Source organism: Mercenaria mercenaria, unplaced genomic scaffold (assembly GCF_021730395.1).
Source record: "Mercenaria mercenaria strain notata unplaced genomic scaffold, MADL_Memer_1 contig_765, whole genome shotgun sequence".
NCBI lineage: Eukaryota > Metazoa > Mollusca > Bivalvia > Venerida > Veneridae > Mercenaria > Mercenaria mercenaria.
The window spans coordinates 1-69,565 of NW_026463665.1; the positions used below are offsets into that span (position 1 = coordinate 1).

The 69,565-nt window shown below is 34.3% G+C and overlaps 1 protein-coding gene and 1 long non-coding RNA gene across 2 annotated transcripts; both read right to left on the reverse strand.

Moving 5' to 3' along the window:
- Nucleotides 1-8,300: 8,300 nt before the first annotated feature.
- Nucleotides 8,301-13,557, reverse strand: LOC128554809 (fibropellin-3-like). The gene is made up of 5 exons (XM_053536123.1): nt 13,546-13,557; nt 10,585-10,774; nt 9,702-9,815; nt 9,020-9,133; nt 8,301-8,449 (listed from the first exon to the last, which is right to left on the reverse strand). The coding sequence occupies exons 1-5, from the start codon at nt 13,555-13,557 to the stop codon at nt 8,301-8,303; spliced, it is 579 nt and encodes a 192-aa protein (XP_053392098.1).
- Nucleotides 13,558-44,620: 31,063 nt separating this feature from the next.
- LOC128554810 (uncharacterized) lies at nt 44,621-53,713 on the reverse strand. The gene is made up of 3 exons (XR_008369701.1): nt 52,986-53,713; nt 46,002-46,087; nt 44,621-44,845 (listed from the first exon to the last, which is right to left on the reverse strand). It is a non-coding gene; the product is annotated as an uncharacterized LOC128554810 (long non-coding RNA).
- Between the last annotated feature and the right edge of the window lie 15,852 nt (nt 53,714-69,565).

The following is a 69,565-nucleotide window of genomic DNA, read 5'->3' on the forward strand; positions in this document are numbered from 1 at the left end:
ATTCATGTGGGGAAGTTGGCAGTTACTTGCGGAGAACAGGTTTGTACTGGTACAGAATCCAGGAACACTGGTTAGGTTAACTGCCCGTCTTTCTATGAATGCAATACTGTTGAAAAACGGCGTTAAACCAAAAACAAACAAAAACAAAACACTAGGGAGGAAAAAAACCAACCTGTCAGTTTCTTCGCCCTTCACTGCCGATTATTCATACATGTTGACACATTCGTACTAGGGGGTGGGGGTTGAAGAACCAAACAGTCAGTTTTTTTTCCTCTTTCACCGCCTATTATTCACACATGTAGACACATACATTCTAGGGGGAAAGAACCAACAGTCAGTTTCCTTCCCCTTCACCGCCTATTACTCACACATGTAGACACATAAACACTAGGGGGAAAGAACCAACCAATCAGTTGCTTCCCCCTTTGTCGTATATTATTCCCACATAAAGATACATACATGCTAGGGGGTAGAGAACCAAGCAGTCAGTTTCTTCCTCCTTCTATTACTTACACATGCAGATACATACACATTACGGGGAAAGAACTCTAACCAGTCAGTTTCTTCCCCCTTCATGCACAATGTATTATTCAGACATGTAGATACATTGTACATGCACACTAGGGCAAAAGAACCAAATAGTCAGTTTCTTCCCCCTTTGTAGAGAATTTTTCAGACTTGCAGATTCATGTATACCATTGGGGGAAGGACCAACTAGTCAGTTTCATCCACTTCACCATGTGTTCTTCAGATATGCATATACTTACAAACCAGGGTGGAAAGATTTAAAACCAACAGGACAGTTTCCTCCTCCTCCTTTTAGGATTATTCAGACATGCAGATACATACATACTTGGGGGGGACCAACTGCTCTGTTTCTTCCCCCTTGAACGTGTAGTATTCAGATATGCAGATACATACATACCTACAGGGTGGAAAGATTTAGAACCAACTAGACATTTTCTTCCATCTTCACCATGTATTATTCAGACATGAAAAACACATGTACACTACAGGGGGAAAAACCATTTTGTCTGTTTCTCCACCCCTCCCCCCCCACCCACCTCCACTTTACTGTGTATTATTTAAACATGCAAATACATGCACATTAGAGGGTGAAATAACCACCTTTTCAATTTAATTAAGTCATTATTTTATTAAGTTGTGTACAAAAAGACAGGGAGTATTGAATATAAATGTGCTGTCAAAAATACTCTTTAGTTTCCCGTTGGCGGATTTTCGCAAAGAGTCATAGGTTTAAATCTTTAAAGATTTGCAATTATTTTGATTAAAGTAGCCACCTGCCTGCTTGCTGAAGATGGAACAGACAATATTAAATGTTCAACAAGTTCAACCAATTTCAGCTTGTTTTAGTGTTTTTGTTGTTGTTGTTTTTCCAATTGAACAGAGATTTCGTGACAATAAATATCAATTAAATGGACATTCAATGGATGCGTAGTAAAACTTTGTTTAATATTATACAAGTATCTAAACCCGATATATTTCACAATAGCTCATCCTGAGCTGAAATGAAGAGTGGTTCGAAAAAAAAAATGTCGAAAGTACAAACTAGAACTTCACAGGAGTGACAAATACCCCCATAATACGGTCTTGTCACAGAAGAATGGCAACCATAAGAAAGACATGGCCACAAGAAGGTGCAATTTAAATCGAACTCGACCTGTATTTTATGATGTAACACAGGTGTACCAAAATTTATCTAAATCTGTCAAGCTTTTTGTGAGTTATTGTCTGGCAACCATGAGTTTGATAGATTTTAAGTTGGAAAGGGACCATAACTACACATAAAATTGGTGGTTTGTAACCAAAGTCGAACTTTTCCTGTATTTTATGATGTTACACCTGTGTACCAAAAACATTTAAATCTGTCAAGAACTGTCACTGGAGTGTTTAATGACTCCAATGGTGGATGAATATTGCACAATAGTTTGAGTCTGTGTTAAAAAATATCACATAATAAGAGAGGTACAGATCAAAACACTATATAAGTATAATTCTAAGCAAAAAGGGGGCATAATTCAGGAAATATTGGTGCAAGAGTTATGCACCTTATGTCATATGATGTGAGTGATGATGTGGAGCAACTACTTCAAGTTTGAAACAAATGCATTTTGTAATAACTGAGATATAGTGAAAATGCATCAAAATTAACCTTGAATTCTAAGTAAATTCTAATTCTAAGTAAAAGGGGGCATAATTAATGAAAACGTGGTGTCAGAGTTATGCACCTTGTGTCACATAATGTGGGTGATAAGGTGGAACATCTATTTTAAGTTTGAATCAAATCCATTTAGTAATACCTGTGATATAGATTTCGGGACGCGATGGGACGCGACGCGACGGGAAGTGACGCGACTAGACGGGACAAAACTGACTCCTATATAGACCCCCGCCCCCAAACATGTTTGGTGGGTGTATAACTACAGTTTGACAGTTGACACTAAGATACTGCCCCATGACTATAACTATACAGACTGGGCTGAAAAAGAGTTGAGCCATTTTTACGGGGTTGGTAGCATTGTTGGTGTTGTAAGGGGTGTTCCTGCTTTGAATTGCAGTCAGATTTTGAAATGGGCATGTTGGCAGCTGGTAAAAGGGCACATGTATCAAACTGCCAAGTGGCAATATTGGGGGAAGGTGTGGGAGGATACCCCCTCCTGCAAGAAGGGTTTGGGTATTACCCAAAGAAAATTTTGAAAATGTAAACCCTTGATACAGCCTTTGGTGCATTTTCTAACTGAAAATAATATGTTACAATTTCTAAATATTACCTAGATTCTTATAAGTATTACAATATCCAAAGTATGAATGATCGTCACTTCATATCTTTATTTTCAGGTCATGCCTCAGGACTTTAGAATATAAGTCTGAATTAGATGCTATGCATGTGTTATAAAAACAAATTCTAGAATCATTTCTGTTACAATAATATCTATCATGTCTGTTACTTTAATGTTAAAATTTCAGAACACAGCTCGATATTGATCCAAATATATTATATCCGGATCAGATTACACTTTTCTAAATACCTCCTAAATCTCCAGTTTCAACAATATGTTTTACAAATTGTGGTGATACGAAGACAGGTTAGCTTCATTTGGCAGTATCTGACATTAAAGTTTACGGTGACATCACCTCTTATTAAAATCATTTCATGAAAAATTGCATTTTCACACACTTTGCAGAAGATCTACTTTCGATTTCAAAAACTACAAGAAAATACAATTTAGTATTTCGCCGATCTGTTTATTTCTCGAAATTAGGAAACAAAATCATTTAATCAGTAGTAATTAAAACAAACCGGTAAGAGTTTCTTCTCCCGATAATTTATCCGCTAACTGACATGTGTCAAGATGATATAAAACGCAGAATGGGTATTGGTATCGATTGTTTGCGACCTTAATCGAAAGCAAATTATCCGAATAGGTCAAAACTTTAGAAAGGTTACGATTTAGAACGAAGTTAGTAGAAATTTTGCGATTTTGCATCATTTAGATCTGCCCGAGCTCCGTAGTATTTTTTGGTTAATCGTAGTCCGTATTTTCAAACGCAAATTCATAGAAACTACGGACAATCCGTTGTTATAAACAGGTCACGTGTGTTCGCGACATGTGCCCAGAATGAACACCACCATGCAATCAGGATTCCTTCGCGAGGTCTCGCGGAAGAATTAACGTACTGCACATACTTATTCGGGTCATTTAAAATGAAGCTGTCATAATTTAATTTCATCGATGTTGTAAACTCGATGATAAGAGACATTCCAATGCTTTCAGAGGTACCTGACTCAATAAAATACTAGCAGTATGTTCTATATTTTGTTTTTCGCTGGATATTACGCGAGTTTGGTAAATCTGCGCAATTCATGAAATGCACAGCAAGAAATTTGTTATTTACGCATTGATTGTAAAAAATACTTTTTGAAACGGACAGGGTAACAAATGGATAAATTTGGCTAATAAATTCAATATGCAGTTTTTGTTTGAATTTAATTTGTTAACATAATATTTGTTATTCTGTGACATAAGGGCATAAAATTAGTCACTATTATCATATGCGTAAACTAGTATTACCAAATCCCACAGAATCGTTATTCGTGCTTACGTTTAATGAGTTACCGCAGAGGAAAATACGTGGCTTTATTCGAATATTGCACAAATACACTTAATAAATTTGACAGATTACATGTATATTGGTCATATCAAATGGGATTGACATTACTGAACTCCATACGAGCAATGAACTCTTTGAAATTAGAGACAATCTAATGGAACTACATCAATGAACTGTGTTGTTCGTCACTTAAAAATGAGACAGCAAGGACTCGTCAAACACTTTCAGCGTAAGCTGACCCAAAAATTCAAGCAGTTGTTTTTTTCTCTCCCTTGTTCATGCACAAAAAAATAGTTATTTAGTTATTAGGGGGGAAACAGCCAGGAAGAAAGAAAAAAAAACCGTTTTTTCTCCCTTGTTTATGCACAAAAAATAGGGGGAGGGGATACAACCAGAGGGGAGAAAAAACCAACCGGTTGTCTTTTCTCCCTTGTTTATGCACAAAAACTAAGGGGGGGGGGGGCCAATCGGGGGGGGGGGGGGGGGAAACCAACCAGTTGATTTTCTCCCGAGGAAAGAATCAACCAGTTGTTTTTTCCCGGAGAAGAAATCAACCGGTTGGTTTTTTTCCACGGGGAAAAAACTGACTGCGGAAATATCTGACCGTTACACCGGAAACTGTTCAACTGTTCAGGGTCATAGTGACCTTGGCCTTTGATCTACTGACCTTAACGTCGAACTTGATCTGTATTTTCTGATGTCTCATCTGTATACCAAAAGTTATTTAGATCCATCAAACCTTTCATGAGTTATTGTCCGGAAACCATAAAAACCAACGGACCAACCAACAGAACTACCGGCCAACCAAGAAGCTCACTCTTATATACGCCCTGAAACTTCGTTTTGTGGAGGTATAATGAAATCACTTATAAATCAATGAGATACTTTTTACTACATCAACAAAATTTTCCACGTTCAATTCCTGTTCTTTATCAAAGTGCTAAGCATGATAACCGTAAGATAGTATACAGCAATATGAAAAAGCAAGGACGGCAGTCTAAAGGAAAATGTCTTATTCAAAGCACGCTGTCATCCATACATTGACATATTATTAATCAGTTACCTTTACAAATCTGACCTCTTCTAACTTGAAAAATAATAAAAACCACAAGTACTACTGCAAACGATACCCAGCCGCTCACTGCTCCGCCAATCAAAGCAGAGTTGCAAATGTATGTAGCAGGTATGCCTGAAATGAAGATCTTGCATCTACAAATGCAATATATATTTATTTAACGGTTTGCCTGTCAAAAGACAAAACAATTGCACGATGTCTCAATTACGGAGAGCCCATTTGTTTTCACTTTTTTACCGGCAAGTCATTCAATAAATGTTTAACTACATGATATCAGCAATAAATGTTTTTTCTTTAAGTTTCGACTTTAGATCAGTAAATTCTAGTGTTTAATAGATTATAGGCTTGTAAAAAACAGACTATTAACGGAAGTATTTAACTACGTAATGAGACATGTAATAACTGCGAATATTAATTTCACCAAGGTCGATTTCTAAGTTTGAATTTAAATCCAAATGATCTAAGGGCAGTAAAAATAAAGCATATTTGATAACTTTGATATTTTACACTATTCAAAAGTCTTTGCTCTAAATAATATGTGTGGTTGTCATGGACGCTCACACAACTGAATTCATTTAAAGTTTTTAGTATTGTTAAGGTTTTTTTACATATATTTTGATAGGGTCTGCGAAAAACTGCCGTGGGCGTGGACACAAAAAATATTTTAGAAATAGCTTACTATTTTCACAGTTGTCTCCATCATAACCAGCTAAACAGTCACAGATATATTTATCAATTCCATCAAAACAAGTGCCGCAGTTTTGACACGGGTTCGAGCTGCATTCATTTATGTCTGAAAACATAAATATGCGTTCGTAAATATATTTGCCTTCATTATCTTAACACTTAATGATAAGTGTAAGGTAAATTGTTGCAGAATCATTTATCAGTTACTTATTCCGGCTGCCTTTAATTAAGTCTGCTTACCGTTCTGTGTTGTGCCGTGACATGTTCCGGAATTCCCTGGTAAATCGATTAATTAGGCACCATGCTAATGCATACAAAATAATCTGGTGATTCATGTTTTCTTAGGTAAAAGCTTACGTGGAAAGTTATGTGGAGTGAAATCTTAACTGGGGACAATATAAAGCTTTTCATGGAATTGCACTCTGTGTATCATTAAAGGTTTTATATGCACCACCGTATAAATACATCTGCAGATGTCTCTAATTTATATTTTGGTACTTTTTACATTTGTAAATGCTGAGTTCTGCTCAACCCGGGGCTAGAGGGCGTGGACGGTAGCTTGTATTTCCACAATCGTCCATGAAGAAGCTCAATCAAACCTAGTCTGCAACGTCTTTGTTTGTGTCGCGTTGGGCGAGCTGTGATTTTCAATTTTCTCTATCTGATCAACATTTCGTTTACGTTTTATTTTTGTGATCTGTCCGTAATAGATAATATGGATTTTGTAATAACGTAATATCTATTAACAAAGTTTCGTTTTGTAACTGCACGCAGTATATTCAAGCAAGCATGTAAAACATACGTACCAATTTCATCCAAGCATGCGCTACCTTCCTTGCAGTTGTTTCGAAAATCCCTTTCCTATACCTAAACAGCTTACATTATTTTGTAAAATATAATGTTACGAATACTAATTGAATAAAACATTGGAATAGTATTTAACTGAATTTTAATGTACCATTCTCGCAGTCATATCCATCATATCCGGCTGGACATTCACATTTATACGTATTTGATCCGTTGGTACACGTGCCACCATTCCGACAGGGATACGAGGCACAGCCCAGGATGTCTGAAATGTATTTATTTTACTCCTTGAAATCCAATCATAACGTTTCTGTAATTGTCACATTGTCAGTTTCGGAAGTTAAAAATCAGCAAATATTGCTGAACTGACTGTAAGGTATCCTGTTAGGACCAACGTGCTATCGCTTTCTCCACTTGTATGCGCGATGCCGTGACAATAATACGGCACGACAGTGTGATAGCACAATGATGATAGAGCGAAGGCACGAGGACGGAGACGCGAAAGTACGATAACGAAGACAAGATACTAAGGTGACAGTATTGTGATTGAGCGGTACTTCGACAGCTTGGTGAAGAAGACGCGATTTATATCTCGATTTTGTTATCGTGCCTTCGCCATATCATCATTGTGCTATTGTACTGTCATGTCATCACCATCGTGTTGTCGCTGTCGTGTTATCGCCTGCCTGCCTGACATGCTCAAACAAAAGCATGAGTGGGGAAAAGCATGGATTCTAGCATTAGTGGTAATTTTGTTTTAGGGTACATATGCAAGAAAAGCAGATGTTGCTGCGCACAGAAAAGGGAAAAAGAAAAATAAATACATTAAAGGTACATCAAAACTCTACAATCATTAAAGGTTGGAATGTAAGTACAAGTACGCTAGCACCTTGACCCTAACAGGATACCGGAGACGTGTCCACTTTTCCTTAGAATGTGAGAGCCAGTTCATTAGATTAATATCTTGCCATCAGATTACGATATTGCATAAATAATTTAACACTGTTTAGCAAATGTTCATAGATGACAAGGGATGTTGTTCTTCAAAAGCGATGATGTTCTTCAAACATGCATCTTCATAGATGACCACAGTGTTAAAAACTTGCTGACACAGGATGTGCAGTCTACATAATTATAATTGTATATGAAATTGATAAGATGCAATCGAAATATTTCGATTTTGAAATGGGAGACGACCATTTTCTACTTTATAAATCTAATGCAGTACAAAGTATAATTGGAATACTTATAATTGTCAAATATAGTAATTCATCACATGTTTGACGTCGATAATACACTAGTGTAATAAAGCTTTGACGTCGACGTGATTTACAGTATAGGAGATGTTGGTCAAATTGACCTGTTTATAATAGTTAAAGAAAGTAGTTTTTTTTTTTATGTTTCGACAGGAAAAGCTAACATGTGATAAAAAGAATATTACATTTGTGAATTTTCACATTGAATTTATCAAACTCGTTGAATAAAATTGATAAAATGCTCGACAAAGCCTCGCATTTTATCATTTTATTCAACTCGTTTAATAAAATCAATATGAAAAGACACTCATGTAATATCCTCTATATTTAATATTATTAAACTACTGCCAAAAATGAAACAAAAATGGACATATACTATTCTTGCAGTTGTCGCCATCAAAGCCATCAGCACATGTACATGTGTGCGTGTTAACGCCATCGACACATGTGCCGCCATTTTGACAAGGGTTCGGATCGCAGTCATCTATATCTGTACAACAAAATATATTGTTATAAAGGTATTTCACTTGATTGTTGTGTTTTAAAATGTTTGTTCCTTTATTTCACACCTATATTTTTCAACCAATTGGAAGTCTTTCTTTCTATCACGTGATAATACCACGAAACAGTACGCAAGCCTGTTGACCGTAACTGGATGTTTTTTTTTAATTTTAGATTAGTGTCAAAAGCACAACTTGATCTTGAATGATAATTGATAACTAACACATTATTTTTAAATTACATTGTAACAGGGGATGTTGTTCTTAAAACTTATTTATCTGCATAGACAACCACAGTGTTACAACCCCTGCTGAACCAGGATGTAAAGTCTAATAACTATGTATATGGATACAATCAAAATATTTCGATTTTGAAATAGCAGACGTCCATTTACAATCGAAATATTTCGATTTTGAAAAATCAGACGACCATTTACCATTTTACAATCTAATACTGTACAAAGTATAATTTAAATACTTATAACTGTCAAAAAAAGAAATATTCAACATTATTTAGTATTTAGACTACTGCCTGAAATGAAACAAAAATGGACACATACTATTCTTGCAGTTTTCTTCATCATAGCCATCTGCACATATACATGTGTGCGTTTTAACGCCATCGACACATGTGCCGCCATTTTGACAACGGTTTGGAACACAGTCATCTGTATCTGTACGATAAAATACATTTTATTAAAACTGTATTCAACAGTTTGTTGTGTTTCAAAATGTTCTCCCTATCATTACGAAAAGAGAAAATAGTTTGTGAAGTGTTCTACTCAAATGCATCTGAAATGTTGATATTGTCAAATGTTTAATATAAACATTAAAATATCCTAACACTAAAGGATCTTAAAAAATAAATGCGCATAATTCTCGCAGTTAGCTCTACTATAGCCATCTACACACGTACATGTGTGCGTGTTAACGTCATCAGCACATGTACCACCATTCTGGCAAGGATTTGGATTGCAGTCATCTATATCTATATAAAAAAACATATGTTTGTTGTGTTTCGAAGTGTTTGTTCCTTTATCGTTATGAATAAATAAAATATATGTTTGTGTAATACTAAAACGGATACAATCGAAATATGTCGATTTTGAAATAGGAGACGACCGTTTACCATTTTATAATTTAATGTTTATTTGAAATACCTATAACTGTCAAATATAGAAATATTCAACTTTATTTAGTACTTATACTTCTGCCACAAAAGAAACAAAAATGGACACATACTATTCTTGCAGTTATCTCCATCATAGCCATCTACACATATACATGTGTGCATGTTAACGCCATCGACACATGTGCCGCCATTTAGACAAGGGTTCGGAACACAGTCATCTATATCTGTACAACAAAATACATTCTGTTAAAATTGTATTTAATATGTTTGTTGGGTGTCATAATGTCTTCCCTATCATTATGGACAGAGAAAATAGTTTGTCAAGTGTTCTACTCAAATCTGAATTTTTGATATTGTCAAATGTTAATTATAAACATTAAAAAATCATAATAATAAATAAACTTAAACAAAAGCGAATCATTCTCGCAGTTAGGTCCACTATAGCCGTCTGCACACATACATGCGTGCGTGTTAACGTCATCAGCACAGGTACCACCATTTTGGCAAGGATTTGGATCGCAGTCATCAATATCTATACAATAAGATATATTCTGAAAGTTTCTTTTGTTTCGAAATATTTGTTCCTTTATAATTATGAATAAATAAAATATTTGTGTTCGTGTAATATTAAAATAGAATTGAAATATTTATTTTGTCAACATTTTACATTGCATAAATCTAATACTACAACAGAATTATGGAAAACATTGTAGCGTACTATTTTCGCAATTATCTCCATCATAGCCTTTGACACATGTACACGTGTGCGTGTTAACGCCATCGGCACATATTCCACCATTTTGACAAGGGTTCGGGTCGCAGTCATTTATATTTGTACAACAAAATATATTGTCAAAAAGGTATTCATTTGATTGTTGTGTTTTAAATTATTTCTATCACGTGATAATACAATATAAACAAGTACTGTACTGTCTGAATTTAAATTCGTCCGCACGTCCGTTATTTAGTGTATATATAACATCCGAAACCTACAGTCCACTAACTCCTTATTTTTAGTATTGGACTGGAGTCCACAAAAGTCCAAATTACTTACTCTCCACACAAACGTCACCCTGCTCTGTGTAGCCTCTGATACATGTACACGTAGATCCTGAGCAAACACTGTTTCTGTCGTGTATATGACATTCATCAAAGATAAAACCACATTTAAAACCTCCAATAACTGCAAGTATAAACTTAAGTAAACGATTACTATAACAGATGTAAATGCAAAATTAAAATTACTCCATTTATTTATTTCTGGAAATACCATTTTATTCTTTAATCAAGACTTATGTATTTCTCAGTCGTCACGCAAGACCTGTTTATTACCCTTTTCTGTTTTGGCCATGCATACAGTAGAACTCCCAAAACCGGGCCCTTCAAATAATCGGAATCCTCTTAAAATCAGACGATTTTCAAAGTCCCAATTTTTTCTCGAAATACATTTAATTAAAAAAGCACGCTGTATTGTGAAAGCTCTTAATTTTGAAAACCAAACGGTTTGTAGTGGCCACTTAGGAATATTATACATAAAATTCTCTGAAAACCTGACAGTTTTTTGTCAATTTATTGTGTATTGTCTCCTTGATTTGATATCAAAAAACGATATCTAAAGTAGGTGACATTTCATTTTTTTTTAATTAACCAACCAACAATTTCAAATGTACGTAGGTAAAACTTTTATCTGTGTGGCCGTATTTTGTCTATTAGCTATAAAGTACAAAATGTCTTAATTTAACAGGGAGAAGATAATTGATCTATTGCTGCACAGGTGATTTTTCATAAGATAACATCGTTTTCGGAGTATGAAAAGATAAATATTCTCATGAATTATTAAAAATCGATTTTCACATGATGTTTGTTCCATGATTTATAACAGCTTGTCCATAAAAATTCTTTTCATCATAAAGTATCATTTTAAGTGATGTTGTTGTGTACATAATGCTTCAAATACATTATATAACAGAGAGATTTCATGTAAATACTGAAAAAGAAAAACCTATCAGAAATTAAACATAATATAGTCTGGCACAATAAGAAAGAATTAACATATTTAATACCTCTTGCAAATCTGTGTAATATCCTCTAAAAACCGGATTCTTCTAAACAAACGGACTTTTGACCTGGTCCGAACAGGGTTTTTTCAGAGTTTTAACTGACTGTATATTATCCGAAAATCACATGTATTATTCTCAGCTGAACTACTGTTACACATTTGCGAATTAAGACGAAGTGGAATGTGAACATCTATGACGATCGTCTTTCACGGGAGCGATCTCAACATAATTTTGTTGTATTATATAAATTTAACTTCGTCTGTTCGTTCGTCCGTCTGGCCGTCAGAGAAAATTTGCAAGTATACATTTCGGAAAAAAGTAATGAACGACCGTCATGAAATTGTGTAGGAATGTAATTCAACGTTAGGAATTGCGCATCCGAGATTTGAGCACATCTGAGCACAAAGTGATCAAAGTCAGCTATTGTGGTAGCACTGTGTGCGACTGTTGATACTAGAGGGTCCAGTTTTAGAATAATTGCAACGAAACATGTCAGAATTTTTTACACTGGGTAATCTTGGCTCAAACACTGCGTGACTATGGCTAAGCAAAGAGAAACCTCCGTCCGTCCGTCCGTCCGTCTGTCTGTCTGAACTAGCATTTGCATACTTAGATGGCTGTATGAATAATATCTAACAGTACTTTTTCTTCGATGTCATTCATTTCTTAAGCTTTTATGTGGCTTTTATCTTTTACGTGGCTAAAAGAACATGAAGGAGAACAAAAAAAAACAACAAAAAAACGAAGCCACATAAATGCCAAAACGTACGTCCGTCTGCCCGTCCGCAAATCTGGATCCTACAATTACTCAAAAGTTATTCAAGCTAGGTTCATAAAACATGGTATGTGAATAAAGGGAATTGTGCGAATTATGAGCGTGCATAAACTATGCTTGTAAATCTAAGGTTAAGATCACTATTTAAGCTCAAGTATAAACTGATGCTGCTCCTCAATTTTAATTCAGGAATAGATTATTTTGGTAATACACAAAAACGTTCCCAATGATGAGACAATCTGTCGACACATCATCTTAGCTTGTCGGTTAAAATTAAAGTCAAGTAAAATTGTTTCAGGCCCATAACTTTTATGTGCGTTGATGAATTACCTTCGTACAGCACACAAATGATATCGATGATGAGACAATGTGCATACCTGAATCTTGCCTTTAGGTCAAGGTCACTATTGAAATTTAAGTAAAATATTTTGTTTCTTAGCTCCTAAATACCTTGAAGCATTTTTGGTCTTTACACTGAATGTTGCCAACAATAACAAGGGGCAAAGACAAAGTCATGACGCTGGTCTTACTCAGGTCTTGGTGAAGATTAAAACTTTGTCATGTAGGGTGAAAAGTAGGACAGTCATTCTTAATACAGAAAAAGTATTCTTTTCGATGTATACGCCATATTTTCTAAATGAAACCGAGTTTGAATATTTCTCTTTATTAATGGTAGGACACATTTAAAAAAGGGTTATCAGAGATAAAAAAAATATGTTTCTAAATCATGTCATAGACAAATATTTAAATAAAAAATGGTCAGAAAGTTAGTCTGTTTTTAAAAGTTTGGTCCGTTTTAAAACTGGGTAATATTTCGTCAATAGCATGGCCATTTATAGTAATTTTAGTCGGAATATTTGTCTTCATGGAGTATAAATCAATTTCAATATTGATTTATCTGGGATTAAAAACTATGTTACTTTATGATATTCCTAGAAAAACTTCATAAACATCTAAAGACCTAATAGCCTATTTTTGATCCAGTTTCAAACTTGTAAGACAAACATTTTGACCAGTTCGCAATACGATTAAGCCATGATTGTGATCTCTAGAGTGTTCAAAGAACTGTTTATGTTGAACGATGACAACGACTGAACGTTTGCGGTCACAGTAACTCACCTTGACCACCATGTCTTTTATGCATTACATGTAAGGTTGAAGAACATTCCTATTAAGTATAATGGCGGTAGCTCACAAACTTTTAGCATTATGTACATGTATGACATAATTTTCTCTGATGGACAGACGGACAGACAATCAAAGCTGAATCTTTATTCCTCACAGCAAAATGGCAGCATGATAAGCTAGTCATTACCATTACTATGGGCGTGATTTTCCTACCACACACCCTATAATCTAATCATATGGAGATGCCCCCATCCCCCATAAAATATCGGTCGTCCTAGGTGTCCACAGTTCACTTCGTTTTAATTGGCAAATGTCTATTAGCTACTATGTAATGACAGCTTTTTTATTTGAAACAATGTCGAGACAGACAGACGTCGGCAGTTAATGCTAACGTGATTGACAACGCCTAAAGAAATAACAGCATGGAAAGGAAACCAAAGGCTGCATATTTGTACGTGTTTATGGTTGACGACATGATTGAAAAAAAACTCTGACATGTTGACTTTTTTAATTTAAGAAGCTGATGAGCACTGTTGGAAATAATATATTTGATATTCCCATTCTGGAGCGTTTACAATCTCTTTGTGAATGCTTAATATCGACGGAAATGCAAATAACAGTTTGAACAAAAATGTGATATGTGTTATGACATCTGTATTGTTCATTAAATCTTCACCCTACAATACAGGTGTTATACTTTTATATGAAAGTAGACTGTTCTTGGTGTATGGCTTTAAACATTTAAATTATTATCAAGAAAATGACAAAATTGATACTTTTAGTAAGAAAATAGGGCGTGTTTAATGGTAACGTAATTTCTGATCAGTATAAGGTATGAAAATTTAGCAAAACCATAGTTTAAAATATTTTTAACAATAGTATATCCTTGCATGATCAACTACTTATACAGTTACAATGAAATGTGTCAGTGAATTAGGTTTCTTTAACATCTAGGTTACTGTCCGGGTTTTGTGATTTTGTCGAACTCGATATCCAATGAAGTCTATAATTTTGTACCAAAAAAATGTCCAAAAATTTCGTCCACAAAAACAGTTGTCTATAAATTATGTCAATACACTTCAAACGGGATTGTATCTTTATTTCACAGTCTAGATGTAAGTAATGAGAGACAAATTAAACCTCGCTTAAAGACTGTGTTGCCATGAAAACAATTTGGAAGATAGAGACAATAAGTTTACTGTTTTGTATTTCAGTATTCTTAAAATTATTTTAGGAAACAGTTTCCGATAAGATATTATGTACCAATTTCATACAGTTAAACAAAATCATGGTGTTTGAAAAGTGGCAATTTCTCCAACAACGGCTGATATTTGTTTTGACATTGCAGATGATTTTTACTCCAAATATGTCAGTCTATCGGATTAGCCCTAAATTCGTTTGACAATTATTGTGTGTAAAAAATGGTGCATCGTGATGACAATGGTAATGACAATTAGACTTTAATTTGTTTGCTGATGTCAACATCACCCTTCTTGTTTATATATTATAAAGGATCTTTTTACAGATTTTATTACTAGCATGTAAGTGAATATATCTTTTTGTGTTGTAATTGCATCAACAAAACGCTATGTTACCACCCACATAAAAACGCACCATAGAATAAGTATATTCTTTGTATTTCCATGATGGTAATTATACATGATTTGTAAAACAATGGAAAATACAAGCTCCTAGTTACAAATTGACAGTGACAAATATTAGTCGAAGTCAATGTGTCTAAATTTAAAACATTTTCGTAAATGAATGTAGCATTATGCACAAATGTATTGAGCTGAGTTTAGACAATTCTGCTTCTACGGTGTTTGATAGTTATTTATCTGTATTGAAAAGTGATTGACTGAATAAGTGAGCAGATGAAATTGTGTAAACACATTTATTCAGGGAGAGCTTAAATCGTCCACCTGTCAGCTGTACTACACCTGTACCACCAGAATGATTTTCACGGAGATCATTTAGGAAGAAAACAATAGGTCACTAGGTTGTGTGTGGTCTTTAAAGTGGCAGAGCTGTAACTGAGACAGGCATAATTATCAGGAAACAATGTTTTCTCAAAACGTGTCGCATTGATGTATATGAAATTACTTTTCGTTGTGAATACTCATCCTTGTTCCACTTTCACTTTTCTTCTTCAACCCAAACCCCCTTCTACCCCCTACCCTTTCCTCCACACTTTTTCTATATTTTGCATAAAATTGAAATGCACTTGTTGTATTTTTGAAGCAGCCCGTCTATTACATTTTTCCGTTACAGCTTCTTTTTGTTGTGGGCCTACTTTGCAAATGCGTGGCTCTGTGGCAGTGTTTGTGGTGCTTTGTGCTTCAAAGAAATCTACCCTTACCTTTTATCTTTTGTTGTAAATGCGTAAATATATTGCAAAACACTATATTTTTTACGGATTTGGACAAAATTATTACTTTTTTAAGAATATAGTGCATTGATGCCATGGTAACGAAATTTCTGCTCAGTATAAACGATAGAAATTTTAGCAAAACAATAGTTTGTAATAATTTTTTAACTTTAATAATTATATCTTCTTGCCTGATTGTCTTTTTTACAGGTACAAAGAAATGCGTTCATCAATAAAGTCAGTTTAATCAATATCCAATGAAATCTGTATTTTAGTTTTAAAAAAAATATTTCATAAAACTTCGTCAACAAAAACGGTTGTCCATGAACTATGTCAATACACTGGAAAGATTGAACTGAATGTTTATTTCACATTCGACATGTAAGTTTTGAATGGATTCATGACGAGACAACTAAAGATTAGGTTCAACAACTTTGTTTATATGAATGGCAAGTTGTTTTATGCAATTTTAACAAAGAACAATCCAGACTTAAAATTAATTGTTACACCCTCTTTATAAGACATGTAACTCAGCTATTACTTTTTCATTGTATATGTGTCTTCATTCATGCATATTGTTTGCTTCTATTTCAAGTTTCTCTATAATGCTTTTAATATATTGTTGATTGTAATCTTCTATTATACTTTGGAATTTTCAAAAAATAAATCTTTTAAATGCACTATTTGGCCTAGCTGAATTTCCTAGATTATTTCATTTCATTACCACTATTGTCTTATAGTGCGTTTAATGTTTTATCCAACTCTTTCTCTTTTAAGACTTTTATATTGTTGCTTAGTGGCATGTATACTGGTCGATATCAAATTTAACTTTTTTATATTATCAGGTCCGCAACGTTTACTTGATAAATTCAAAACTCCCATTATATAAATAAAATAGTGTTATGAAGAATAAAACTAATTTTAAATTTCGTCTTAAAATGTTCTTCTGTTGTAAATATATAAAATGAAACTTTTTGTTCTGATGTATCAGTAAGATATTACTTTATATAATATGTTCCCTACAAATCGTATCGTTTTCATTTTCACTTGGTCTATATGAACACTTATTGCACATGTACTTTATTGTTTTGTAGTAGAACAGGCTTAAATAAATTACAGAGTCCTTGGATAAAATACTTGTAATATAATTTTACATTTGTTTTTTCTTTACAGGAAAAAACATAATATCACCGCCAGGGCTTCAGAAATCTGCGAATTTATTGGTAGCCCATTGTACTTCCAATATTTTTGTCTTGTAGCCCAAATATTTTGTTCACTTTAGTGGTAATCGTTTTGGTTCGCTTTGCATTATTTGCTTCAAGATTGTAATCTTAAGTTGGATGGAATGCGTAAATTAAAGTCACTGATTTTAGGTAAGAATGATCTTCCTTTAAAACTGAAATTTGTTCATATTGTGAACATAAGAACATCCGTTTTTTGTTTCTTAACTTTATTAATAATGCCAAACAAAAACAAATCGCATCGATCCATGAAGCATTTTCCCGCGGTCTTTACTTAAACAACACGAAGGAACATGTAACTAAAGTTCGAAATATCGCAAAGTTCGCTTTTCAATATTGAATGGAGAAAAAAGTAAAATCAATTTAAATTTATGTGTTTCCCTAACTTATAATTTGTCAGTTACTAAGTTTCAAAGCCTTCATAAAAATGTAGCTACATATTTCAATAAATTTCCGGTATCTTACAAAACTCTATATTTTTATCGTGCGATCTGGAAGTCAGTGTCTTTAAGACAGAAAAAAAATCTTCTGACCTTTTTCATCTGAGTACAGCAGATAAAACTAGTTTGATTGGGAATCTTTCTCCATGTTTTTCATCAGAGTATAGCAGATGAAACTAATTTGTTTGGGAATCTTTCTCCATTTAATTATTGCAAAATGGCAGTATCATAAAACAAATCATCACTCAGCTTTTATAACTTGCAAATCCATTACAGTATCATTTGCAATATATCTTAAAAAATCATTTAAAATCAACAAATAAGTCTGTCTGATTCTTAAGATCTTAAATTGAGTAGTTTCATTGAAGGATCGAAACAGGGACAAAACCGATTCTCACTTTCATGGCACTTTATTTTCCGTCAGCCGAATTTATGTTTGTCCGAAATACTATAGTTTCTGATATCAACTTGTTGATTTTTGCAAAATAACTGCCTTATTATCAAATGTCTCTTGTCCAGACTATATCCTATTAAACTTTGATAAAAATTTATGTAAGCGAAAACTAAAGTACCTATTGACAGGTGGCAGTAAAATGATATAGTTATAAGACTGGTTTGCTTCTTGATTTGAACACCATGGATCAGTGACATTGATACAAATGTCGGGTTAATATTTGCCTCCGGTTACGATCCAACGGTTAATTGTTTGCCGATCGTGAAAGTAGATGGTATCACTCGTTAAACTTAACTTATTAAATAAATGTCATTATCAAAGTTGGATAAATTGGCTTATAAAACGGGCTTCAAAGATTAAAAGATAATTTCGAGATGAAACTGCTGAACATAAAATTACAAGAGACTCAAGCAGAGAAATAAAATTAATGAAGAAATAACACATCCTGTGTTCCTTAAACACTGGTAGGGCAAAGAGTATAGTTAAAAGCAATACCCGAGTTAAAAGAACAACTGGCGTTGCTGCCAGAAGGAGTTAAATAGGACATTTCTAATTTAGCCACAAAATTGAAAAACTCTGACCAACAGGCAGAAAGAAATGTTTTATTTGAACATTTTCTCGACCTGAACAGACGCTTTAATATGGTATTGACAAAAGCATATCTGAAAAAAAGAAAACACTGGAAAAAATATGAGAAAGAACAAAGGGACAGAAATAATCAAATGTTTAGAAAATTAATTTAGATGTCCATAATGATAACAACGTTTATGAAGATCTTAAGTGTCATAAGGGACATAAAGGAAATAGATCTAAACCAAACAAAAATTCATATCAAACAACGAAAAGTGGTACTCATGGGAATATATGGATTGATGTACAAAATTTGCCAAGACATTTATTTTGTAGACCTGGTGCCTAAACGAGCGAAAATATTTCATTACAAAAAAAAATAATAATGTAAACAAACAAACAAAGATTATAACGAATTATTTGGTTTGCAAATTCATTGTGGGTCTTTAAAGTATCAACAAAAATGAATATGTTTTGTAACTGTTATGACAAATTTGTAGACGATATCATAAATCAACTTTAGTTAATATTTGTATTAATCGAAGCTGGTAATAACTAAGTAAACTTCATTAATCGAAGCTGGTAATAACTAAGAAAACTTCATAACTCAAGGTCAAACCCTTATAAAAAATATCGTAAAGTGAATTGTAATTACACCTTAAGAACATTAAAATAAATACAATAATTATTTTGAGTAATCATATAAATGAACAAGAAATAATTTTATCGTCTGAAATAGCCAGACAAGAAAATACCAACCAAGAATTTTCTGTTGATTATCTTCGTCATTTTCATTGGTTTAGTCCATATATTGAAGTTAATTTTAATATAGATAAATTGCCAGATTGTGCATATTTTGATATATATATCCAAAATGTATTGTTGCTGAACAATACGGATAATATAGCGGGAAAAAGATTGAAGGAAAAGGCTTTTTTGATATTACATAATTGAGTAAAAATACAAGTTAAAATCTCAACCGGTTTCAAAATAGTGTATAATGTGATCTAATTCTGATCTTTCAAAAGTTCAAAATATACTCAGAAAATTCAGCAAATACGAAGGATAGGGACGTGTGCATGTTGGTGAAACGTCTCACAGTTGTATATAAACATATGGCCTATAACATGGCGAAATAAAACGTATAGATCCGTGCATTTATTTTTGAGATATTTAACCAAGAAATCGAACCGGACATTCTACGCCAACTTTAAAAACAATATTTTGAATAATTTAACACGTCATATGTTTTAATATCATAATTTGACTTTAGAAATATAGTAATAATACCATTGTAATATTTTTACTCACACGTTGCCATATTCATAAAATGATTTTCTTATTCTACGTTTTCCGGTTAAATGGCGTCACGCCATCACTTCCGATTTATCAAACGTGCAGAAATACCCATTCTTGCATAAAAACTACTTTTTTCACTGGATCCGCCCATGTATAAACGGGAGAAAAATCGTGTGCAAACAAGGCAATTCACGTGCTGTTAATACATGATTTTTATTTTTGAAATGCTTTGCCTGGGACGTATGTATGTATTTCTGCGCAGACTGATATTTGGCATATGCATCTTGTTTCTTCCATAATAACCTCTTCTTGTAGCATTATAGATACAATGTAATCCATAGTATGTTTAGCTGTATTAGTTTCCAACCCCAAACGTACTGCCCCCATCAATGTACGCTCTAGCTTCTCTTAGAGTTTACTCCCTTTACAAAGCGTCTGTTCAGTTATTGTAAATAACTGTGAATAAATAAGTATCGCGTGTAACTTGTGCTATTACCCGTTTTTAGGTATTATATTAATGATTTTTGTTAGTATCAGTCGGTTTGTTTTTACCTGATTGTTCGCAGAATTCATATAATAAACCTCGAAAGCTAGTCACTAGCTTCGTACTCATCCGTACTCCGTTTGTTCGTACTCAAAATAATTAGAATGTAAAGTTGTTATTCTTAAAATAATTGTGTTCCTGTTTATCAAATTTTTAAGTTATATGCAAAATTATGTGTAATGTAACATTTGTAATAACTAAAAATAAAAATAAGATGCTCAAAAACCTTCAAATCACGCTTTTAGTAGTGTTGTTGTTATGTGTGCCCCGGTTATGGATATATGGATATTTAAAACATGTTTACCGTTTCCAAGAACAACAAGAATGGTAAATAAGAAAGGTACCGGAATCGTCAAGTCATCACATATGAAAACAATGCATTTAGTCGTCGTGTAATGTTTTTTTATGCAAGAATAGCGACAATACACGTTTGTTTTGTGTATTAACGCCTGCAGAAGCCCTTGGGATATGTTTGTGACCTCGACCTTCGGTCTCGGTCACAAACAATCCCGCGGGCTTCTGCAGACGTTAATACAAAAAAAAAACGTGTATTATCCCTACAAAGGCGAGAAATTTCAGACATATCGTCTGCTATTCAGGAAAATTTGTTTGAAAACACAAATGACGGAATGGATGAAAATTTAAATTTAGAAAATGTGTCCAACGCGCAACAAAATTTGCAAGTAGCTCGACTGCTTTTGATAACATATTTAACATTTAAAAGATTTATCATTCGTTCAAACGTTTTTTTTTTTTTTTGTTTGGTTTTTTTTTTATGAGAATATACATTTTTTGTCCTGTTTTAAAATATGTTTTAAGAAACCTACTTTATTTATTTTTATTATGCGTAAAATAGGTTGTCCATTCAAAATTAATGTCTCCTTAAAGACTAAAAGAAAACAACGTCACATTTACCTATTCCGAAAAAAATGCCTTTGTTTCATTTAAAAAATTGTGAGTTATATTTAAGAAATATTTGGATAAAAACAATACATTTTTTTTTCGAATATTTTGATATATAGATCTGAATAATTATAACACGATCTGATTATGATGACAATTTGTTTTATCTCCGGTGTTAAATCGAGAAAGAGAAATTGGCATGGATTTTTTCTGCTTCTGCTTATATACCGTTAGTTGAACCGATATCCGGCATATAGATAAGATGCAGACCAGAAACCAAGCATAACAGACCATAATACCCCAAGGTCATCGATTGCTTAGCGATTGTGACGTAACTGACTAGCAACGGTGTTTACAGATTTTCCTTGCAAAATAAGGTTATTCATTCGCAAGAGAAAATAATTTCTATTATTTACAAAGCGCTACCAAAGGTCTGCAAACTGAAAATCCATGCTTATAACATTTTTATTGTTAAGATATTTTAATTCAATAATACACGGCAAAACAATTTATTTCAAATCTCATTAAATTTGCCCTAGAGCTGTAGCAGTCGGTATTCTTCAGTTATGCGTGTGATTGCAGCATAATCCTACGCTTGAATAACTTCAGATATTGTTTTTCTACGCTGTTAGACAATTACAGCTGTTTTATCTTTCTCTACCAATAATCGATATTAAAATAAATTTCAACGAAGTAAGATGATTATAAATCATCGGTCATGTGTGATTGTGGCAACATCCAACTCTTGAATGACATTATGTATATATTTGTAATGTGCCACACTACATTATTCTTGAAAAAAAAACATCTTAAATAATGTTACATTTCTTTTGCAAATATATATTCAAAAGAGTAAACCACACTGTCATATATTATCATGCTTATCTGCAAAATGATTTAAAAGTATTAAGGTATTCCAAAGCGACAATGAATAATCTATATTGCTAAAGCCTTGACTTTGTGAATATTTTTCTCCATTTTGTTTTGATATTTTTCATATTCAAAACTTGTACTTTCAATGCAGAATTTATTATGTTCATCACTGTTAATCAAGCTACATGTACGTGTAGTATGTTCTTTCAAAGTGTCAACGCAGTTATTATTTGTTGACTTTTTGTATTCCAGTTTTGCAACTTTCCTTCTATCGTTTGAACATGCTTGCTGAACATGTTTTCTATTGTACGTTTTCGTATTTAGTTTGCTTTGCTGCAGGTGTCACCATTGTTTTACATGCTTTTTATGTCTTTTGTGTCCGCTGTTGTCTCCGTGCTTGCAATTTCTGTCTCTTTTTAGCTTTTTTTTCCAGGAGTTTATTGTATTGCTGCTGTGATTTGGTTGTATTCCATATCTAATGCTGGATCAGCTTGTAATACTGTTGCCAGTAATTTTACTCCCACGCTTCTGTTAAGGTTTTTTTTCTCTACAAGTCTATCTTAGTACATCAATTTCTCTTGAAAAGTTTTCAATACTTCTAAAATAAGATAAGCAAATTATTTTTTTTTTTAAGAAAAGGTCATCTTTTCTTTATAGAAAAACAAGTTCTCCTCCGAGCACTCAAAATCTCAAAATCAATATATACTTATATTTATTTAATATTGTTACACAGGACAAAGTACTTAAAGTTGGACATCGTATTTTCCTTCTCTCTGGGACTATTGTATTTCTATGCATGTAGCTTCATCCAAAAGCATTTTCATAACCTATTATATCTTAAGCTCTGTGAAATAAAAAAAAAACGAAAATAAACTTGAGTTGAAATTTTGAATGATTACCAAATTAAGAAACAAACTGCGCTTCTATAACAGATATACACAATACTTACATCTTTTTTTTTAGTTTGTAAGTTCCTTTCCTTCGTACAAGTGTCTTATGTGTGCTTGTTTGTTTACTTAAACGTTGTATGTAAAGTTTTTAGAACACTGCCTGATTCGTGACTTCGTGTTCGGACGTTCTTGACTTTTTGAGACTGTGTAATAGCTTATTTCAGAAAATGAACCACCGGTTTATTTATAGGCTAACCGGAAATTTGTATAGACTCTTTATATGTATTCTATTAAGGACGCTCGCTACAGTTTCGTAATTTCTTTCTCAATAATAGATTTTGATGAAATGTTTTGTATTAAAAGATCATGTTATGATGTATTGAAAAATGAAATAAAAATACTAGGTCACCAGCTTTGTTTCAATTTAATTTGCCCCTAGATATGTTGCTATTTTATACATTTTTCAAAATTTCTGTAATCCTAAAATATCTTTCAGTAAAGTACAATAATCAGCATAAATTTGATTATCTAAGCATTTTTATAACGGAAAACAATATATCTATTTGAAATATGCTCAGAGAAATCAAAAGAACATGATTTTGTAAAGAAAGGAATACTTGTTCAGCAGACCCAAGGGCTATTTTTGCATATTTTTGTCATTTTTAAGTTGGTACTTCTGCTATTTTAACGAGTTTAACATAATAGAATTTAATCAAACTCTGCACATACCTTTGGTTATGTCTACCTAATCTAAAACAAAAAGAAAATTGATAGGTCGCCATATTAGATTTTGCTTAAATCAAATTACAACGAGGTGGGGTGTGGCGGGCATTTATACAACGCAGGTTGGTACGAAATACTCTTTCAGTGTTTGAGCAAATGATTTAGAAATATATATATAAAATTATCAAACGGCAGATTTCTTCATAAGCGGATTTTAGGGTGTTTCTGAAGCATTTTGATGGCATAGAACGATGAAAGTTTCCGCCCTTTTTTTTAAACAAATCTTATAGTTTACAAATGTACGGTACGGGTACGGTACGGGATTAGAAACAGCTGTGACTCAATGCAGAGTTTGAGCGCTGGTATAAATAACAGACTCCAGTATATGTCGGATTGAAGCAATTTGAACTAAAAGTACTTTAAATATGTATATAATTTGTAACCATGGTGATACTTACCCTAACCTTTAGTCAGTATATTATACATTTTGTACATTAAATGCATGCGAACATACAATAATTTGCGAATTTTTGCCGTACGCGACATTAGATAATCACTTCCGGGCTGCGCAAAAGACCGCACCAAGTCTGCATTGAGCTACATCGATTAGAAACACAACCAAATTGGCACGGTGTTGGGGTAAATAACGACCCGTCCGGAAAAACTGTAGCGAGTGCCTTTAATGGATTAAAAATATGTTCACAGCGAGGCTTTTAGCTGCTTTCTCGGATATTCATGTCTGTATAAATTTTATAAATCGCTTGTTTAAAGACAGGATAAAATGTTAATGGTCATGATGATGGTTAAGTTAAAGGGTCAAGTAACCAGGTCTTGGCGCTATTTCTTATAATTCTTTTCCACCCTTATTTGCAGTAATGTGACACGTTTCATAATCATAGGCATTCTATGTCTGTAAACAACATTTACTTACCGGAAACACACTTACTGCCCACATATATGTAACCTGATTTACATTCACATGATGCAGACCTTTTATTACAGTAATTATTCGAATCTTCTAATTTACAGAGGATTGTATCCACGCAGGCGAAGCCTAAGTCTGTTATAAAAAAAATAAATATACTTTCCAATCTCCTTTATTTCAGAATTAGTCGTAGTTAAATGGTCTAAACTTATATAGAAATTATTATAAAAATATTCAGAAAGTCATCTAGAGTTACTCAATTTGATTTTCTTTGTCGCATGTTGTATATTGTAACAGATTCTATTATAATACTGTTAACTGTTATCATTGCTGGGTCTAACTAAATGTGTAAATGGTCAAGGAGACTATTATTTAGCATTTAGATCTATTCTTTGTTTTAGAAAACAAAAAAGTGCTAAATATGATAGTTATTTGCGATTATTTAAAAGTCGTCTTTTGATACGTATCATATCAATTCTTCGAACATATGTCTGAATCAATATAATACAAGTAGTATTAAAATAGTCATATTTACCTGTACTTTAGAGAAGCACAAGAGACCATATTGCTGCATGTATGCGTTTCATGTTTTACTTCCTACAATAAAATGAGAACGCAGGTGACAAAATATACGAGCAGGTTTAAAGAATTTCGAGGCCGAAGGAATGTAGGTGTTGGCGTTGTCATTGCCGAGGTCTACATTTGAACCTTTGTCAACAACTTTCAAAATTTATATTTTACCAAAAGACCTACGTGAAGAGAAACATTAATTCTACAATAATTCAAATGACAGTCTGTTCTTTCATTTGGAATACTTGACTAGCATGTTTTTTTTGGTTAATTGCGTAAATACTAGTATTTGTATTACGATAAAGGTATTTTAAAGATATTTATCTACGTTAAAATGAAATGGTTGGTAACTGACAGGTAGTATCTGGGTAAATGTCTGGTCAAATACATCCACGAACGACGAACTACAGACTTGACACGAAATTGGGATGGAATCCAATAAATGTAGATAATTCAAAAAGTAAGAAGGGTAGATCATGGTCAATGTAAATTACATTTCCTGTATGTGTTCTCTGTCATTTTATTTGCAATTTGCATTACACGTTCCTTGTCATGTTCAGGACAAGATCATTTAATAAAAGGGGAAAATTTAAAAAGGAAAATGAGTACAGTTATGGTAATCACTGGTTATAAATTTGTTTTTTTAATCCATCCCTGAATAAAAGGTTTCAGAATGGACAGGGATTCCTGATGGATATGCAATAAAGGGAGATAATACAAAAAGTAAGAGAGATTTATTTAAAGGTCTTGCACGTGACAGTCATTATGTCATGTTGATCGTTGTTGCAAAATTGTTCCTAAATCCATCCACGAACGGCAAACTTACAGACCAGAATCCATAAAGGGAGATAATTCAAAAAGTAACACTGGCAGATTTATGGTTCCTGCACGCGACACATCGTCATGTCATACTGATTATTTATACCAATTTTAAAAAGGGGGTAAAAAGGTTACAGTGACCTTATGTGTTTGTATGATCAAAATACATGTTATTAGTGCGCGGCTATAGTTTTCAGGATCCGTTTCAGATTATCTAATATCGCATCATAGAAAAACAGGAGGAGAGGAGATATCATTTTAACCCCCATAAGATACTAGCATTTCCATTTGTTAAAATGTGGTCATATGGAGATACCCTATATTACTATGGAGGGTAAGCAGACTTTCATTTCCTATCTTGGCGACAAAACAAATCATTTATGTGTTCCGTTAGTGACCCTCCATGGAAATTTGTGGAGTCAGTTTGATAAATTTGGAGCGAGGCGTTTAAAAAGATTTCATATAAAAAAGATATTAATGCATATCAGGACAGACATTGTTTTCCAAAACACGAGATACAGCGTGGCGCCTCTGTCCCTCGGTTTGGAAAAATCTTATCCTACACTAACAGTGAGTCATGTAAGATCCTTAAAATCTACGATGCCTCGATCATGTCCGAAGCGAGAGACTAAATTTTACCGAGGCAATAGAATATGCGCATATATTCGTGGTTGTTAGGTAAACTTTAGAGGTAAAGGAAACGGAAGTGACGTCAGTGGAGGCGCAGCGCCACGACTTCGTGAACAATTAAGCGCGTAATACGCTGACATTCTTGGGGCTGGCAAAAGTAATTTATTCACAATTCAATACAAGTGTAGTAATAACATTCATAATATGACTCATAGGATTTGGTGTGCGTTTTGGACAGGAGATAGCAAAGCTTAGATTTAACAGCTGTAGGTCTGATGCCGCGTATGATATGGTCTTCTACGATCTGCCAAAAGTAATGAGTGCCGAAATTTCAAGCCCCTATCGGTACAAGTGTTCGTAACAGTTGCAACAATGGGACCAATCAGCAATTGTTATTGGTAACGTCTTGTGGTCATCTGTGATGAGTTGGTTGGTTGTTAAGTCTTAATGCATGATCTTGTTGTCATGGTTACCAAACGAAGACAAGTGAATCTTCTCGTTAAGTTGAAGTTGGTATGAAAAGTCTTCTGTGATGAATGACCTCTGAGACCCTTTGTTGATAAGAACGTTTTCTTCTGTATACGAATTTCCGGAACGTATGCTGGCTTTTGCAGTTTATAGTAAAACGTCATATGATACTGTAGAGTGATTTACCGACACTTCCGGTTGCATTGTAGACGAATCTGAATCTTTTTGGTAATTCTGCTCTGGTCTATATATAGATGTGTGATGTTTTCTTTGGCATTTTTGGCATATTTTGGTTGAATGATAGCTCGATACTTGATGTTTTCATAGGCAGTTGAAAAATAATTGTTTTTCTTTCACAATGTTTATTCGCGATTCACTGTGAACGTATTTACTGCAGTTAATAGTACTATGTATTCCGTCACAAAATGCAAACTATCGCAGGTTTCGGGCGTCTATTGTCTCTTGCATTAATGTTTGTATTTCTGGATGTATTTCTGTCTCTGTTAGTAGCAATCGTCGTCGTTGTTTCGCTCCTGGCAGAAATGCCGCCGTCGTTCAATATTCTCGGGTTTGATTTTATGCGGGTACGCTTGATAAATTTCCCGTTTCCAGAATAAAAATTTCACGATGTATAGCACGTTCTTGTAACTGCCAGTCCGTGTCACCATGATCACGGTCTTGATTTTTCTTAACTTCCACCGGCAGTTTATCAAGAATAATTTGAACTCACAGATTACCATATTTATCCTGGTTCTGGCCTTAGATTCTAAACTTCTGATATAGGCCTCAAGTTTATCATGAAAGTTTTGAAGGCTGAAAATATTGCTTGCAGGAAAAGGTAAGTTTAATAATGCTTGAATGGTTGCATGTACAATGCTATGTTTTTGATCGAATATGTTAGTAAGTTCAGTGCACGAGTGTAGTTACTATTGGTTAATGTAAACCATTCTATAGTTGCTTCGCCCTCGAGCTGGTTTTTTAGAAAATGTAGGATATATGATATGAAAAACACTCTTTGGTGCACTATTTTTATATTTTCTCCATTTCCTTTCAATCAAAGTTCCTTCTAATGCTGCTCTAATGTTGAAAAGGACTTTATTTTTCTATAAACATGATAAAAAGTTCTTCTTTCATACAATGACAAGGATGTTGCTAAAAAGACTTCACATAAGCATAAGTCACTACAGAGATAAGAGCAAAATCAGTTTTAATAAATTGTTTGCGACGTAAAATTAAAATAAAACTGTCCTCTTGTGTAGGCTTTGTGTGTGTGCGCGTGTAGGTGTGTGTGTTCCTTTGTTTGTTCGTTTTGTCCTCGTTTGTTGGCTTTGTGTGTGTGCATGTGTGTGTGTGTTTGTGGTGTGCACGTCTGCGTGCTGTAGGTTTCGTTTTGGGGAGGCTGCGATTTTGGTACGTGGCATTCCCTGTTTGATATTTGTCTTTGTTTTCATTATGTTGAAAAGAACATGCAAATACAAATTAATTAATGATTACAGCATAAATTAAGTTCCATCAATTGATAACGATACCACATGTCAACTCGGCATTACCTGTCGCCTGCATATGACGCTTCAACAACAAAAGCAGAACTTACATGTATAAATGAGAAATTACATGTATCTATTGTCACGGATATAGACACAGGGTCATGTTTTGCACGTGATTAAATGTGAGTAACGTTTTATATTCACCGCTTGACCGCTTAGCTTGACCGCTACGAGGTATTTTTGTGTAAACAAGGGTGTTGCTTTGATATGAGTGGCGTATTTACACCTGACAGTCATAATTGGAAAAAAAGAGATTTATCATCTCCCGAGGAGGCTTTCGATTTTAAAAAAAGCAAAATATCAAATATGGATCAAAGTTTATGTGAAACTGAAATAAGTACAGATACCACAATGGCACATACAGAAATAACAGGCTCGCCAGCTAACTTAACAATAGATACAAATACGATACAAGCAATAGCGCTTGCTCTTAAGGATACAATTGAAGCCAATGTAAACGAAATGATGCAGAAGTCAATTGAAACTATTGTGCAAGGTGTAGTCTCCGGATTGCAAACTCAAATCAATAAATTGCAAGCTCAAAATCAGACGCTTAAATCTGAAAATCAGGAGCTGAAGTCACGTATTAAGGTCCTGGAATCCTCGGTAGACGCTGGCGAACAGTACAGCAGACGTAACAACCTGCGAGTATCTGGAGTTGCAGAAACAACCGGTGAAAATACAGACAGCATTATAAGAGAAATAAGCAACGATCTCTTAATGCTAATATTCAGTTGCACGAAATCGTTCGATCTCATCGGGTCGGAAAACCAAAACAAAATGGCAAACCACGTGATATTCTGGTGAAATTTTCAACTTATCGCGCAAGACAAAAACTCTATGCTAACCGTTCCCAACTTAAGGAAAGTGGTCGCCAAGGTGTTTTTCTGAACGAAGATCTGACTAAATTCCGGTCTGAAATTCTGTACAAGGCGCGCCTCATGGTCAAGAGCGGGAAAATCATCGGGGCCTGGTCTTCTGACGGTACGGTTCTTATAAAAGTGAGAGACGGAATCAACCAAACTGTTAAACGAATTGCGTCTCCTGTGGACTTGGAAAAGTACTATTAATGATAGATTAGAGCATCTAATAGTACCCCATGTTTTCATGATATTGGCCTAAAATAATAAATGCAAACATTATAGTACACTTCTTTCAAAATAAGAATTTTGAATAAAATAGGCTGATAGTTTAGCCTTTCCCTCAGCTTATAACGACTAGTTATAAGTGTTTTTGTTTATAAGCATCAAGATGACCTGGGAGATATATTCTCGGTTGATTGTTTTTTTTTCACGAAATCTTCGAGCAGTTATTATATTAAAGCGCTTCTCGTAAATATATATTGATACACATTGTATCATGAGGTTTGACTGTGTAATTATGAAAAAAAATATTGCAATGATAAAATTGTCTATGTTACTTTTCCATATAGAAACATAAAGTCATAGTAACAAAAAAGTTTAGACTTGACGATTAACAGTTTTGTCTGTATTATTATTTTTTTTCTAGATAAAATTAAAAATTTAAAGAGGTTATTCTACAAACAGACTATTTAATTCGGACCAGTTTGTTTATACAGGTTATCCACACGACTAACTTTTCATTCATAAAATTTTGCACAGGTGTTCGGCAATTTCCGAGATCTTACGATATTTATATAGTTGTTATATACATGTTCCATTTTGATACGTATTTAAGCGCGGTCTCTCGAAATGTTTACATATAAGATTTTATCCAACGGTTTATAAAATATAAGTTATAAAATAATTTTTACCGAAAAGGGTCGCAGATTATGCAAGGATTTTAGTATAAGCCGGGTCGTTAAGCACTTCGAATAAATTGCATCGTAGATTCTGTTATGTAAATGTACAAATCATATATTAGTATTAAGTGTCACATACTATACGAAATCTTATAAATTGTATATATGGCTACAGCGTTCCCAATTATCGATCTGTTAAGCCAGTAATTTGACTTGATATCAGTGAAATGTTCCTTTTTATTACGTAAATGTTACTTTGTACTTTTTTGTGTTTTATTGGACGGGATGAGTACCCGTATGACTATGATCATATGTAATGTTGTGTATATAGATGTATGTGTGTATGTAAGTATGTCCTAATTTTGTTCTTTGGTCAGTTTTGACTTATTAATGAATCTTTCCAAACACCCTCTGTACAGTTATAACGAGACTTGGAATATAGTATAATCTCAAGTTTTATATAATTTTCTTTTTGAAATAACCTATTTTTTATATCATGCAAGTTTTATTCATACTGCTCTTAATGTTGAGGCAGAAGAAGCTACTAAAGTTATTATTTACCACTGGTAATAGTTTCTCGCCCCCATGATGTCTTGTCCGTGTGTGAGTGCGTGCGTCCGTCCGAAAAATTGTAACGCCCCTAGCTCAAAAAGTATTTAATATAAATTGATGAAACCTTGCATGAGTTTTTATCATGATATGCGCTTACGCACCTCATACTTTTCTGTTGGTTTCAACCCCTTTTTCCAGAATTATGGCCCCTGAAAAAGTCAAAAAGCACATTTTCACTTTGTCTAGCTCAAAATTAGTCACAAAGTAGTTAATATAAATTGATGAAACATGCAAGTTAATATAAATTGATGAAAACTTGCATGAGTCTTAATCATGATATGAACTTGCGCACCCCTTATTCTTTGGTTGGCGCCGCCCCCTATTCTTAGAGTTATGGACCTTGAAAGAGACAAAAATGAACATTTTCACCTTGCGGCGGACCCAGTACAAATATATTCCATCTAAATTGAGGAAATCACTTATGAGTCTCTATTAAGATATAAACTTGCGCACCTTAAATTTTTTTTTGTCTGGCTCCACCCCCTATTTCTAGAGTTATAGCCCCTGAAATAGTTAAAAAGAATGCACATATTTACCTTGCGACGCGCCTAACTTAATAAAGCACTTCATTTAAATTTGTGAAACTTTGCATGAGTCTATAGCATAATAAGACTTTGCGGTACCCCACTTTTTCGGCCTGGTTCCATCCCCTATTTCCAGAATTATGGCCCTTGAAATAGTCAAAAATGCATATTTTCAATATGTGACGCGCCTCATTACAAAATTATGTGATACAAACTGATGAAAACTTGCATGTCTTTATCACAATAAAAATGTGAGCATCTATTTTGATGATGAGACATGTTTCTTATACGACATACCTACTCAAGTTTAATAAATATAGTATATACAAATATAGTTTTGTACATGTACGTCAGGCTACTTTGCCAATATTTCATACAGTAAATATTAGGTCTGTGTGACCTACCTACATTTTGAAACTTTGTGAATAACCCTAAGGATGTATGACACAACCATGCACAGTGTCTAATGTTGTTTTTCTTTGTATAAGTACATGTAAATTGAATACTTTTTGTATAACCTTAAGGGTTTATGACACAACCGTGCATATTTTTCAATGCCTTTTTATAAAAGTGTCTGTATCTTGTATACTTTGTGTTAACCTTAAGGATTTAAAACACAACCGTGCATAGTGTTCAATGCTCTTTTATATCGGCATCTGTATATTGAACATTTTGTGTATAACTTTAAGGATATGTGACTCACTGTGTATAGTGCTCTATGCATTTTTATGTAAGTATCTGTATATTGAACATTCTGTTTATAACCTTAGGGTTTTGTGACACAACTGTGCATAGTGTTCTATGCTCTTTCATATAAGTATCTGTATATTGAACATTTTGTGTATAACCATAAGGATTTGTGACACAACCGTGCATAGTGTTCAATGCTCTTTATAAGTATCTGTATATTGAACATTTTGTGTATAACCTTAAGGATTTGTGACACAACCGTGCATAGTGGTGCATGGTGTTCTATACTCTTTTTAGAAGTATCTTGTTCAATGCTCTTCCATATAAGTATCTGTATATTGTATACTTTATGTACAACCTTAAGGACTTGTGACCCAACCGTGCACAGTGTTCTATGCTCTTTTAAATAAGTAGCTGAATCTTTCGTGTATAACCATAATGATTTGTGACATAGCTGTGCATAGCGTTCAATGCTCTTTTATATTTTAAGTTTAAATATTATCCTTGACTTAAACTCACTCGCGCACTTTACATATGTGAAGCTATTCACATATCCACCTTTTTTCCCCAAAAACAATTACTACTGAGTATCAGCAGTGCTATTTGAACAAAAATGTCTCATTCTTTTGCGTAATTACAATTTTCGTTAAGTACATGTATTTCTATATTTGCAAATATGTTACCTTATAAACATTTTTTCGTCATCACATGCGTTACGTTAACCCATTGATTTTTTTTTCTAAGAAACTACAATACGCGATTTTAATTATGATCGCCGTTCTCATTGACCGAAATTGTCCAATTAGTCATTGCTAAATATAACCGAATCTATTTCCCTTTTATATTATATTCTCTTTAAACACGTTTACTTTGCAGTCCTTAACTTATTCTGTGTAAATGTATCTTTTAAGTCAACTTAATCATTATTACAAATAATGATCTCTTTTCTTCTCCTAATACTCACCATTAGATTAGGTCCTTTCTATTTCTTTCCAAATGCTTCTTTGACGACAGAGTATTTTCTAATACGTTTTCGATATTTCTCTTGTCTGTTAATATACTGTGTTTTGGTTATGTTCCTCCTGTTGGCTTTTGAATTCTTCCTGTTTTACCTCTTGCAAATAACATTACCAAAAATACTTATAGAAAACCAGCCATCATGAGGAATTTTTGCTTGCAGGGACGGTTTAGATTTTTAGTCCTCATAAGCTTCATGTTTAGTCTTCATTTCTCTTTATTGTCAATATTCACGGCCTTACATTATATAACACAACAGTCAAGTCAAATGCCAGTCACCGCAGGAGTGAAAAAGAATTATCCTAAAAGCGTCAAACATCTAGATAACTCAAGGTTTTCTCTTGCTGTTATTGCCGGTGTCTTTTTGATGAGTTTCCTGGTATATAGTTATCTATATAACCCTTCTTATCCCAAGAAATACGTTATCATTGCCCTACTTACGGACTTTTAAATTCAAAGAAGCATTCTAACCCAGCTTTTAAGAGACACATTTGGCTATTTGATAAAGGAAACTATGATCTTCTGCGCCAGAAAGCATCGATGATAAATTGGAGTTCTTTTAAAGATGAAAATATTAGTACTTATTGTTCAAATATAACTCATCAAATTTTGGAAATTGCAAAATCGTGCATCCCAAACAGGGAAGTTTTCATACGGCAGAATGATCCATCATGGAATACAACTCATATAAAAAAAACTTATAAGAAAAAGAAAACGAATTTATCGAAAAGCTAAGAACACTGGGTCTGAAGAACACTGGTCTAGATTTCGGCATCTTAGGAATAGTATTACTACACTTATCAAAGAAGCAAAGAAAACTCATATTTCCAAACTTGCCAAAAACCCAACAGATCACTCAAAGTCTTCTAAATCGTGGTGGTGTTGTATGAAATCCTTCATTAAACCAACAACCAAAAGTACCATTTCCAACCTTGTATATGATGATGAAGTTGTTTATGATGACAAACAAAAGGCTAACCTGTTAAACAATTTCTTCAAAGAACAATCCCTGTTAGATGAAACGGCTGCCCCAGCATTGCCTGACAGTCCAAACACTCAGCATCCTTTCCTAAATTCACTTCAAATTTCACCAGAAGAAGTTCAGTCTGTACTTAAAACCCTACCACTCGGCAAAGCATCCGGTCCCGACGGGGTAAACAACCGAATTCTGCGTGAACTTTCTTTTGAACTTGCTTCACCATTATGTGATCTTTTTAACTACTCACTTACCTGTTGCACTTTTTCAGAAGGATGGAAGGAAGCAAATGTTACACCCCTATTCAAATCTGGAGATCCATCTCTTGTTACTAATTATAGACCAATTTCTCTTCTAAGTACAGTCGGTAAGGTCTTTGAGAGAATCGTATTTAAACATGTTTTCAACTATCTTCAGGATAACAATCTTCTTACACCTTTACAATCTGGTTTTGTGCCAAGAGATTCCACAGTCAATCAACTTGTTTATCTTTACGACACATTCACTCATGCAATTGACTCCGGCAAAGAGATCAGGGCCGTCTTCTGTGATATCAGTAAAGCATTCGATCGTGTCTGGCATACTGGTCTACTCTATAAGCTTAAGTTATTTGGAATTTCTGGTCGTCTGGACTCTTGGTTCTCATCTTATCTTTCAAATCGTAGGCAGCGTGTGGTAATATGTGGTGCAAAATCTGACTGGAATTCTATCAATGCTGGTGTACCTCAGGGGTCCATTCTGGGCCCTTTACTTTTCCTGATGTACATTAATGACATCGTACATGACATCGGAGCTAATATACGTCTATTTGCTGATGACACAAGTCTTTATGTCATCGTTGAAAATGAACAAGAAGCGGCAAATATACTCAATGTTGATCTGTCGAAAATCTCTGAGTGGGCTGCAAGATGGTTGGTTAAATTTAACCCAAAGAAAACTGAATGTCTTCTCTTTTCAAGAAAAATACACCAGTTCCCCCATCCACCAATCATAATGCAGAACCAAATCGTTCAAGAAGTTCAAAATCACAAACACTTAGGTGTACTATTTTCTAATGATCTTCGATGGAACCAACATATTGAATACATTAAATCCAAAGCTTACAATAGACGAAATGTAATGAGGAAACTCAAATTCATTTTAGACCGGAAATCATTAGAAACAATGTATATTAGTTATATAAGACCAATACTTGAATATGCAGATGTCCTTTTTGATAACTGTACAACTGAAGAGTCCGATGAACTAGAAAAAATTCAATATGAAGCCGCCCGCGTCGTGACCGGTACTACTTAATTAGTTTCTATCCAGACATTAATGAAAGAAGTGGGCTGGGACACATTGAAATATAGAAGAAGTAAACATAAACTAATTCTTTTTTTATAAAATGAAACAAGGTCTTACGCCTGAATACTTGTCATATTTAGTTCCGCCTCTCGTAGAAGACAGGTCTAATTACAGTCTCCGCAACGCAGACGACATACAAGTTCCACGTGCACGCACAACACTTTATCAAAACTCATTTCTTCCTTCAACTGTACGTCTTTTCAATGAATTGCCACGACCTACTCGGGAAGCTGAATCACTATCTAGTTTTAAACACCACCTCAACTTGAATATTGTATATGTTCCTAAATATTATTATTATGGGAGTCGAGAAATTCAGGTTTTACATTCTAGGTTACGTACCAACTGTAGTTCACTTTCGCAAGATCTTTATTCAAAGAACATTATTGACTCTCCAAACTGTACTTGTGGCTACGCTGAAAGCGCTAATCATTACTTCCTTCACTGTGAAAGGTACAATGACCTACGAATGAGTCTCCTGGAGACAGTTTCTAGTTATTGCCATGTATCTTTAAATGTTCTCCTTTGTGGTGACCAGTCTCTCTCGTACGAAGACAATATTACTATCTTCTCTGCAGTACACAGATATATAGAGAAATCGAAACGCTTCCTTAGATAATTTACTATTGTACAAAACTAAAAACCCTGTCGCCTATCTTCATCTTCATGTCCATTTACTCTCTGATTTCTTTTACTTATCTAAAATCTGCATTATATTTTGATTTTGATTAATATACTTTTGCTTTGTTTTTGCTAGTTTGATATGTTTCTTTTCCGATAACTTAGATCAACTCGTATACAATATAAGAGAGCATTTCCTTTTTATAATTTCGATTACGCCAGGACTCTGTGTAAATTGATTTTATGTATGGAGAGGACTTCAATAAGCCTACTGGCTTCCAGTCCAATCCAGAATTTATGTATGTAAATAATCATTTGATATGTACATATTGGGAAATAAATATGTTTAAACCAACAACAACTTCGCGCTAAATATTCTTAAATTCAAAATAAGTGAAAATAAATCGAACCGTTGTTCATCAATGATATTTTGATTAAACTGAAATACAAATAAAATATAATAATGATTATGATAAATCGTTAAGTTCCAAATGGTTTTGCTTAAATGACACTGTAGCGAATTCTTCGGTTCCAGAATAGGTTTGGAAAATTTTGAATTTATATTGAAGGAAATGTAACATTAAGCAGCTAGAAAACGTAGGTATGTAAACTTTTCTGATGGAGCATGTAATCAACATCCAACTTCCCTATTTCCAGATTCCGTAAATTATTGCTCCGGTTATTAAAACGACGATGGCAGAGGGTACGACTTTCAATTCGGGATCCCAATGTTACAAGAATGAAAAATGCAATTCTTGTGAATGTTTTGAAATAGCTATTTGTTGGGTTATTTCATAACATATATAGGGAAGTTAGGGCGCAACCAGTTCTGAAGCTACTCAGTGTGAGAATGAGAAAAAGGGAATCCTCTTTCATTTGTGTAGGTCATTTGAATCTCCCATGGATATAGATTCTGGGAATAGATTGAGAACTTGTGGCTTCTTGATAAAGCGACTGGCCGGTATGACCTGCGTAGATCTATAATGCACATGACAGGCACGTAGCTCACCATACTAACATACGCACAGGCATTTCGTCATTTTTCGACAATAAAAATATAAAACAAAGGAAATTCATTAAATAAAACTTGATGGCTGAGGGGATGAGGTGTTGATGACATAAAAATTCTAAGAAACTTTGAACACATTCAATGTTGAACTGTGATAGAGGTATACAGTGCATCCTGTCTTAGGTGCCACCTACAGGTATTAATTTAGCAGCCACATGCCTTATGTGGCCAATCAAGAAATTTTCCAAACTGACTTTTATATTATTCAGAATGAAAATTTCTAAGATATGGTTTTCTCATCCTTGGCTGATACTACAATACTGGAGCCTATTTGAAACTGAATAGGGAAGATCAAAGTTTAAACTGGTATCTACAATGAAGGACATAATTTATTTGAGACAGACATTATGGGTATATTTAACGTTGTAAAACTTAAAGCGTACTACATGAATATTCTTTTTCTAGTTTGATAAATATACAATTTTTTATTCGTATAAAATGCTCGTTCATTTGTGAAGCACTGACTGGTAAGTGTTGACGTGTAACAAATGTTATCATTAGGTTCAACACCTCTGACCGAAAGACTTTTGCTATTGTTTGTTTAAATATCAAATTTGAGTACTTAAAAGCTATAATATCTGTCGAAGAATTTGACAGGAAACTTATTCCGCCAAGCTTCTTGGAGTAAAAGTAGCTATATATATCTCAATTTGATATAAGACGTTGTTTTTGTAAGAATAATTTGTATATCTAATATATTGATAACGTAACACAATAGCACAGATAAGTGCTTGACTCCCTTTTCATGTTGTCATTGCTATAATTATTGTTGAATTGCTGTACATAATAGATTTTGGGTCATTTGTGGCTGATTTGGGTTCATTATATAGATAGCAGGACCCCAGCATCACACATTATGTCATATACAAAAGTTAAAGGGAACCAGATATTTGATAGAGCAAGTACTCGTTGTAAACGCTATGTTTAAATTTGGACCAATCAGAAACAAGTTCTAAAAATAGCACGTCTGCTGAGGTATAAATAGGCAGATGGATGGCAGAGAGTTCATTCGGAATCCAGCGGTGGAAAAGAACACATCAAGGATTCAACTAATAATTTATCCCAGTACCTTGATAAGGAGACTATTGCAGTTACCCTGTCAGGGCGGATAAATTATTAAAATGAAGACGTTTGAAGTGCATAGACTAAAGAAGAGTTGCAGAATTTCGACAAGGTTTCGAGCTATAGGGCCAGCGCATAGTAGTTTTACCTTAAGGGTAGTTGAATGCTATAGACGATAGCATATATAGGATGAGCATCGGGAAGCTGAGACAGAGACCCAGAGTTTGGTAATCTACTGAGATAGTAGGAGAGTTCCAGCTTATAGACGGTTCAGCGTTATTGGCAAAGTACAGCCAAGGCATAGGTGTAATACCTATATGGTAGTTGAATGCTACATGTGATAACATATAGGCGCTGAGCATCCAGGAGTCAGGGTATTCATATAGAGTTGTAACTTCAATTAAGAGGACAGAGACCGAGCATCTATGCGATAGGACTCGTTTGTTGTTGATTCTAAGACATTGTCTGACGGGAACTTCAACAAAAAGACTAGTCAGGTATAGAGTCTCCAGCCTATAGGAGTTTGAGCTATTTAAGATTGTTAGTTTGAAACATTTAGTGATTTGCCTGATGCCTGAAATTGTCTAGCTCATAACTGAAGCAATTTACGAATCATCGGTACACGAATCATTTAGACAAGGTAGCCAGAGGAAAATTCTATATACGAGATACTTGGTCTCACCAGCTATACGTTTTAACAAAGGACATTCTCTTTCGTTTGTCAGCTAGTCTTAGACATAGTCACCTTAGCGATAGGACCCATTTCATTGTTCAAGATACTAAAGGCGTAGGTCATATAACCCACTCCCATGGGTTATATAACCAGTATCCTGACAGTTTTATTGTCTGCAATTCTTTTGAATTTCCTTACATCACGGGTACTAAACAGTGCCTGCGGTACCGCCTGTGCCGACGAGGATTGAAGGCACTTCGCTTCCTGTGCCGCAGGTAATTCGTCAATGTTTACAAAACGAGCGAGATCGGTGAGTGATTTTTGTCATTTTGTTACTGCATGAAGCATTTTTTCAAAAAAACGGGGAATGTAGCGGGGTGTAGATGTATCTTATGTACATATCCATGCTAAAATTTGTGGCAAATGATCAATTTCCTAGAAACGTAAGGACAAATAAGTTGGGAATGAAACGTGATTTTTTCACATCAGTGACTGTTTAGACTCATTTCTTTTCGCTGGCCCAAACAATGTCGTCTCTACCGTCGTAAATTATATATGTAAATGACATGTGATCTACTAAAACATAAAATGTGTCCAGAAAATTCCGAATTTGAACGTTATGCCAATTTTGGAAAAGTGCCGCAGGCATTTCGACGATGCCGCAGTCCCTTCGAGGTGCCGCAGGCACTTTCAAAAAGTATCGGGACATAAATTTGGCCGAAACTAGACAGACAAATGGAAGAACAGAGAAACAGAAGGACAAAAACTAAATGCCCCCATGATACTGTAATAAATTGACTTTAAAGTATTTTTAAATAAATGGAACCAAACCTTTGTCACGCCATTCATTATGGTGGTATAGGCTATAAACCAATAAAAAATCTCATTTAAAATTCAGCTACTTCAAAACAATTTTGTTACAGTTTCTACATTTTCACTCCGTCGTAGACTTATTTTCCACAAGATATCCATACATTTCCTTCACGAAAACGAAAAGAAAAAGGGGTGTTGAATAGTATGCAGTGAAATGCAAGTCAGCTGAAGTCAGGTACTCTCATATTGCCGCATTTCAGAAAGCGGTCCGCAGAATAAACACACTACTTTCGTTTTCACGTAAACAACTCAAAAACATGCGAATATTAGCATGAAAAGTGTCCTATTTTTTTTGTAAAATTCATTCCACGAGTGAAATAACGGCCATTTAACCCCCGATTTACGCGCAAATGCGCGAAAAATGGAAAAATTAGGATCTATTTATTAGGGACTTCTTTCGAAAGCACATTTTTGATCGAATTACTGCATTATAACCTATATTTCTGCCACGCGATAGGTAGGTAGCTGTCGCGATACTTCAAGAAATTATCGTGATAAAGCGCAGTTTTCTAATAAGAGTCTCAATAGTCAAAAGTTTTCTGTAAATATTATTGGGATGATTTACATTATAATCTCGATACCATTTGTGTAAGAGCCCATTGTGGACAGCTGACATTTAATACTAGCTAGACCGTTATTTCGGTATAAAGTCAGAAAATATATTGATATTTCGAAATTTTCTGTAGTTATTTTAATAGCCTAACGTTTCCTGGAAATATAAAGCATATCTACAAAAAAAATATTGTGAAAATGTTTTCAGAAAAATGGAGAACTTAACAAGTATTGCTATTTCTCATAAACGATCAAACGGGAGAATCTTAATAGTTTTTACATGTACGTAAAAACCTATTTTCTTCCTGCAAACAAAACTTTGATAAAAACAACATATCGAACAGCATAGGACGGACAGAGGAGGCAATTTTCAAAAAGCATAATGTTTGGGAAAAACAGCTTGCTTCAACTGACCGGAACAATCACATACTAGAGTTTAAGATTACCCGCGAAGATAAACCGATTGCTAAACTATTTGATATTAGTGAATATAAAATAATATGAAATAAGGCACTGCCTCAATCGGGAATCGATCAGACTTCAACTCATCCCTTTAACATTTAAAAAAAAACTGTCTACTAGGGTGTTTAATAACAAGCAAACTGTTGAGAAGCACAATGACAGACTTAAGGTGATCACAACAGCTCACACTGTGCTCAGGTGAGCTAAAAATCATACAAACTGAAAAGTTACTAGATTGCAACTCACTGTTAACAAGACTTAACAGACAGACACACATCAACAATCTATTTGCACCACGGCAGGTTAAGAGCTCAGTCTAGGGAGACATATTAGCCTTCTTGTGCAGGCTTGGTTTTTTCTATTTGTGTTAATTGTAATTCTGAAATTACTGGTAAAACAAATCCTAATTTTGTTTTTATATACACATCAAAAAGACTTGCATTACACTTTATTTATTGAATAAACTGTCCACATGTTTAAGTTTTATCTGTATACACATTTATAATGATCACAGATCACACAACTTGTTTTATCCATACATGAAATATAGCTGAACTGTGAATAACAACTTTTAATAACAGTACTGGATGCTTTTGTCAGGCTTTGAAATAAGTATTGTCAAAATAAAGAATATGTCACTTGCTGTAATCTGTATTCTAAAATGTACAATTTCTCTTACAACAAGAACAAATAAACAAGAGGGGCCATGATGGCCCTGTATCGCTCACCTGACATATTGACATGAAGATCATCAAGATCAACATTCTGACCAAGTTACATTAAGATATGATCATAAATGTAGCCTCTAAAGAGTTAACTAGCTTTTCCTTTGATTTGACTTGGTGACCTAGTTTTTGACCCCACATGACCCAGATTCAAACTTGACTGAAAGATCATCAAGATTAACATTTTGGTGAAGTTTCATGAAGATGCAGTCATAAATGTGGCCTCTGGAGTGTTAACGAGCTGTTCCTTTGATTTGACCTAGTGACCTAATTTTTAATCCCACATGAACTAGATTTAACTTGGCCTATAGATCATCAAGATTAAAATTCTGACAAAGTTTCATTAAGATTAAGACATGGTCATAAATTTGGCTTCTAGAGTGTAAGCTAGTTTTTCCTTTGATTTGACCTAGCGACCTAGTTTTTGACCCTACATAACCCAGATTCAAACTGGACCTTGAGACCATCAAGATTAACATTCTGACCATGAAGATATAGCCTTAAATGTGACCTCTACGGTGTTAACAAGCTTTTCCTTTGATTTGACTTGGTGACCTAGTTTTTGATCCAAGATAACCCAATATCAAATGTGTCCAAGATTTTATTGAGGGTAACATTCTGACCAAGTTTCATAAAGATTAGGTCAAAATTGTGACCTCTAGAGTGTTAACAGTCAAATTGTTGACGACGGACGGACGGACACAGGGCGATCACAAAAGCTCACCTTGAGCACTTTGTGCTCAGGTGAGCTAAACGCTAGAGTTGTCACAGGAGTGACGAATTATACTCTACAATATGGCCTTATCACAGAACTAAGCCAATATCAAAGCAGCATTTTCTTGAGCTATGACCTAATGACCTCAAATTCAATCTCTATATTTTCATGATCCTCCACCAAAGTGTTCTCAAGTTGTTGTATGGAAAAGGTTTAAATGTTCCGGGTCATCCTGACCTTTGGAACTCTAAATCAATACAGGTAATCTGCTGGTCAAGACCAACCTTGTACTAAATTTTGTGTTTCTCATCCCAAGCATCCTGAAGTTATTGTCCAAAAACCGTTTTAAAGAACAGTTATTTATTTTGTTGAACTTAACATCACACCGACACAGGATAGGTCATATGGCGACTTTCCAGTTTTAATGGTGGAGGAAGACCCCATGTGCCCCTCCTTGCATCATTTTAAAGAACCGGGTCAGTGTGACCTTGACCTGTGACCTACTGACCTCAACATCATTAGGGGTCACCTGCTGGTCATAATCAACCTCCCTAACAATTTTCATGATCTTAGGCACAAGCATTCTCAAGTTATAATCAGAAAAACATTTCACTGTTTTGCCTTATTGTGACCTTGACCTACTGACCTCAAAATAAAACTTGACCTGTATTTCATGATGTGACACCTGTGTACCAAACTTTATCATCCTAGGCTCAAGGTCTCAAGTTATCATTCCGAAACGGCTCAACTGTTCAAGGTCACTGTGACCTTGACCTTTGATCTATTGACCTCAAATTCAAACAACCTGTATTTTATCATGTTACACCTGTGTTACAAAAGCTATAATCCCAGGCCAAAGCGTTTGCAAGTTATCTTGACCTTTGACCTACTGACCCCAAAGTCGAACTTGACCTGTAACTATGTACAAAAAATATTTAAAGCGGCCAAGCTTTTCATGAGTTATCACCTGGAAGCCATGAAAACCTACTGACTGAAAGACAAACAAGCTTACTACATGGGGGTATAACAGAACATTCTCTTTAAAGTCTCATGAAAAATATGAGAACTAGATACCCACGGGCAATATGTCAAGCCCGCCAGCTGTCAAAAGGACTGGGAGTTGTGCATGACACCCCTTGTCTCATTGAGGCAAACATTTATGCCAAATAAAAGAGATTGCAAAAAGTTACAATATAAGTTATTTACAGTAACAACAAAGGAATGTAAAATTTTAAAAAAAAAATTAAAAAAAAAAAAAATTAAAAAAAATATATAAAAAAAAGTCCACACAAAAATCCGCACCAGCAGAGATAGGTCAAAATACACCTAAAAATTGGATGTAACATGCATGTTGTACTACAGAAAAGTAGTCTTGATTTTTCCCTACGACCAGTAATAAAAAAGTTACAAATGTAAGCCATTTATAGTAACAACAAAGGGAAGTAATTCTAGGATCTTTTGCATGACATTCCATCGCATGATGATGAACAATTGTGCCAAGTTACATCAAAATCCCTCTATGCATCAAAAAGAAGTGCTCCAGACAAAGTCATTTTTGTACCTGACTTTTGACCTCTAAGTGTGACCTTGACCTTAGACCTAGGGACCTGGTTCTTCCGTATGACATTACGTCACATGGTGGTGAACATTTGTGCCAAGTTACATCAAAGTCCATCCATGCATGAAGAAGAAATGCTCCAGACAAAGTTGTCATTCTTGTATCCTTTGACCTCTAAGTGTGACCTTGACCTTAGACCTAGGGACCTGGTTCTTGCGCATTACACTCCATCTCATGATGGTGAACAATTGTGCCAAGTTACATCAAAATCCCTCCATGCATGAAGAAGAAATGCTCCGGACAGTAATTTTTGAATTTGACCTTTGACCTGTAAGTGTGATCTTGACCTTTGAGATAGGAACCTGGGGCTTGCGCATGACACTCCGTCTCACTGAGGTTAACATTCATACCATCTATAAACAAGATTGCTCCATGCATGTCCAAATTAGGGTCCGGACAAACAAATCCGGACGGACGGACGCACGCACGCACATATGCCGAATAGACATTTGGACAACTATGTCTTCGCTTCCGCAAGCGGGCTCGACAATAACAAAACCAATGTGATAATACATTATCTCTTAAAGTAACAGAGCTTTGTCAAACACTGCTCTTCTCAAAATAAATTTAGTTTCTAAATAAATCCTGAATTCCTATCCTTAAAAGTTTTTTTTTAAGTTCCCTTGTTCTTCTGTTTTTTTATATTTTCTGGTGTTTCTTTCTTGCTTTTCAAGTATACTGGATTTGTTGACCTTCCATTTTGTAGCTGCCTGCTTTCAAGAAGTGAACCTGTAAAACAGAAATCAAATATATGTAAATTGATAAAAAGAGAACTTACCAACTTTCATAAAGATCCCATGAAAAATGTGACCTATAGAGTGGTCACAAGCAAAAGTTTATCAATGCACGGACGGACGACGGACGCCGCGCTATCACAAAAGCTCACCTTGTCACTTTGCTAAAAAATCAATATCTGAGAACCGCTTCCTCCGGTCACAAATTAAACCATTTGTTGATGTAATTTTTGGGAAATGTTACCTTTCATTTTGGGATGTTGGGAAAAAAATGCAATATTTTTGGATTGGGAAGTGGCCGAATACAGGCCTCTGTCATAGAAAGATGAAAAGCCCTGCCGGCTAACAATTTCTGACAAGAAATCATTTTCAAAGTTTTTCTTTCCGGTCAGTTCTATATGGAATTAAATTCTTTGGGTAATTTTGAAAGAGGACCACCCAAAGATCATTCTGTGAAGTTTGGTGTAAATCTGCCCAGAGGTTCTGAAGAAGATTTTTTACAAATTGTTGGCACATGACAGACATCAACTCATGTTGTCACCCTGTGACAGGTGATTGAGCTAATAATTGTTTAAATTTGCATACATGTATTAAATTTTATGGTTTTGTCCAGAAATGCTTTATCATCAAGAAAATGAAATGGAGTCTTTACTAAGGTCTAAAAAAAATTTGTTTCCAGTAACATGCTAAAATAAATTAGGGTAGGTAGGTCGGAAAAACTTTTTCTTTGGATTTTTTTAAATTATTTTTGGGGAGACTTTTTGGAAATTATTTTTATGTCAAAAAATGAATACAGATAGGGGGGTTATGCCTCTAGAGCATCAGTAAGTTGATTTATAACATCACTGTCCATGTTTAAAGCATAAAAAGTGCAGTTTTGCAACTTTTTATCAAAAAGTTGAAAAAAATGTTCTCAAAGACAAAGGCGGACGGACCGACCGTCCATTTAGGGTCGGGCCAAAAATTTATGGAAGGTCAGGATACAGGAAACAGACAATTTTTTTTACGCCTAATGTTCCTTGGTATTTGATTCTATGCACTGACTCAATCGCAAATACTAATTTGTATACAGTATATCATACTTTTTGAATGATTGAAACTGCTTCCCACAGCTGCAACTATATAATAAAGAAACAGAATGATAGAAATACCTTATGAGCCGCAAGCAAGTGGTTTCAGTCTGTCAACAAGCACTTTGGAGCAGTACAACAATACTCTGTATAATAGACCAAGATGCCTGAAAATAGTGAAAAGGGAGCAAATTAAGAAAACATGGACAACCAGCTGTTTTGAAATTTCAAAGGTCTAAGAGCTAATATCCTTTTCGTAGTTTTTCAATTTTCATGCCAATAAGATGACCCCAATTATATCATTGGCATGGCGGGAGAAATTTGTTAAATAAAACTTTTTTTAATGAAAATAAAACAGTAGCAAATTTTGTCAAAATGTATAATGAAACAAAGTAAATGCGGTTAAAAATTTCAGTTTTGAAAAAAGAAGTCACTGTATGAGTAGGTTTGTTTACACGACTGACCAGCCAGAACAGCCAAACATTACTTTAACCCAGTGAATTCCAGGTACCTTTTTGACTTGGTGGTCTATGACCTTCGCTTTGCTCGGTATCATTAAAAGGCAAAAACAGACTGGTAAAGCAGCTAGAAGAAGAATCTGTTCTGCCTTCCTCAGTTTAGTGTGAACACAGGAGCTGACAAAATGCTACAATTGTTTATTGGTATCTGATGGTCATGATTCATAAACGTATAACTTTAAACGTATTTGAGTATGTGTGCAGTGTACAAAATTCAGATTTCAACTAACCCATGCTGGCAACCAGATAGAAAATTTTCCAAGCCTGACACCAATTTCACATGCCTGAACTTAAAGCTGAATTTTGAACCATAAAACAACTGGTCTAGCTCATACCGTCAAAATACTTCATCATATTGTTGGGGACATGCTCGACTGGGGATTCCTTGGAGAACAGGAACTGAATGCATCGGACCAAAAAGTAATGTGAGCGGCTTCAGTTTAACTTTTTTGAACAACATAAAAATTGTAGCATGTAGCTTTTTTTTCTTGTTGCTTAGTCTGAAATCTACTTGCAAATTTAGACTTTCAATTAAGAATAAGAATATCCTAAAAAATCATGCTAGAACATCAATATTGTTTGCACGGTTTTCCTTGGCGTACAATTTTGTTCATTATAACTCAAAATAACCTTCAAAGTAATTCGGAACGCATCATTGATGGCGTAACTTAACTACTGACTGAAACTACGGCAAGGCAAATTTTCGTACCTAATATTATAAATAGCGATTCAGCTGTATACATGTACGAATTAGTAAGATAGCCTGCATTCTAGATTTAATTATAAGATAGACCTCTACATTTCTTTATAATCAGTAATCCATTCAATAAAAAATGGCTAACCAAAAAAAGATGTTGTGTTTTCTGTTATCCTCAAATGAAAGCGAATCTACAAACATTAACAAAAACCGCAACAATTTTGACTAAATTATTTGTATTTGCAAAATAAATTGTGTGAAATTCTGATCTTAACTTGCGTTCCATGAAATTGACTTGCATTTAGCAAGTCCAAAATTTGAGCTCTGTGATTTGTGAAAGTAATTACATCTTCTGCATGATTATGGTTCTGACTAACTCTTAAACTCTTGCATTTATGGAACAGTTTGAATTCAATTCCTTCATAATTCTGACCAACTAATCGAGCATGCTTCAGAACTCCAGATTAAGGGCTGTATTTTTGTAATTACAAACTTGTTAGGGATCAGATATGACTTTATTTTAAAATGTGGATGTATCAATAAGAATTTATTTTAAAATGTGGTTGTATCAGTAGGACATGTAAACAGTATTACATATATTCCAAAGAAAGATCGAGCCGAATTGCATGTCTGCGCCAAGTTGCGCTTATCAACGCTATCCTGACTGTTGACAATTTGCACGGTGTCAAATGAGTGTGGAATAAACGAAACAAACACCAATAGCATAATGTAATGCATTAACACATAATTTTTTTGGACTTCAAAAATTATGCGTCATAAAAATCTGAAAAGGGGAAATAATTCTACCAAAACTGAAGGCAACCAAGTTATTTTTATTTCAATTTGTGTCATAATAACTCATATGAACAGATGAACCAAGTTTGAAAGAAATATCTTTACTATTTTTCAAAAAATGTTAGTTTTTATGTCGAAAGCCCGATTGGGCAATGTTTCCAGCCTGTTTAAAATCTATATTTTTTTCTATAAGCCGATCCGATTCCCTATATTTAGGCCGAGCACAGCTTATCGGCAGAATCATAAGCTCAACTTAATCACTGTGTCAGTGTTCGAAATTCGCGGTAGTCCGACAGCCTGTGGCTACCAAATTTCAACTCGGGCTACCGATTTTCCGCAGGTACAAGCCCAACCAGGCTACTAAATTATCTATAAATTTATTTTAAAAATCATGCTAATTAAACAAACTCGTACAGCATGGTGATTTCATATGATCTCCATTAATAAACACTAAGAAGGCATCACGCATCGTCCAGACTGAGGAATGCTTATTGAATTGTTGTGGTTTTTTTTGCACTCTCACGTGTTGACAATCAAACACGAAGTGTCAAAGATGTAACCACAGCACTAATTGGCTGAATACAACCACCTGTCACAAGTACCTGCAGTAGGCAGAGCTTAAATTATGCTATCAGTGTGTGTGTAAATGTGTATTCAGCACTCGTTATTATATCTTTAGTGTTTCCTGCAGGCCTTTTTAACATGGCGCAGCGCCATGCCCCGTTTGAAGTGCCGCCAAGGTGCCTTTCAAGCTGCCCGTTTGCGCCATGTGCCCTTTTATTTTATCAGGCTTTTGTATTTATCTTGAAAAGTGCCCTTTCAAAACCAGCCTGGATAGCCAATGTCAGCGGGGCATGTTCCGTGTATTGTACCGTCAATTAGCGGCTTTGATCAACAGGTCGACACGTGGGTGCATCAACCGTGAATGACCCTGATTAAGAACTGACAGGATTATGCAATCAATTACTGTTTTATGATTCTTTAATTGGAAACAGTAGATGAAAATTTGTTGTTTTTAGCACGTCGGCGGAGAAGCTACATTTAACCTTTTTACGGAAGAGATGATTGAAAATGGTCAGTTAACACATGATTAAAGGATAATTATTTTAAAAGGTTGTAATCAATTAAAATGTAGATTGATTGTTGCACATTTTTGATGCGCTCATTAGGCCTTTAAAAATAAAATGTTGAATGTTTGCCCTTTGCCGATCGCCGACCAACCCATGAAAAATGACCAGACTCAAAATGTTTTACATCGATTTTATCTACAAGATATATTTTATTCCTTCACGGGTATCATTTATAAAAATAATACAAGATAAACATTTAAGCTTCAGAATGATACCAAATTCATTAAAATCGACGAATGTCTTGTTTAATAATTACGAAGTAGTACTTTCAAAAGCACATTCATGACGCATCGACGCAGAAGTCGCCACCATCTTGAAAATTTGAAAACGTACATCGGTATGAAAATAACCGATAACCTAGCGATTAAGTTATAAAACCTGATCGAGATTTAAATGAATAAACTAAAAATGCAAGGCCCTAGTTTTGTTTTAGTAAATAATTTGTCAAAATAATTTTATAAGGCTGAAATTTAAGTTGAAAGTGCTTGGCCGCATTCAAGCAAGCCGAAATTTTGAATTATTATTCGCAATGAACCATAGGTATTCACATGTATGTTTATTTTACTTAATACTGTATGATTAGATAGAAAAAAAACCCAGATTCTTAGTCAATCATTGATTCAAACTAGTGTATGTAGGCTGAGCACTACCAAATAGAATGTAAGCCTCCGCAGGTCTAGTCACATGTAGTCCAAATATAAATAGTACTAATCTTTTTTCCTTTCCTAGTGCATTTTCTCGGCAGCAACGTGCTTACTTTTACACTACCGCGTTTCAGTATGTATCACTTTGCATTCTAATGAAATCGGCATGTTCCTATCGCATGCTAGATAAAAATGGCGGCGTAAGAATTTAATGTCACGAAAAGAGAAATTGAAAGAAGCGAAAAGTAGTAAATTCAGCGGGTTGTATTTAACGAACTGTAGTTTTCTTATATAAAAGTTAACACCCCCTTTTCTTTTTGTTTTTCTAAAGTAGCAATCTAGTTCTTTATGGGAATATAAGTGTCTGAAAATCTGATATGCTAGAAAATGTCGAAACACCGTTATGAAGTGAGTGGATTTTATATGAAATAAAGAACAGCTGGATTTAGTGGTGTTCAGCCTGTATCGCAGAAACTTGATAAAAATAGTGGCAGACGATCTAATCTAGCAAATTTCACAGCATGTACTTTTTACGTAGCATTCTACTTTCGTTTTTGTATGCCCAAAACAAAAGAAAAATGTAACTTTCCATGTAGATTTGTCTTCTAAATCTTACACGGCTACTAAACGCTAGCTCCACCACCAAAATGTGGTTATAAGGAAAAGAGCTATCGACATTTCCGTGGTGCAGCTATCGCCCGTTTGAAAATGTAAACACGTGAGTAAAATTTATATTTTATCTTATATTTTTATTGATAGAACCTTTTGCAAAAATCGGAGAATGTAGTTCCTTGTAACAACACTTTAACTAGCGTCTGGCTGTGATTTCATTAAAATAATATGCAAATTGTGGTGTCAGGAGCTTTTCTCCCGAATCTGACGGTGGCATATTTTCATATCGGCCAGTATTCGAACACCATTCCGATTAATGGACACATTGTAAGAACATACCTGCGCATGCAAATTGTGTAGAAATGATAAATAACTATATACGTACACACCATGAATAATAGAATCTCGGGTTAGAAGAAATATTCCAGGATTTTTAAAAGTGGTGGCGCTATAACTCTAGTGATGGCGCTATACAGTAGTGATGGCGCTGTTACGGCATTCAGTAATACAAAATGCTGGCGCATCCGGAACAAAACAAACACCAACATTCTCTAACTGATAATATTCCTGCAAGGAATTATGTTATTAAAGAAAGAAAAACACGATCATAGTTTATTTGCCTTTATGAAACATTCTCTATCCAAGAAAAAAAAAGAAAATACTCACAGACCCTTGGGACTCTTGTAGTCAAAGTAGATTTCCTTTGTTTAATTAAAATGTTAATGTATAATTATTTCAAACCTTTAAATATTCTACCTAAATACAAACGTAAGTGTACTTTAAATTCAGGTCATGAAAAATAGTAGCAATACTTTTATTTCAAACATATTATTATATTAAGATTCTGAAAGTTACTTGCCTTTGTATTTTTACGTCGTTTGCATGCACTGTAAACAAAAGACCCTACCTTCACAATTCTTTCTGAAAAGTACAGTACATTTTCAATTCCCATCGATTAAATATGATTAATCAATGCAGCTTAGATGTACAATCTGAATCCATATATACATGTAGTTTATTTTACGATCATGTACAGGTTACTACATGTATTTTGTTGAGTAACGTAATTTGGGTGTAGTGTGGGATAAGTTGATAACATCAATTATTGAAGAAATTTCCGTGGCTTGCAGTCAGACATTTTCATATTTTAAAATTGAATATATCAGCCACTAATCATATACAACAGCGCCACCACTACTGTATAGCGCAACCACTTGGGTGATAGCGCCACCATTTTCAAAAATAGTCGTGTTTTAACTTTTTACTGTGTTTTTCGTCATTCTTTGGTGTATGGGAATACGTGTTATTCAGTTCTACACGATTTGCATGCGCAGGTATGTTTTTACAGTGTGTCTTATCATCGGAATGGTGTTCGAATACTAGCCGATATGAAAATATGCCACCGTCAAATTCGGTAGAAAAGCTCCTGGCACCACAATTTGCATAATATTTTAATGAAATTACAGCCAACCTCTAGTAAAAAAGTTGTTACATGGAACTACATTCTCCGATTTTCGAAAAAAGTTTTATCAATAAAGAAATAAGATAAAATATAAATTTTACTCACGTGTTTCGTTTTTTCAAACGGGCGATAGCTGCACCACGGAAATGTCAATAGCTCTTTTCCTTATCACCACAATTTGGTGGTGGAGCTAGCGTTTAGTAGCCGTGTCTTACTGACAACAAAGAACAATGGGTTTAATCAGCGATATAGGTACACAGTCATTGATTACATGTAGATTTGACGAACTGCCTATGCTCTTAACGTAATTCAATGGTGAAATGGTATGTGATGATTGACAAAATAAAGTTGGGCATTGATAGTTGTTCAATAAAACTTGTTGCTTATTAAATTATCACCAGATATCTGTCTCTGAAAATGCAAGCCAGCACTTCATGTTGGTAACAAAATAAAAATGTTTGAAAGTGTGGTAAACATTATCTAAGGAATAATACAAAATATCTACCCCATATCTGAGATATGAAAAATTCTCAAATGCAATGTGAAAATAGTATGTAAAATGGTGTCTGTAAAATGATGCCAGCAAGCGTACTTGGACGAATGCCCTTTCAGTGCCAAACCGCGCATTAAAAGTGCCCTTTTTCAAGGGAAGCACCATGCCCCTTTTAGAGTCTGCAGGAAACACTAATCTTGCAAATTGTCAAAAGTCCGAGTAGCAGTAATTGGCAAGTGCCGATCCTTGAAAAAATCGGGCGTTATAGTTTACAAAATGTTATATGGTGCAAAAATTAAGTATTTTATATTTTAAGGTGTTAAAGTTCGGGGTAGTGAAATTAGTGTCGGGCTAGTCCAAATAATTGTACTCGAGAGTTGAATATCGTTATATTTTTTTGACTTGTCGATATCCGCCTCCTCTAGGTAGACAACGTAAAATATCAAAATGTAATATCGGTCTACTTGAGGTCTCATTATTTAGACTAAGTGTCGGGCTTGGAATATCTGGTAGCCCAAATGGTCTACTGGATTCAAATCTGAATTTCGCACACTGCTGTGTATACATGCAGTGAGCCTTAAGAAATAATAATCTAAAAGGCCCATTTCAAATTGATGAATAAATAAAAATGTAAAAAATAAGGAATTTCTATGCTATTTATGGGTGGGGTGTTTGTTTACATTATTATTATACAATGGAAAGTTAGTTACTCACGTTTCTAAAATTGTCAACAGGCCAACCATGCACATGCTGTACTGGAGTGCCGTCCATATTCTATATAAAAGTAAAATAATTCCATTAATCAGTCATGCCTGCAAGTAAAATCACGGATTTCTTAATTTTAAAAATTCAATATAGGCTTAGTAACAGAGAAGTTCAAAGAAACTAAAGTACCGGAAAGGAATTAAAATACGATCTGAAAAGCGACACAAAGGTGAATCTATTCTCTCATTCCCCGAGCTGAAGAACTCGTTGGAGAATGTCTTTGTTTCCTCAAATTTTCAAAATGTCGGCGCCAGTGTAACGTGTATCCACTCTCACTCTAAATATAAAAATGTTCAAAATGTCGCCGTTTCAAAATGCTATTCAGTATGGAATAAAGCATGTTTGTATCACAAATTATATCAGTGTAGTCACGTTACCGGCTGATTAGCTTCTGACGCAACAAAATTAACAGCTTACTTTGAATATTCTTTCGGGTCGCAGACATCTTATTGTGCGGATATTGCGTTTCGCCTACTGATCTGACGGACGCTTATTAACATTAACGAAGACCGTGATATCCCGAATTTCATCGGGGTCGTCGCACGCCCATGGTCTAAACCGGAACTCCATATTTTTTTATTTGGATAGTATGTGTTGTTTGGATACCCTCGTATGTTACCGTAGTGGGATTCGATCCCGATTTTCGTCGCTTCGCGACGAAAATCGGTAAGATCGATTCCCTATAATAGCGGGAATGCGAGTTATTGGAGATTTGGTTAGTTATGGGCCTAATTTATGAAACTTTTCGGAGTGCCTGCGGCACCTCGAAGGGGCTGCGGCATCGTCGAAATGCCTGCGGCACTTTTCCAAAATTGGCATAACGTTCAAATTCGGAATTTTCTAGACACATTTTATGTTTAAGCAACTCACATGTCATTTATATATATAATTTACGACGGCAGAGAAGACATCGTTTGGGTCAGCGAAAAGTAATGAGTCTAAACAGTCACTGATGTGAAAAAAATCACATTTCATTCCCAACTTATTTGTCCTTGCGTTTCTAGAAAATTGGTCATTTGCCACAAATTTTAGCATGGATATGTACATAAGATACATCTACACCCCGCTACATTCCCCGATTTTTGATAAAAATGCTTCATGCAGTAACAAAATGACAAAAATGACAAAAATCACTCACCGATCTCGCTAGTTTTGTAAACATTGACGAATTACCTGCGGCACAGGAAGCTAAGTGCCTTCAATCCTCGTCGGCACAGGCGGTACCGCAGGCACTGTTTAGTACCCGTGTACATTTACAATATTAAGGTTCCTGTCTATTTATTTTATTTGAACGCAATTATCAAGAGCTTTTTTATTTCGTTTTACAAATGCAATGACACTGCAACTTATGTTCATATAACCAGGCAAAGAGATCCACGCAACTAAAAAGGCAAAAAGACTTACCTTGCGGCATTATTTCGCTCTTTACATTTAAAAGCAGTTTCTTCGGACCATATTTCCCATAGTGTTGTAGATACGTCTTGAATTAAGCAGTGTTTAGATTATGATGCAAATGTGTTTGATATCATCTACTGTCATTTTGATACAGTAAACGGATTTTGACCGCTAAACTTGATTCAGTATCATATCTGATAAATCTTTTGAAGATTACTAAAATTTCTTTACTGACGTGTCTAAATAATGAAAGGATGATGAAGGGTATCAAATTATGTTAAAGTATCATGCACTTTTCATAATAGTGCAAAAACTTTTGTTGCTATAAACCAGTATGGTATCACCTACATTTGAACATGGTGAACATTTACAGTGAAAATCTACAAGAGAAATTATTATATGAATGACAATTGTGAAATATTTAGTAAGCTGTAGAACTACGAGAAGGAAAATCTGCATTAGGCAAACCTAAAATCGATATTCAAGTACATTTATTTTGAACGTATTCCAGAGTTTCAGATACACATATACAACACTGCAGATTTTTTTTATCAAACACTGAACTAGCTTATAAATTACATGAAAACGTAGAATATCTTTACTGAACGACTGAAGATTCGATATCTGTTATTTGGTCAAACATGTCCTCGTAAGTAGAAGTCCGAAATAGATGCAATTTGCGCAATGATTTGTAACAGTTTTTTATTGAGGGAGGTGGTGGTATGTGGTGTTTACGATCAAACAAATTAGCCAAGCTATATTCCCCTGTTTTCTTCTGAAATTTACAATTCTACAACAATACAGTTTACTTATATGAGCCGCGCCATGAGAAAACCAACATAGTGGCTTTGCAACCAGCATGGATCCAGACCAGCCTGCGCATCCGCGCAGTCTGGTCAGGATCCATGCTGTTTGCTTTTAAAGTCTATTGCTATAAGAGAAACTGTTAGCGATCAGCATTTATCCTGACCAGACTGCGCAAATGCGCAGGCTGGTCTGGATCCATGCTGGTCGCAAAGCCACCATGTTGTTTTTTTCATGGCGCGGCTCATATATGCGCAAACATTGGGACTAGCCTTATTTCCTCTCCTGATCTGTTTCATTGCTTCTTTCGATCTTTTACCCTGTTATTTTTAGGCTTTGATTGCAAATGTTACTCAGTAATCAGCAGAGTAACTGAGTGTGCTACGATATGCGCCTGGGAGTGACCTCTACATTACTGGCTGGTAATTTCGAATGCTGCTGGGGAATATTGAAAACAGTAATCTGAAATGCGCGCACCAACCGAAGTACTATACTGACATATCTCACATACACCACACAGTTGTGACGTCGTAGATATGTTATAGTTTGTTCCATGGATATTTTTGTAACAAATCTGTTAGGAAAATACTTTCTAAACCGAGATCAGATTCTTCAAATACGGCTGGTAATTCATACAGCTAAGACAAAAGCAAACCCTGAGACCAAAAATGGCCAGGCAAAAAATCAACCGGGACAACTGAAGCAGAAAAATAGACTGAGGCAGATGGGGAAAAAGAATGCCCGAGCAAGTACCTTGGTTGCATCAATAGCGGCTACGGCCATGCTGATGGTTAGGAAAACACCTGTCTTACTCAGACTGACATGTTACATCGTTTGTCTTGCGTACGCAAATTTTCAAGATATGCATTATTACGTCATTTTAAAAATGCATATTATGACATCGTTATGCCCTAGTGTAGCTTTTCGTTTCCCTAGAGAAAACATGAAGTAATCTCCTATCCGGGTAATCTTGTCTTTCCACGCTAGATAGGCAAAAAAAAACATATTTCCCTACCATGTAGAGAAGAAATACCCATACTACCCAACATGTAAACCTTGAACAGACATGGTACTGAAACTTTATACCAAGTGTGATATAAATCGAATCTGCAGTTTTAGAGGATAGACCAAATATTTATTACGGTCAGAGAACCACATTGACTTAGGTTTGGTGGGGACGCTTCAATCAGGTTTTAGTTAAAATCCTACTAGAAATCCAGATAGGGTAGTAAGGACAAAATTAATGATAAACATCTTTTGAAAGTGCCTGAAGTCCACAGAAAGCCAAATTTATCCTTGATATTGAACTTTACAAAAATCGTTTGGACACCAATCTCTCGACGCGTCCTTACAGGTAATCGATTGGAGATTTACCACGACATTCCAAGGACCATTAATCTAGATATATTATAGATTTGTTTGTGTTCCTTTCAATCATATTGAAGAAATAATCTAGAAACATCCAGAATGCTCTTCCAGAGGTCATAACTCAATAAAAATGGTTCAAAAACGCCCACTAGGTTATGGGCGGCGGTTATTGCTCGAACTAGAAAATATATAATCAATCCATTAACAAGTCAGTCAGTGCTGTATATTGCAACGCTGCCTGGTCTGAAACTCTTCCCGCCCAGTGAGAATTCACTAATATAAGCGCATTGTGTTTTGAAACCGTATAATAAAAAACTTCATGTCGCCAATTTAAACATGAAACGCTTCATTGGAAAACTTATTACGATGCACCGCAGTATGATATCATCCATCAAAACATGATACCATGCAGGTCGGGGGTTCTACCCAGGTGTCCATCCCTGCCTTAGGCAATACTCAGAGTAACAACTGAGGTATTCTTCCTCAACCAATCAATAGCAGAATCCTGATTTGTGTCCGCGTGACTAAATACAACAAAAAGAATCCTTTTCTTACATGATTTTGAAAAACCTCGACATTTGTTTTACAATAGCTTCTAAATAAAAAATAATGTCTCTTTAATCTCGGGAAGTTTTAATTAAAGCCTTCGATAAAGTCAAATATCTCTGTTACTATCGTAATTTTTGACTTGAAACTTAATATACTGTTAAGCAACTATAGTTAAGGTCAAGAGATTGAAATAAATTTTGTTTTAATTTTAATTTTACATACCTGATATGTTATCTGCATCTTTTTCAGTCATAAAAACGGATGTATTATAAAATTAGTAATATATATTACTTTGAAAAAAAAAGATAGTTATTTCTTAAGTGTACATGTAGTAACATCATGTAAACCGTTTTCAAATCTTAAAAATGAAGTCTTATCAAAACCTCTAGTTAAATCATGTATACTTGTTCTCGTTATAAAATGAAGTATTACATCGAATATGTTATAGTAAATTTTTCTCTCTAAAAAAATAATGTAATTTATAGGATATGTTATAGAAACAAGAAGACAAAAAGAAACAATATTTTTATTTTCTTAAAGTGTTTATATGTTCAACTCATTTAGAAAGTAGATATGGCATTGGCTCAACAGTGAACCTTACTCAAATCATGAAAAAACATTGTGGATGTATGATCGTTTCTAAACACGTAATTATCAAAAAAAAAAAAAAACTCACTAAATTTCGAGACGGTTAGGATTTGCTCAATCAATGTAAGAGGATTAGGAAATTTTAGGAAAAGGCAACAAGTGTTTCAATATTTAGAATCTAAAAAATATGCTATCTGCTTATTACAAGAAACACATTCATCTACACTTATAGCTGAAAAATGGAAAAGAGAATGGAATGGAAAATCCTTCTTAGTGGAGACAAAAGCAAAAGTGTAGGGGTAGCAATCCTTTTTAATCGTAACTTTACAGGAGATATTTTAACATATCATGAATTACTTGAAGGGCGATTGATTATTGTTAGCATGGTTATAAACGAAAAACAAATTAATATTATGAATGTATATGGGCCAAATGAGGATAAAGCTGATATTTTTACTATTATTGAGAAAGAAATTAGTAAAAAATTAGAGGAAGATTTTATAATTGGTGGTGATTTTAATACCATTTTGAATACAAATACTGACAAAAGAAATGGAAGGGTTGATAGCCATAAAAACTGCAGACAGAAAATAAATGATATCATTAACATTGGAAACTTAATAGATATTTGGAGATTATGTAATCCATCAAAATTACAATATACATGGCATTCAAATACAATTACAATCATCTCCAGTAGACTTGACTATTTTTTATTATCTGAGTGTTTAACGCACTATGTCAAAAATTGCACTATACAACCAGGCTACCAAACAGACCATTCATTGGTTGAACTAGAATTGGATTTTATTAACACAAAAAAAGGCACTGGTTATTTTAAATTAAACAATAGCATTTTACTTGAAAAAGAATATCAAACAATAATAAGAAATGCCATTCGAGAAACTGTAACAATTAATAAGGACGCAAACCCAAACATTCTATGGGAAGTCATTAAAGGCACTATAAGAAATCAAACAATAAAATATTCCACCTATAGAAAACGAGAAGAAAATAAAATTGAAAAAGAAATAAACATAAAAATAGAAGTATTGGAGGAAAAGATTTTGAGCGAAAGTAATAATAGCATTAATTTAACAACTTTAAAGGAAGAACTTGACAAAAAACAGCAGGAATTAAATCAAATCATTGATAACAGAATTAATGGAATGTTCATCAGAGAATAAACCGTAAGTATTGAAGGAAATGAAAAAAAAAAAACAAAATATTTTGCAGCCTTAGAAAAAATAAACGCAGAAAAAAAACAATATACAAATTGAAAATCAAAGATAAAGAAATAACTTCTCAAAATGAAATTTTAAAGGCAGAAGCAGAATTCTATAAACAGCTATATAACAAAAAAGAATCCAAAACATGCGATTACGATTTCTTTAGACCCAAATTGCGAACTTTAAATGAAAACGAAAAAAAAAAAAATGTGAAGGGATATTAAACGAAACTGAATGTTTTGAAGCTCTTAAGCAGATGAAGAATAAAAAAAGTCCAGATTCAGATGGCATGTCTGTTGAATTTTATAAAATATTTTGGACAGAGATTAAAACGTACTTTATTCAATCTATTAACTACTCTTATAACACTGGACATCTGACTAGTTTACAGAAACAAGGTATTATTTTGCTTTTGCCGAAACCAAATAAAGACACACAAATTTTAAGTAATTGGCGCCCTATAAGTTTGTTAAATGTAGATTACAAAATTGCCACTAAAGCCATAGCAAACAGGATAAAAAAGGTTATCAATTCTATCATAAGCAGTGCACAGACAGGATTCATAAAAGGTACATATATAGGGGAAAATATTCGGTTAATATATGAAATAATAGATTTCGCACAACAAAATAAAATACCAGGACTTTTAGTGTTCGTAGATTTCGAAAAAGCTTTTGATACACTAGACCATAACTTTATGATAAGGTGTTTAAAACACTTCAATTTCGGTAATTCTCTTATACAGTGGGTAAAATTATTTTATAATGATATAACCAGCATGGTAATAAATAATGGCTATCTATCAGAACCATTTTTAATACTACGTGGAGTAAGACAAGGCTGTCCTCTTTCCTCTTCCTTATTTATTATTTGCATTGAAATCCTCTCAACCTATATTGATACTGATGAGATCATTAAAGGAATAACAGTTAATAATGTTGAAATAAAACAATCCCTGTTTGCAGATGATGCAACCTTCATCAATAATGGTGCAAAACATTCATTTGAACAACTAATAGATGTTATTTCAAACTTCGAGTGTGTGTCTTGATTGAAACTTAATATTAACAAAACTAACATACTAAGGATAGGATCATTAAAAGATACAAACCTCTATTACTGTAAAGATAAAATGTTTAATTGGACATCCAAGTCAGCTCAAACATTAGGAATGATATTTACAAATGATAAAAAAGACAGCATAACGTTAAACCTGATACGTAAGATTTAAAATTTTACTAACTGTTTAAAACAATGGGAACATAGAAAACTAACACAACTTGGAAAAGTAACTGTTTTAAAATCATTAGCATTACCAAAACTAATTTACCCTCTTACAGTGTTACCAACCCCATCAAATGAAGTAATGAAAGAGATTAAAACACAATTGTTTAAATTCTTGTGGGATAATAAACCAGATAAAACTAATAGGGAGATTATTATATTGGACTACAAAATGGGTGGAATAAAAATGATAAATCTAGATTACTTCATAAATGCTTTAAAAGCTTGTTGGATCAGAAGGATAATAGATAAAAGTAACAAAGGACAATGGAAGATCTTTTATAGTACATTATTATCTAATGTTGGAGGAGAACTTTTATTTGAATGCAATTATTCTCAGAAAGAAATTGATACTATATGTAAATCCAACCTTTTTTTGAAAGATTTATTAGTGGCTTGGGTAAATATTAATACACAGGACAACAATAAGAGCATAAGTAAACAGGTAATATGGAATAACACAAGCATAAAACTTGAAAATAAAACATTTTTCTATAAAGACTGGTATGAAAAGGGAATAAAGCATTTGGAAGATTTATTTGATTACAGAACAAAGGCTTTCTATAAGTTTGACGAATTTAAATTTTTATATAATATAGAAAATAGACAATTCTTGAAGTACTACAATCTTATATCAAGCATTCCACTAACTGTTAAACAGGTGCTTGAGCAAGAGAATATTTCTTATACACGAAGTGAATTACTTATAGATAAATTAAGAAAGACAAAAGAACCAAATAAACTACTTTACGACACGCAAATAAGAAACGGACCAAAATCAATAATTAAGTCAGAAATGAAATGGCCAGCGATTATATCAGAGAACCCCTCTTGTTGGTCAAATATATACATGCAATCGCAGAAAGCAACAATAGATACAAAAATACGAAGTTTTCAATATAAACATCTGATGAGAATTCTCCCAACAAACAAATCATTATTTAAATACAAATTAACAGAATCAAATTTATGTTATTTCTGCAATATGCATGTTGAAACATTAGAACACATGTTTTGGGAGTGTAAATGCGTACAACAACTATGGAATAAACTACATATTTATCTTGACAAGAAAAATCTCAAAATACAATTCAGTTTAGAGGTAGTCAGTTTTGGTATCACTGAAAGGAACGTAAAACGAAAAAATGTGATAAACTTTATAATATTTCTAATGAAATCTTACATATTTCAAATCAAAAATAGAAAACAGACACTCAGTTTTGACAGTTTCATATCATATCTTAAAATCAGGATAAAACTTGAAAAAGAAATTGCATTATCAAATGACAAAATAAACCAACATAATATCAAATGGTCTGGGTTTGAGGTATGAATCTAGATGCTGCTGGCTATAATAAAAAAAAAATATCTTACATATTTTACTCTTCATCTATATAATAAAATGACACTCTTTAGAAAGTGTGCCTACAATTTTTTTTTACATGATTGTAGCAGAAATAACCAGTACAATTTTTAGATAATTATATGAACTTGGAGACGATCTAAACATCCCATACATCTACTTTTTTAACTTGTTTGTTCTTACATTAAATTTTTTCTTCTAATTTTTCACTTAAAAAATATATAAAAAAATCTTCTTTGACATCTAATACTAGAAATGTTTGTTTATTTAGATGACCATTAAATACATGTTTATATCTATTGTTAAAAACATTTGTCCATGTCATCATATTTTGTAAATGTATGAAGATTGAAAAATAAATTATAAAAAAAAAAAATAAAGCTTCTAAGTAAGCAGAACAAACACTATACTGCAATGTTTTTAATGAAACAGTATTAATCGCAATAAGGACGTTTTAAAGTTACACATATTAGAACAGAATTACTTAACTTTTCTCAGTCAACTCTATCACTTGTCTATCACTTTAAAATGTATATGCTCCAATGCGCATGTATATTTGACCAGGCGGCATAACAAAACATTACAGCGTTGTTTAACCCCCAAAAATGTTATTTACATGATACTATTTACTTGCTACAAAACATACAAAATAATATCAACGGCGTACCCGTGGGGTGCGACGCGTGCGAAAGCAACCCATTTTTCAGCAAGTTTTCAAATTTCATCCAATTGGTAAACCTTGAATGCCATTTCTATGCGGCTCGCATCGCTCGTCGGCTTGAATTAATTGAGTTGTCATATATGCAAATAGTCTACACTTAAAGACGACCAGTAATATTTAGGCTGCTGTTGAAATGTAAAAATAGGGAGTTAACAATAATACAGTATTTGTCGATGACAAAAATATAGAATACACAACATGCTCAAAAGATTTGATATACTTTCATGCCACTGAGATTACATGCCGTAGACTACACTGTTACAGATAGGGTATTGTTGATGGTTTTCCCAAGCAGTTTGAATCGTATAAAGACACTTTGCCTGACAAGTGTGAATCATTTGTAAGCAGTGAAACTGGGTTATCTGCCCGAATGAGAATAGCATGCATATTGCCAGTTTCATGTTCATATATATTCAACTGCGCTAAGTCATAGGTACGCCCTTGTATTAGTTTAAATTTTTCATATGACAGTTAATTTCTACGATAACTTAACAACAATGTTAAACATTGTATAATAATTCTACAAAAGTGATGTAATATAAAAGTATCTGTCATTTTTAATTATATAGTGAATTTTGATAAGGCATTGGGGCCAGACAAAATATGTTAGTTTTGATATCCTTAAATGAAACTTATGTTTGGCTTTACGCAAATGGTAATAAGTGATATGCGTTGTGCATGCATTGCTGAGGAGGCATATCTATATTCTGAAAAGTCTTAGTTGTTGAAACACTAGCAACGTTCAATTGTATTGTTAATTATCAAACACGAATCTTATATTTCACAATCTGTCTACCTTCTGAGTTTTAGTGTTTCATACATTCGAACATTCGAAGCAATAATGATTTCGTTTGTTAAGTATTCCTCCTCGGATTCCACATATTGGCAGATGAGTGGCTACTATCACTAAGGAGAGGTCACTTCACACGTGGTCAGTTAAATCCGAAAAGCATTTAAATTTTGTGTATTTCTTTTATAATTCCGTTGGTTTCTTCGACAAACCGAGTTAAGTATAATTCCGGAAGTCCTCAGATGAGCGGATTTGAGAACCGAGCGAATGTAGTGATTTACCTTCACACCCCTTTACTGAGTACAGTATAAGTCGCTTGTTGTAAGTATGCATTATAATTCAAGACTAAAAAATAAAACACAATACTCTATTGCAATATCGGTCTCCTCTCTTACATAGAAGTACATTTTGCGTTACAATTTGAATCACATCGTATACTGCACATTTCTCTGCTCGAATAGCTTTCATGGAAGGTCGGTGCACCATGCTTATTGTCATATGCTTAAAAGTAAGCGCAAAATGCTAATTAGCAAAAGCTTAATAGTAAGTGCAAACTGCTTATTGCCAAATGCTTAATAGTAAGCGCAAAATGCTTTTTGCCAAATGCTTAATATCAGTATTGACTGTCAAACGGAGAGTCTTAAATTATAAATGCTAATTAATAATCGCGATAGGTGAAACAATATATGCTAAATGCTTATTGCTATGTGTGTATTCAAATTTATTAACGCTGTAAATATATCATGGGATGAATGCATACTTCAAAAGCCATTTGACTTCTCACATAACTTTGTCTCTGTAAAACCATCTTTAGAGTACTTAATTCAGTCTAGTGAAACATTATATGTTTAGAAGTTGTATTCATAAGTTTAAGAAATACAGGTCATTAACATGGAAAGCCGGTGTGGCAACTGATAAGTGAAATGTTAGTGCAAAATGCTATTTGCCAAATATTGACATTATACAGCCGCCACACTGCTATTGTGATAGTTAAAGATTATTTGCAAACATAGAACACAACCAAGGAAAATAATAGCCGACTAAGGCTGAGCTCCTTAAATCCTTAACATAAAACAGAAGAAAAACTAAAACTAACTTTATGTCTTGTATTTGACTTCTGTGTACTGTAAAAGGTGGTTAAAATTTGCTGTCAAGTTCAGTTGCAAGTCGGATACGTAATTCACCAAGAGAACATCTGGCCGTAACATCGTTTGATTCAGGTTCCGGCACAATCTGCATTCAATGCCTTTCCGAATGCAATAGTCCTTGATTCTAGTGCAGAATGCCAAAATCTGCAGAAACGCTATAGATGTGTCCACTCCCGCTTCCTTGAAAGATTCCATTATAAAAAATTCTTACGGTAATTGAAAATACATATACGTAATGGTCTAAAAAACTCCTTTATAAAAAACTGTTCCATAAATTTGTCTTAAAATAAATACAGATTTAAAATTATTAAACATCATGAGTGCCTTAAATATTTGTTGCTATTACAGTAACCGCAGAGATATACAAAAATCAATACCAGTGTACTCATAATGCTGTTAAACTTCTATTCAATCATGTCCTTTCTTCATCAAAACATACGTAGATAATCAGACAGAGCAAGACAATTCAGAATATGTAAGAGATATGATTGAAAAAAAAATTATCAAGTCGGTAGACGGACTACCCTGAGCTTAGTGATTGAGCACTAACTGTGGTTGTTCCGTATAGAAAACAAGACATCGTGTATGTAGCATTCAGAGCTCGTACTATTAAGAATTAGAATAAAAGCTCTCATCTTAAAGTAATCAAATGCAACAATTACACACGAAGATCATGTGATAATCTATAATGACTGTATCTCATTTTGTTAAATGTCTACAAAATGTTAAGACTTCGGGTTGACTGGGCATTAGAAATATTTAATTGGTTTCGTATGTAACCTCTGTTAGTGAATCATCGCATTGAATCACGAGTTGATTCAACAGTTCTAAAAGTAAAAGCGATGCATTAACATGTTTTTGAACTTTAAACTTCCATTTTTAGGTTTTAGATTTACTTAGCGACAAAAGAAATAGATACGAGTTATGAAAGTTTCCTAGTTTTCTACTGAGAAATCTTGATGTCGCAAATGGTATAAGGAACATTATGGAGCAGATTGATCAGTATATATTTAGTGGCTGGTTGTTATTTATCTTGTCGTGTCAGGTAACATCAAGTGCTGTAGGAACTGAACTTTGTTTAGATTATACTGCAGATTCAGAGGAAAAGAAAATGGACATCTGATTGGTTTTCAGAAAAGGTCTGTAGAAAGTGTATTGAATAAAACCAAAATGCTTTCAAATATTCAACTTAGGTGTTTCTTATATAAGTTATGTGTATAATAGTTCAAACGAATCATTTTCATGAATTGATTGCTGAGTCAGCTACTTTCTCAAGAGTTTTATAAAGAAGGGAAAAGGAAATGAAAAAGTCGCACAAATATCTATTCACTTTCGATGACAGACCTACTAAGCCGAGACATTATTTGATTAAAGTCATAGGAGAAAACGACGACAGATACAACTGTCCTCAGTCTCTCTTTAGACAAGAGGACCACTCTGTCAGGATACAATTTATATGACCCAGGGAAGTGCCTTTAGTATCTTGAACAATGGTTTGGGTTCAATCGCTAAGGTGACTATGTCTTAGATTAGCTGACAAACGATATAGAATGTCCTTCGTTAAAACGTAGAGCTGGTGAGACCAAATATCTCATATATAGAATTTTCCTCCGGCTACCTTGCCTAAATGATTCGTGTACCAATGATTCGTAAATGATCTCTATTATGAGCTAGAAAATTTCAGGGATCAGGCAAATCACTAAATGTTTCAAACTAACAATCTTCAATTAAAAATGATTAGCTCAAACTGCTTTAGGCTGGAGACTCTATACTTGACTGGTCGTTTTGTTGAAGTTCCCGTCAGACAATGTTTTTGAATCAACAACATACGAGTCCTATCACATAGATGCTCTGCCTCTGACCTCTCAATCTCTATATGATTGCCCTAACTCCTGGATGCTCAGCGCCTATATGCTAACATATGTAGCATTCAACTACCATAGGTATATCCCCGATGCCTTGTCTGTACTTCGACAGTAATGCTGAACCGTCTATAAGCTGGAACTCTCCTACTATCTCAGTAGATTATCAAACTCTGGGTCTCTGTCTCAGCTTCCCGATGCTCAGCCTATATCTGCTATCGTCTATAGCATTCAACTACCCTTAAGGTAAAACGCCTATGCGCTGTTCCTATATCTCGAAACCTTGTTGAAATTCTGCAACTCTTCTTTAGTCTATGAACTTATAAAGTCTTCTTTTTAATAATTTATCCGCCCTGACAGGGTAACTGCAAAAGTCTCCTTATCAAGGTACTAGGATAAATTATTAGTTGAATCCTCGATGTGTCTTCCTCATCCGCTGGATACCGAATGAATTCTCTGCCATCTATCTATCTATCTATTGATACCCTAGCAGATGTACTATTTATAGAACTTGTTTCTGATTGGTCCATATTTAAACATAACGTTTTACAACGAGTACTTGCTCTATTAAATATCTGGTTCCTTTTAACTTTTGTATATGACATAATGTGTGATGCTGAGAACCAACTATCCACATAAAAACACAAATCAGCCACAAATGACCCAAATTATATTATTTACAGCAATTTAACAATAATTATAGCAATGACAACATGAAAAGGGAGTCAAGCACTATCTGTGCTTCTGTGTTACGTTATAAATGTATCAAATATACAATTTATTCTGACAAATAGCCCCCTTCTCAAGAAAATACTTTAAATTTTTCATAAACATGAAGAATAATTTGTAAACAAATCTCTTTTTCTTTTTACTATTTCTTGATTTCTTTTTAAAGATCTGTTACACCTAACGCATATAACCCATTATTGTCTGCTTAAATAATCAGCATATACATTTTCTGTACCTTAAATAGATTCTATCTTGAATCTGTAACACTGCAAAAACAATGCCCATCTCATAATTCTCGAACTTTCTATTTTACATTTCTGTATATAACTCAATGGGGCATTATCAGTCTGGAGGATAAATGCACGGCCGTAAACTTCTTAACTCCAAATACTATTGATAAACACTCTCTTTTCTTTCAATTACCGAATAGTTTGTCTCTCTTTGGAGCAATTTCTTACTGGCATAAGCTATGGGAAATGTCCATCTTCATACCTCTGAAGAAGAACTGCTCCAACCCCAGTATCTGAACCATCACATGGTAATATAAAAGATCGTGAAACCGTAGAAAAGGTGCTTGTGTAAGCAAGGTTTTCAAAGTATTAAAAGCTTTGGCATGCTGTTCTTCCCATACGACTTTATTAGGTTTTCCTTTCTTGATCAAGTCGGTCAGGGGTGCTGCAACTTAGGAGTATGATGCTATGAATTTTCTGTAATATCCTGTTAGACCAAGGAAGCTCCGTACTTGTCTCTTAGTCTTAGGTTCGTCAGCATTCCTTATGCGATCTAGTTTATCATCTTCCATTTCCAGCTGATCGTTTCCGACTTTATGTCCAGTAAATGAAATATTACTATATCCTATGAGACACTTTGATGGTCTTAATGTAACCTTTGCATCCCTAACTCTCTTAGAAATATCTTGTAACATTGACATATATGTGTCCCATGTCATTGTGTGACCTAAATTATCGTCCACGTAATTGTCAGCATGTTTGCATCCTGTCAATAATTTTCGCATCATTTTATGAAATGTAGCACCTGAATTGATCATACCAAATGGCATTTTCCGAAATTGAAAACTTCCCTCAGATGTTGTGAATGCTGTCAAGTGCCTAGATTGCTTCTCGACAGGAATCTGCCAGCAACCTGGTCTAATTTTGTGAAGAACTTATCTCCATGAAGTTTTGACCGAATATCTTCATCATTTCCCATAGGCTCCGTATCAAATTTCGTTATAGAATTCAACCGCCTAAAATCAATACAAAATCTGTTTGTATTATCTTTCTTTTTCACCATAACGATAGAGGAGTTGTATGCTGAGGTGGCAGGTTCAATAATTCCAGCGTTTAACATGTGTTGAACCTGTTGGTTAACCTCATTACGTTTCGTATATGGTATGGTGTATTGTTTGACTCTAACAGGTTCTGTGGTTGTGAGTTCGACCTTTTGTTTTACGAGATTCGTCGTTCAAGGACTTTCTGTGAAAATGTCTTGATATTGTTTTATAAGCGACTTAATTTCAGTAATTTGGCTTTCAGACAAGTGAGGATTAATTTGTACATTTTCATATGTTTCTGACCCTCCTATTCTGACAAGGTCGAGCAAATTTTCGTCATCAACTACCCCTGTCTCTGTACTAACATCGGCCTCGATCACGACGACACTTCCTGCAAGAATATTTTGTCTTTCTTCGTACTTTTTGAGTAAACTGATATGGTAAAGCCCTTTTTTGTCACAGACCTTTACTTTAAAATCCATTTTATTGACCACATCAACTCCTTCATAAGGTCCTTTCCACTGAAGCATCAACTTATTGTGGTTAGTTGGTAAAAGTAACAGCACTTTATCCCCGACCTTTAAATTTCTGTTTCTGGCACTCTTGTCGTAATGGTGTTTGTACGTTTCTTATGCTGAATGAAGACTTTCTCTAGCTTTCTTACATGTTTCCTCCAGCCGATTACGTAAGTCTAATACATATTCATATGTGTTTCTTGTTTCTGGTGTTTCAGCTTCAGTCCAAAGTTCTTTAAGTACTTGCATAGGTCCTCTGACTGTCCTACCGTAGAGTAGTTCAAATGGTGAGAATCCTGTACTTGCCTGTGGAACCTCTCGATAGGCAAACAATACGGCTGACAAATATCTATCCCAGTCTTTTGGTTTTTCTTGACACATCTTTTTCAACATACTCTTTAAAATACCATTCATACGCTCACAAAAACCATAGCACTTTGGGTTATACGGAGTTGTGAACATTTGTTTCAGACTGATCATCCTACAAACTTCTTTCATCAACTGTGAGGTAATCTGACTTCCTCTGTCACTCATAATTTCGGATAGAAATCCTACTCTAGAAAATATATCTAGCAAAGCTTCAGCTACCCGTTCTGTCTCAATCCTGAGTTTTGCAACTGCCTCAGGATATCTTGTGGCAAAGTCGACCACGGTAAGAATATAGCGATTTCCTTTTTCTGAAACAGGAGCAATAGGTCCTATTAAATCCACAGCCACCCGATGAAATGGTGTCTCCATTATTGGCATATCTCCCAATGGAACCTTTCCAACTTTTCCTTTTGGAATCATTTTCTGACATATATCACACGACCTACAAAACCTTGTGACATCACTAGTTAACCCAGGCCAGTAAAAACTTGTTTGTATCCTATCAACTGTCTTTCTTATTGATAGGTGTCCTCCAACTATTG

What these genes read in the sequence shown, in the direction of transcription:
- LOC128554809 (XM_053536123.1), bottom strand. An exon ending in AAATAAGGAGTTAGTGGACT is followed by an intron (nt 9,816 to 10,584) that starts GTAGGTTTCGGA and finishes TTTGTTGTACAG; the next exon opens with ATATAGATGACTGTGTTCCG. An exon ending in TGAAGAAAACTGCAAGAATA is followed by an intron (nt 8,450 to 9,019) that starts GTATGTGTCCAT and finishes TTTGTTGTACAG; the next exon opens with ATATAGATGACTGCGATCCG.